This window comes from Brachycentrus maculatus, unplaced genomic scaffold (genome assembly GCF_059751285.1).
Source record: "Brachycentrus maculatus isolate JH-2025_06_01 unplaced genomic scaffold, ASM5975128v1 h1tg000475l, whole genome shotgun sequence".
NCBI classification, from domain to species: Eukaryota; Metazoa; Arthropoda; class Insecta; order Trichoptera; family Brachycentridae; genus Brachycentrus; species Brachycentrus maculatus.
Window position 1 is genome coordinate 3,002,513 of NW_028281222.1, and position 72,089 is coordinate 3,074,601.

Sequence of the window (72,089 nt, forward strand, 5' to 3'; positions counted from 1 at the left end):
ACCATTACACTACGGAGGCGGACTATAAACTAATAAACTAATATACTAATATACTAATAAACATAAGTGATTTTTTCACTGTAATATTTATTCAATATTATCCTGGACTGGTACCTGAAGCGGAGGGCTGATCACCTTTCCTTCATGTGTAAACGATCAAGTTAACACTGCGTTTATATGACACAGTGCCCTATGCACCATTGGGGTGCGGATAAGGGTTAAAAAAAATAAACGCAGTGTTATCATAGCGGACAAAAAATTGTCCGTATAGTAAATAGGCATATAAAACACATAAGGTCAGAATAATGTTTTAAGGAAACAAATGAGAAAATATAACTAATGACTATCATAAATATGTTTCCATAAAGTATTTTTTCAGTTCATTTATTTTGGATTCTGACTGGGTTCTGTTTTATACATCGCTCACTCCTTTCAACAACGTCATGTATAAAAAAAACTTGATTTTTCAAGAGATCGTTTGTAAAGTTTAAACATATAATAAAATGTTTTACAAATAAATATCAAGCAACTTATTGAACTTTTTACTGTGCAACAGACTTTTTAGGTAAAACCTGAATGTTTTTTCTTCATTTGAAAAATATTAAGTATATTTAAAAAAATAATTAAACTCTACCTTTTCTTAAAAATGCAAAAAACCACACTTTCTGCCCTGTAGCGGGTAAATATTAAGTTAAAAATATGCCGCTTTTGCTGGGATATAGTACATTTTGTGGGCATTCCGAAAACATGCACAACTGAAAATTGTAAATTTTTGATATATGACGTTTGTTGAAGGTGTGAGCGACATGTCAGGCAGCTGGCTAATTTGGGTATAAACATACATATAAGCAATAAATTGCTAATACCTTACTCCAAACTTAAACAGAGAGAATAGAATGCCACACTAATCTGTCTTAGCAAATAATCTTCGCCTTCTCCTCATTCATGCATCTCCTTATAAATCTCCTCGTTTTCCTCATCTCTAATAATTTAATTCGGCAGTGTTTTATCCATGGTTTATCACCATCGGTTTTATTGTATTACGGTAGTTTGTAAATAGTAAATGTATTTCAATATAACATTACAATAGGAAATGATTTATAATTAATAATTAATGATTAGCAGAGGAAGACCGAGAAAAACATGGCACGATCAGGTATGCCAAATACTTGAAAGTGATCAGGTTAGGAGTCGTAACAATCGGCGGGTATGTATGAGGAGATGCATGAACGTGGTAGAGGCGAAGAATGTTTGCAAGGACAGAGTGGTGTGGCGCTCTATTCTCTCTGCCTACCCCTGCGGGGTAGCGGCGTGATGGTAAGTTAGTTAGTTAGTTAGGAAATGATTAATAATTATATATTTTTCGATAAATCAAGTAATTAAATTACTGTGCCTCAGTCTGGTCAAATAGAAAAGAAAGAGAATAGCATATGAAACACCCCATATTTGAACTTGTGTCCAGATGTTGTGTCCAGATTTCATATCATACAAGATGAATAACTTGAGAAACTTTACGGTTTCAATCAAACGAACATCTTTGGTTTTATTTATGTAGATTATTTAAATGGTTTTATTTGTGTGGATTAAATTAATACTTTTTTGTTTTGTTTTCAGATTTTCATCCATCGGACAAATTCATCGTCAAACAAGGCTAAAAAATGGAAGCAAGATTTCAAATGACGATAGCTCTAATACTCTTCTCTTTGTGTGTTGTGAAGTCAGCCAAGGTTCCACTTAGACCGGTGTTTGAAAGAAACAATGAAGCCGGCGTATATTTTGGAAACCCTTTAGAAGGCTTGTCTGAGGATGTTCTCAAACAAAGAGCCAGAAGCTTTGTGCAGAACCAACAGACCAGGTACAACTCTGAAAAAGACAGAATGCAAAAAGCCCAAGCTAGACGATTCAAAGAAGTCGGTGTTGAAACTATGGATAGCTATATACAATCACATCACCAGCAACAGGAAAACTACCAAAAAGAACTGGAGAGAAAGTTTGTCAAAGAGGTAACAGCTCTAGCCAAAGAGAGGAACATCACAAGAAACGTCGAGTCGCCAAAAGAAAAAGAACTGAATCAGACAGATCATGTCGAAAAAGCTAAGAGTTCAAACGGCTCTCGAGATCCTGTTAAGAATAGCCAAGCTTCGCAGATAAGAAGCAAAAGGTTGGATTCAGAGCATCCTGGCAGTAATCAAAGAATCAGTCGTAAACCTAGTAGAGGGGTCGAGTACGCCGTATATCCTATGTATCACAGTCCTAACCAACACAAAATCAGGACTCAATACGTTCCGAAATACGAACAAGTGTACACCCAGAAATATAAACCAGCATACGGCAGATACCCTACAAGCGGGCAGCATGAAAGTGTGGCTGTAAAATACGAACCAACCCAGCACTTGTATACTCAAGACGTTAGCTCCCTTACGTCAGCTGCTTTGAAGTATCAAAATCATGACTTCAGCCAAATAAATGCTTATAAAAGTAACGAAGATGTAGAAGCGTCGTTAACAGCTTTGATCGGAAAAGACCCCAGCGATCAGATCCAAGGCCTGAACCAACTTCTCCAGCAGAGTAGCTCGAACCACAAATTAACAAGTGAGGACCTTAGAAACGTCAATATCAACCTGAAATCTTCTTCTCTGGATGTCCCGAGAGAATATTATACGACTTACGAACAAGTGTACGCTTCACCAGAGTATACCTACACGTACGAGCCCAAAGATCAATACCATCAAGTGAAGGACCACACTCCGATCACCGAGAACGTTCAGGACATCGCAGACACCAGGAAACCACCCAAGATCATCACGAAACATGTCCCGTTTGTCACTGAACGACCGATATCTCTTACATCTTCTACCAACTATTACAAAGTAGAGGTTGCCAGCGAGGTAAAGGAAATTCCAGCATCAGCCACCAACCTTTTCTCATCAGGATCAAGCCATCATTCTTACTCATCCGGATACGATAACGTAAGTACTGTTAAGGAACTAAACGATACTAACTCGAGCATTAGAAAACTTAAGAATAAATACAAACCTAATATAAAAATATCCGTTAATATTGATCAGGGAGTCGAAAACGACGAGGATGCGGATAGTTCCGAGATTAACTATGCTACGACGATCAAACCAGGTGAAGGTCAGTTGAGTTTCGGTGATAGATTAGTCAAACGTAATAGAACAACATTAGGTCAACATGGGAAACGTACAAGACGGCAGATCGAATACAAATTCCAGCTGAATCAAAGGCCATCTCTAGCAAAAAATATCCAAAATACACCCGCAGTAAACCAATATAGTACAACATCTAAACCTGTCGCAAATACACAAAATTTTACGAATAATTATTTTGCTAAAAGTAAGCTTAAAACTTCTTTGATAAATTCTTATTCAACCGACACACCAGTGATAAATTCATTAGATGATAAGATACCCGCGAACATAATGGATGACCTTTCTAAAAACGTGAATTGTACAGAGTGCTTCAAGAACGATGGAGAGTCCGAATTTTACTATTATGACAATGGCAATACTACCGATGCGGATGAAGACTTTCCATTGTACGATGACTTGGCATATAACGTAACTGGTTTGCCCAGTAACAGTTATAATTTGAGTGTCATTCAAATAAACGGAACTGCTAATAATGATAGTAATCCGCACTTCGAAGCTTTGAGAATCAAACTAGTCAGAAGTCCGAGGCTTTACAGGCTTTTAAACGGAGTTAGAACAAGGGTCGTGCGTCCGAATCCGGAGAGATATAGGAGATATCTTATCAAAATGCCAATTAAAGATTTGTTGTATAATATTTATCGAGGGGGGTATAAAATGCGCCCAAATTATGGAACGCGAGGAGTCAATAGTCACAACTATGATAATTCATATGACACGTCTGGAGAAGACAGCGAATACGTTTCAGACGAACCAGACACATCTGAAGACGAATATTACGATGAAGATAGCCCGGAGTACGAAGAACAAGACGGAAGATATTCTAATAAATATGAAAATATCATCGATAGACCTCCTTACAGCCAATACGCTTCAGGGTATAACAATTATCACGAAGACGACTCTTCGATTGATGAACATATGTACGAAACCAGAAACCAAAGATTCAAGAATCATCGCTATCCTCAAAGCTACGAGTCTCGAGGTAGAGAGAACAACCGTTACGCTTCGGGGTACAGCCAGAACAATTATATCTCAGACGACATCTTCCACGATTACACCAGAAATTCCGGCCGAGGATACAATAGATACCACCAGGGTCATAGTTTCGACTATGATTACACTCAACATCCAAGCAATCAGTATGTTGACGACCAAGATAATGACGAATACATTGACAGCTCAGAAAACTACTATGGAAACCAAGAAAACGATCAAAGCTACCAGTCATCAAAAAACGGTCAGTACTTAAACAAAGATTTCAGTGACTCTTATGGAAATTATTATACAAGCCAACACGGTAAAGGAAAAGACCCGAGCAATTATTACGTAGAAAATTTTAATCAATTTGTATCTAAACCAGGACATCACGGTTATTCGAGCCACGGAGATCACGACTACAATAAACCAAAGCCCGTAAGCGTGTTCAATATAATCAGAACCGAAGGTAGTCAAAAGAAAGGGCACAGATTCAAAGGACATGGCGAAGAGACAGGTGATATTATCCACATTGAGAGTGTGAACGTGTTTCCACATGGGCATGGGGGGTGGAAGCCTCATCACAAGAGCTATCATGGTGGTTTGTACGGGATTCCGCATAGGCCAATCAAGCATAGAAAGCGAAGACCCAGCAAATGGAGGGGCCACAGATACCACAGCAGAAAGCATGGTTTCAGCAGGAAGAATCATATCTTACAAGTGCAGAAAAAGATAAAAAAGATTGAGAGCATGTTTAGGGTATAAATCAGTAACAACAACAAAAATATATTAAAAAATATCACATTTAAATTGTAGAATAGTTTTAGTTAGAATCTTTTTATTTCTCAAAATAATACATAAATGATAAGTCATAAACCCTGTAAAAACCCAGACTTTCATATTCTTCATCATTTACGAGTATATTGACTCTATAATGTTTTAGACGTCGATGACATTTATAGTAATTTTTAGACACCCCTCTTAATGCTCTTAGTTAATTCTAAGTATTTTTATTTTAAGGGTTGTTTGTTATTTAATTAATGTTAATAATAATCAGGGTTTTCTTATAACAAAAAAAGGTACCGGAACTCACTTCATGTCAAGCTGTTTATTTTAAAAAAATCATTCAAATATCATTGAAACATTCATTACAATACCATATTTTATTTTATTTATTGTTTCGGCATTAACTTTGTGGTAAGACATGTTACAATGATTAAAGAAAACACTTCGTTTTTTACCACTTGAGTTTTATTATAGACTACATGTTTCAGAAGTTAAACATCCATCATTCAGGTATAATAACATTATAAGTATAACTTCTGAAACATGTAGTCTATAATAAAACTCAAGTGGTAAAAACGAAGTGTTTTCTTTAATCATTGTACCATATTTTATCATTTTGACAAATTATATAAATATAGATAGTAATTACGTAAGCACAAACATTGTTTTGTTTAATTGATTTTGTAAATTAAAAACATATATAATATATATCCGTGAAAAAAGGTTCCGGAACGCTGTTTCACCGAGAAACAAGTTGAAAAAAGCCCTGATAATAATTATAATTTGATTCCGACTTGACTAAGCGGTATGTGCTCTACATACTTAGTAAGACATTATGTTTAAAAGGAGGTATGGTAAGTTTTTTTTATAGAAACCCCTACAGACGCTCTCCTTCATTTTTGATATATCGCTTACTCTTTTCAAGAACGCCATAAATCAAAAAACTTAATTTTTCAGGAGATCGTTTTTAATGTTTAAAATTAGTATACAATGTATTAAAAATAAATATCAAGCCACTTACTGAACTTTTTACTGTGCAACAGATATTTTTAGGTAAAACCTGAAGGTTTTTTCTCCATTTGAAAAATATTTAGTATAATTAAAAAAATTATTAAACAATACCTTTTCTTCAAAATGCAAAAACAACACATTCTGCCCTGTAACGGGTAAATATTAAGATAAAAATATGCCGCTTTTGCTGGGATATAGTACATTGTCTGGGCATTTTGAGAACATGCACAACTGAAAATTGACGATTTTTGATTTATGACGTTCTTGAAAGGAGTGAGCGATATGAGAAACGTATACGATACGAATGTAAATATGTTTATTTATGTTTTTTTTACATAAAAAAACAATTTGTTATAACTTATTAGCTCTGTATATATGTTTATAACCAGTTCAATAAAAATAATATTGTTTTAAAAAATATATTTATTTTATTTTGTATATTAAAAGCAACGTGGTATGATAATATAACACTCTCCTTATCATTCATTGTTCGCTTTGTGTAATAGTTATAGTGGTATTACACAAAGTGAACGATGAATGATAAGGAGAGTGTAATATTTATTTTATTTAACTGGACATTCGGGTAAATTTTAACAACATATGTTTTGATTTGGCATTTATATTTATTTCTGCCAAGAAAATTATTATCCTTTTTTATTATTATTATAATGTTTTATTGGTCACTCGCAAACGAGTGATTATGGCTGTTACAAAAAAAAACATTGTGACAAAAAAAATATAAGAGAAGACAGAGAAAAAGAAGAGGAAAAAAACAGAAATTAAGGAAAATGTGTATAAAATGAATTGATGAATCAACTTAAATTAAATCATATACATATCGCTCACTCCTTTCAATAACGTCAAATATCAAAAATCGTAAATTTTTAGTTGTGCATGTTTTCAGAATGCCCAGACAATGTACTATATCCCAGCAAAAGAGGCATATTTTTAACTTAATATTTACCCGCTACAGGGCAGAAAGTGTTGTTTTTGCATTTTGAAGAAAAGGTATTGTTTAATTATTTTTTTTAAACATACTAATTATTTTTCAATTGGGAAAAAACATTATTGTTTTACCTAAAAAGATCTGTTGTACAGTAAATAGTTCAATGAGTGGCTTGATATTTATTTTTAATACATTTTATTACATTTTTAAACTTTAAAAGCAACACTCTAATGTATGGAAGTGAAACATGGAGTTGGCAAAAGAAGGATGAAAGTAGACTGAATGCAGTCGAAATGCGATCTCTCAGAAGAATGTGCGACAAAACGATGTATGATAGATGTGAGAATAGTGAAATAAGGAAGGAATGCAAAGCTGAGATAAGCATTATCGATAAAATTAAGAAAGGTGTGTTGAGATGGTTTGGACATGTGGAACGAATGAGTGACGAAAAGAAGCAGAGGAAGACCGAGAAAAACATGGCACGATCAAGTATACCAAATACTTGAAAGTGGTCAGGTTAGGAGTCGTAACAATCGGCCGGTATGTATGAGGAGATGCATGAACGTGGAAGAGGCGAAGAATGTTTGCAAGGACAGAGTGGTGTGGCGCTCTATTCTCTCCTCCTACCCCTGCGGGGAAGCGGCGTGATGGTTAGTTAGTTAGTTAGTTAGTTAAAAACAATCTCCTGAAAAATCAAGTTTTTTTATATATGACGTTGTTGAAAGGAGTGAGCGATATGTATTTCTCTTTTATTTTTTTTATATGTGAAGTAAGGAAAAATTTAACACCATTGTACTATATGTAATATATCCTAATAAAATGTATGTAATAGCTCCTATATAATACACATCCAGGAAAACTCCAGGTTTTTGCTAATATAATTTTTTTGTACTCATCAATATTAATCATTTTTTTTTGGTACGTTAATTTATTACATTGCAAGTTATTCAAATTATTTTATTTATTTATTTTAGATTGAATTTTAATTTGTAAAAAAGTAAATATTTAGTAAATGTTTCGTTACTGGAAATATAGAATGATCTAAGGGACATTTTACATGATGTCATTTTTTGTTGTTGATTTGAGTTAAGTTTGAAATAGACCGTAGATGCTGCTGATAACTCACAAAAAACAACATGTCAATTATTTATAAGGGAGGAAAGGATATTTTATTTAAAAATATATATAATACGGTCATTTTGTTTATTAATACCGACATCATCAGACTGGTCCACCAGTCTGATGATGTCGGTAACGACGAAACCCGGTCGCTGGTCAAATAAAAATTAAGTGGAAAAGCTAAAAATATTGGTTTTAATCTAATAATATATTAAAAATGCAATTCCATCACGAAGTGTCAGTGGATAATATAAATCTATTTTGTTTATTGTTTTGGCATTTACTTTGTGGTTAGACATGTTAAAATTATTTTATAAAACACTTGTTTTTTTATCACTCGAGTTTATTTACGACAACTAGTTCATTTTTAGACCTGAAGATGGAAGCTTAGTTTTCGAAACTGGTTGTCTTGAATAAACTCAAGAGGTAAAAAACAATTGTTTTCTTTAATAATTTTAAAATACGGTCTACGGAGCTTTGAATTGTTTGAGACTTCGGAATAAAGCTTTTAAAAATAAAAATATAAAAATTAATTCCACTTGTTATTTACGTCATTCGTATATCCGGTGATGCAAGATCTATGACTATTATAATTTTATTTATTTAATAAATGATTAAATTGTATAACTTTATAAATTTTTCTTTAAATAACTGAAATCCTCACCCAGTGGTGCATAGAACACTGCAGAAGTCAGATCCACAGTATCTCGATCGTAAATCGAAAAAAAATTCTTACAAATAGTACTAGTTAGCGCGTTTGGAGGACCCGGGTTCGATTCCCGGGGGAGTCAAAATAAATAGGACAGATTTTTCTTTTTAATATATATTTACTATTACCCTCACCTCTGTAGTGTAATGGTCAGCACGCTCGGCTACCGTTCTGGAGGTCCCGGGTTCGATTCCCAGGGGGGTCAAATAAATATAAGTGATTTTTTCACTGTAATATTTATTCAATATTACCCTGGACTGGTACCTGAAGCGGAGGGCTGATCACCTTTCCTTCATGTGTAAACGATCAAGATAACACTGCGTTTATATGATGCAGTGCCCTATGCACCATTGGGTGCGGATAAGGGTTTTATTATTATTATTATTACTACTACCCTCGACTAGTGTTTGAAGCGCAGGACTGATCATTTTGCCTTGATATATGTTATTAACGCTTTTTTTTAGAGAAATATTTATGTTTTTATTATTTACACAAATATTTCAATTTCATACTATTTCTGTGAGCCTAAGTGGCTCATTATAAGAAATGGGTATCAAATTGTGGTAGAGTGGGTTCGAACCGAGAAACTCTGATTTAAGAGTCCGCGACACTAACCACGGGACCACAACCCGACACTTTAGCCAACATTGCATCGAACGAGCCTTTTTTCCTCGAATTTTCACTTATGAATTACACGAAATTATAGTAACTTTTGACATAAAGAGTAAATCCGCTTACAAGAAGGTATAGGCTATATAACTTTTAAACTTGAAGCCTAAGTAGGGCCATGATAAGCGGTGTTGCATAAGCCGTAGCTAGATTTCAGATGATTTAGAGGTGATGCCCTATTGGGTTTTGATAACGGTCAAAAGAAATGATTTTTTAAAATAAATAAATAATATAAACACGTAATTAATTCATTCAAACACGTATTTATTCAATATTACCCTGGACTGGTACCTGAAGCGGAGGGCTGATCAACTTTCCTTCATGTGTAAACGATTAAGATAACACTGCGTTAATATGACACAGTGCCCTATGCACCATTGGGGTGCGGATAAGGGTTTTATTATTATTATTATATTATAATTAATTGTAGTTTTCAAGAAAAAAAGTAATATCAATATTACCATGGACTGGTACCTGAAGCGGAGGGCTGATCAACTTTCCTTCATGTGTAAACGATTAAGATAACACTGCGTTAATATGACACAGTGCCCTATGCACCATTGGGGTGCGGATAAGGGTTTTATTATTATTATTATATTATAATTAATTGTAGTTTTCAAGAAAAAAAGTAATATCAATATTACCATGGACTGGTACCTGAAGCGGAGGGCTGATCAACTTTCCTTCATGTGTAAACGATTAAGATAACACTGCGTTAATATGACACAGTGCCCTATGCACCATTGGGGTGCGGATAAGGGTTTTATTATTATTATTATATTATAATTAATTGTAGTTTTCAAGAAAAAAAGTAATATCAATATTACCATGGACTGGTACCTGAAGCGGAGGGCTGATCAACTTTCCTTCATGTGTAAACGATTAAGATAACACTGCGTTAATATGACACAGTGCCCTATGCACCATTGGGGTGCGGATAAGGGTTTTATTATTATTATTATATTATAATTAATTGTAGTTTTCAAGAAAAAAAGTAATATCAATATTACCATGGACTGGTACCTGAAGCGGAGGGCTGATCAACTTTCCTTCATGTGTAAACGATTAAGATAACACTGCGTTAATATGACACAGTGCCCTATGCACCATTGGGGTGCGGATAAGGGTTTTATTATTATTATTATATTATAATTAATTGTAGTTTTCAAGAAAAAAAGTAATATCAATATTACCATGGACTGGTACCTGAAGCGGAGGGCTGATCAACTTTCCTTCATGTGTAAACGATTAAGATAACACTGCGTTAATATGACACAGTGCCCTATGCACCATTGGGGTGCGGATAAGGGTTTTATTATTATTATTATATTATAATTAATTGTAGTTTTCAAGAAAAAAAGTAATATCAATATTACCATGGACTGGTACCTGAAGCGGAGGGCTGATCAACTTTCCTTCATGTGTAAACGATTAAGATAACACTGCGTTAATATGACACAGTGCCCTATGCACCATTGGGGTGCGGATAAGGGTTTTATTATTATTATTATATTATAATTAATTGTAGTTTTCAAGAAAAAAAGTAATATCAATATTACCATGGACTGGTACCTGAAGCGGAGGGCTGATCAACTTTCCTTCATGTGTAAACGATTAAGATAACACTGCGTTAATATGACACAGTGCCCTATGCACCATTGGGGTGCGGATAAGGGTTTTATTATTATTATTATATTATAATTAATTGTAGTTTTCAAGAAAAAAAGTAATATCAATATTACCATGGACTGGTACCTGAAGCGGAGGGCTGATCAACTTTCCTTCATGTGTAAACGATTAAGATAACACTGCGTTAATATGACACAGTGCCCTATGCACCATTGGGGTGCGGATAAGGGTTTTATTATTATTATTATATTATAATTAATTGTAGTTTTCAAGAAAAAAAGTAATATCAATATTACCATGGACTGGTACCTGAAGCGGAGGGCTGATCAACTTTCCTTCATGTGTAAACGATTAAGATAACACTGCGTTAATATGACACAGTGCCCTATGCACCATTGGGGTGCGGATAAGGGTTTTATTATTATTATTATATTATAATTAATTGTAGTTTTCAAGAAAAAAAGTAATATCAATATTACCATGGACTGGTACCTGAAGCGGAGGGCTGATCAACTTTCCTTCATGTGTAAACGATTAAGATAACACTGCGTTAATATGACACAGTGCCCTATGCACCATTGGGGTGCGGATAAGGGTTTTATTATTATTATAATATTATAATTAATTGTAGTTTTCAAGAAAAAAAGTAATAAATTAGTTTTAAAAATCAGAGTAACTAAAAATGTATTGAAATATACTTATATAGGCATAAAATAAAACACTTGTATAAGACTACTTTTGAGTTATGCACGACTAGTTTCGAGAACCACAGATGTTTTCAACTGGTGTAAATACAAAATTTGTATTTACACATACAACTTAATACACTCGTATTTGTATTTACACATACAACTTAATAACGTCGCTTAGGTGTACAAAAATAGTGTGAAATTGAAATATTTGTAAGTATAATAAAAAAAAAAAAACTTTTTCAAAAATGACAAATAGATTTTTTTTCTTTATTTAAAAAAAATATTTGATGAACTCGATATTCCACCTGCATAATGATACCCTATTATATGTAGCTCTCACCTGAAATGCCACTTCCACCCTTTTCGCTTTCCATTGTCGTCAATTATTTATATTATAATGTATTTTAAGAAGGGATAAATAAAACACCACTGAAATATGTGTTTATTTTCATCAGAAAAAAATACAAAACGTTTACATTTTTTTATTAAAGAATATTAAAAAAGTAGGAGAATGTGGTTTGTAATAGAAGAGGAAGACCAATGTTATAATATATGTACATGAATAAATATATATATATATATATATATATATATATATATATATATATATATATATATATATATATATATATGTATATAAATATATATATATATATATACATATATATATATATATATATATATATATATATATATATATACATATATATATATATATATATATATATATATATATATATATATATATATATATATATATATATATATATCTATATACATATATAAATACATATAGAGGTAGATGGAAAAAAACCATCACACCTCTCGGTCTCTTCCAAATTCACGCATCTCCTCAACCGCTTTCAAGTATTAGACATTCTTGATCGTGCCAAGTTTTTCTCGGTCTTCCTCTGCTTCTTTTTCCAACTACATTCGCCTCATAAATTTGTTATCATCATGAAATTTAAAAAACCATCATACATATATGCAAGTAATAAAATATACATATTCTTTTTTTTCTAGCTGAAATACGCTTCACAGTACGAGTTCGGGTACCGCGTCCGCGACGCACACACCGGTAACGACTTTGGCCATACTGAGGTGTCCGATGGCGACAACGCGAGTGGCAGCTACCACGTTCTGCTGCCAGACGGTCGTCTGCAGAATGTCAGATACCACGCTGGGCCTGAGGGCTTCAACGCGCAGGTCACGTACCACTAGAGAAGGTAAACACACGACTACTAACACGGCTTATGACCTGTCACCATATAAAAATCTAATTTATTAGGGGACTAGAAAACATGGGAATGTAACCAATACATACTTATATTATTTTTTGACATCTCATCAAAGATGAAGAAGAATATGGAAGTCTGGGCATTTACGGGGCTGATGACCGTCATAGACTGGTTCAAGTGATCACTTCTTTACACACGTGTAACATTCACCAATTCTACCCATTATTGACCACTCCAATTCAGTAGGCAGGGAGAGTGGAACGCCGCACTTCAATATGCAACCAATCTGTTTGTTTTACCATTGTTTCCTCACTCATTCGTTCTACATGTCCAAACCATCTCAACACACCTTTCTTAGTTTGCTGGATAATGCTTATCTCAGCCTTGCACCCTTTCCTTATATCACCATTGGAACATATACCATACATGGTTTTGCCGCACTGAGAGATCGAGTTCCAACTGCATACAGTATAATTAACAAAAAAATTGTCAACTACATGTTACATTAGGGTCGGTATCAGGACTTCTTTGTGTACTAAATTTAATATTTTATGGTTGAAAAAAATTGACAGGCGCCGTGGAGTTGTTGGGTGGACAGTTGACTACCAAACAGGAGTTGCTGGTTCGATTCCATCCGATGCTAGTCCAGTGCTATCTGAAATTCAGTTAAAAACATGTAATACCATTTCAAGAAATTTAAAAATTACATTTGATGCATTGTTTTTTAAAAATATAAACAAAGATGAAGGAGAATATGGAAGAATATTACCATGCAAATAAAAGCTTTTTTCAATCCAACAAAGATGTCTGTTGTGAACTCATTTGCACAGCGTCATGAGATTGATCAATATATCTAGGACTTCCAAAATTTTGAGTAAAGTGGTTGAAAATAATATGGATATCCGGGTATTTACCGGGTTTATGACCTGTCGTAGGCTGGTTAAGTGATCACTTTACACACGTGCAAAATTTACTAGTCTACCTATGATTAAAACTACATTTTAATTTGTACGTATATTATTCTCAAATGATCCTTGATCACTCTGATCTGTATGCTTTTTTCCAAATCATGACATTATTTTCTTAAGACCAACCTTAGATCACCTCAAAGTGGAGACTTTTTACAGATCATGGCTATATTTTCCTTAGACTGCCTTTTGATAACTCCGAAGTGCTATATATCTTTCTAGATCATGCGTATTGCCATCTACACAAACAAAAATATTGTTATTTTGTCAAATTATTTTGGGAAGGTTTACACAAACAAAAATATTGTTTACTTTTCCTGACAAGATTAACACAATCAAAACGATTGTTTTTTTTTATCTTTACAAGATTTTCACAAACCAAAAGATTGTTTATTTATCTTGACAATATTTACACTACCAGAAATATTGATTACTTATCCTGACAAGATTTACACAGACAAAATGATTGTTTACCTATCCTGATTAGATTAACAGAATCAAAACGATTGTTTATTTATCCTGACAAGATTGACAAAAAACAAAAATATTGTTTAGTTATCCAGACAAGATTTACACAAACAAAAATATTGTTTTTTTTATCTTGACAAGATTTACACAAACCAAAAGATTGTTTATTTATCTTGACAAGATTTACACGAACAAAAAGATTGTTTACTTATCTTGACAAGATTTACACAAACAAAAAGATTGTTTACTTATCTTGACAAGATTTACACAAACAAAATGATTATTTAGTTATCCTGACAAGATTTACTCAAACAAAAAGATTGTTTAGTTATCCTGACAAGATTTACACAAACAAAAAGATTGTTTACTTATCCTAACAAGATTAACAGAAACAAAACGTTTGTTACCTAACTAAGCTATTTTGTAAATAATCAATAAAGAAATAATCAATATTCTTCTCCATCTCAAATAGCCCACGAATTCAACTTTAACCATTTTTTTAATATTTGAAATCATTTTCACCAAAATAACAAAAGTCACTTAGATTACACACGGTCTAAATTCGATGTTTGCAACGTTCACTCACCACGAAGATCAAAATTCCACTAAGAGAGATTCAGAGAATGTGGTCATTTAAAAAAGTAATCATAGCGAGCGATGAACAACTAACCTAGCATGTGTTAGGCGCCTCTTCGACATCGCTTGCACACTGAAGTGCACAAACTCCAGTTTATTTATTTTTCAAAACATATTACATACATAAGTCATATATCGTAGTCATACAGGAGAAAGCGACCAAGTGCATTTTTTTTACAAAAACGTGATCATTAACTATTTGATATCCTACTAGCTTAATATTGCCCTGAAAAACATCCCAAAGGATTTTAAACTTGTAAGCATAATATATTGACTTGGTAAAAATGACTAACTGCATTGATGTTTATTTTGTTGGCAAGCAAAAGTGACTTAAATGGTCCTCCTGAACATTTTACGTTTTGTTAGTTAGTCACTTTCTCCTGTACTACTACGATATATAAAATATTCCCGATGAGTAATTTCTATTTCTCATTTTGGGATATGGGATTAAGGTTAACAAGACTGGAACATAAATAATAAAGTTACAAAAAAGATTTATTTTAAATAACCAAAACTACGTAATACATGGCAAAATATAAAAATAATAAACAGGTTTAATAAAAAGGCATAAGAAGCAAGGGTTCTATTTTATATATGTCAGGCAGCTGGTTAGTTTGGGTATGGGCAATATATTTTAAGGCCCTTACTCCAAATTTAGCAGTGTTTATGGGCTCCACATGTATTTTGTTATGTCCTCGTGTATTATGATAATGATTATTCAACCTAGATATGTGACTAATAGGTAACTAAAACTCTTTACTTATCATTCATCCTTATAATTTATAAGATGAATGATAAGGAGAGTGTTTTACTTACTTTTGTTACTTTTCGGTTACCCAATAAGGATGGTAAACGTTAGGTACATTTTCTTTCCAACTAATTTTTTAAAGGAATAAACCACAAAGCCTCTATTAGAGGCATGTCTGCAGGTAGGATAGTAAAGATAGGGAAGGTAAATGTGAAAAATACAGCACAAACACCCAGACCAAGTGAAAATAAATCTTTCTTGAATTTATTTTGTAATTTCCGGGAATCGAAACCACGACGCCAGTCTCGCAGTCGAGCGTCTGCACAACTACGCCACGGCGCCTGTCAAATTGCAGTTACAGGATAGGTCGGTTACCCATCTCCATAACGTCTTCGTCTTTGTTAGGATATCAATAATCTTGGGTATTTATCAGCCAAACTAAGTGGTTAAAAATCAATACGTCGTTTATTATTCGTTATTTTGGTGTCTAAGCACTTCAAGCTGTAAGCTACTGTCGAAAAACCCATTAAAATTCATTAATGAACGTCTTCATAAATTTGTTTTTATTTGCATTTTAAGTAAGTGGAATATTTAAAAAAAAAATCATCAGAAATTTCTTTTTTATATCTTAAGTTTAAAAAAAAATACTTTTAAAACAAACAAAAAAATAGTAAAAAGTTGTTTGAACATTAGTGGTTTTTTCTCGAACTTGAATACGTTTTACAGGAAGTTCAGTTCTTTTTTCTCGAATTGGAGTGCTTTTTGCAGGAACTTCAGTGTTTTTTCTCGAATTTGAGTACTTTTTCCAGGAACTTCAGTGATTTTTTCATGAACTTGAGAACTTTTTGCTGGAACTTCAATGTTTTTTCTTAAACTTGAGAATTTTTTGATAGAACTTCAGAGCTTTATCATCTCACCAATAGATGTCTTTAGTGAAGTTATAGTGTTTCAGAATAATGTTTCAAAATTAGTTTATATATATAGAACTTGAGTAGTGTGGTTGTCATTAATGGGTAGAATTGGTGAATGTTACACGTGTGTAAAGTGATCACTTAAACCAGCCTATGACGGTCGTCAGCCCCGTAAATGCCCAGACTTCCATATTCTTCCTCATCTTTGATGAGATGTCAAAAAATACTATTTATGTTTTTGTGGTTAACTATAATTGGCTTGTTTAATGTATATTTCTTAATTGTTTTGTTTTACATATCGCACACTCCTTTCAAGAACGTCATAAATCAAAAATCGTCAATTTTCAGTTCTGCATGTTTTCAGATTGCCCAGAAAATGTTCTATATCCCAGCAAAAGCGGCATATTTTTACCTTAATATTCTACACACTACAGGGCAGAAAGTGTTGTTTTTTGCATTTTGAAGAAAAGGTATTGTTTAGTTATTTTTTTTAAATATACTAAATATTTTCTAAATGGAGAAAAAACCTTAAGGTTTTACCTTAAGGATCTGTTGCACAGTAAAAAGTTCAATAAGTGGCTTGACATTTATTTAAAAAAAATTGTATTATATTTTTAATCTTAAAAACGTTCTCCTGAAAAATCAAGTTTTTTTATTTATGACGTTTTTGAAAGGAGTGAGCGATATGTTGCTGTTGTTAACACAAATAAAAAATAATATATAAATAAATACATAATCAGCTCCGAAATACAAGTCAGGTACTCAACCACGTAGATTCTTCATAACGCATATTACGTTCTAGTACCTCACTCAGCCGAATTCGCTGTGCAATTATTAGTTTAGTGAACGTAAAGTCGTCACGCTTTTTACTCACAAAATTAGTGAAATTCTTCTAAATTCGTTTAAATTGTTAATAAATGACTAAGATAATTAATTAAGAGCTTGGTAACTCGGTTCAGTAGGTGCGATTTCCTAAGTTTTGATCACAATAAATCTGGCTATATGATATATATTACAAATCAAAATATTTCAATTTATTTACAACATTTTGAATGTGTCTAAATACTTGTTCACAAAATCTTGATTATCTTCAATTCAATTTCAATTCAAACCCTTACCCGCACCCCAATGGTGCATAGGGCACTGTATTATATAAACACAGTGTTATCTTGATCGTTAACACACAAAGGAAAGGTGATCAGCCCTCCGCTTCACGTACCAGTCCGGGGTAATATTGAATTAGAGTGAAAAAATCACTTTTATTTATTTGACCCCCCCGGGAATCGAACCCGGGACCTCCAGTTCGGTAGCCAAGCGTGCTGACCATTACACTACGGAGGCGGACAATTCAATTACAGGAGTTATTTTCATATTATTTTTTGACATCTCATCAAAGAATTCCATATTCTTCTTCATCTTTGATGAGTTGTCAAAAAATAATATTTTAATTTAATTTATTTATTGTTTCGGCATTTACTTTGTGGTAAGATATATTTATTTATTGGAAAACCAACAGAATATTGAACAAAAATAACATAATATAATAAAATGAAATAAAAACATTCCAATTAGAGGTTTTCACTTAAGTAATCTAAAAATAAAAATAATCTGTCATGTACATAAAAGTATGACTATATAATAAACTAACATTACATGTTTTTATAAAATAATAAAAAAATTCTTTATCAACTAGTCGAATATCGCTTACTCCTTTCAAGAACGTCATAAATCAAAAATCTTCAATTTTCAGTTGTATTTTCGGAATGCCCATAAAATATATTATATCCCAGCTGAAGCGGCATATTTTTAATTTAATATTTACCCGCTACAGGGCAGAAAGTGTTGTTTTTGCATTTTGAATAAAATGTATTGTTTAATCATTTTTTAAATTTACTAGATATTTTTTAAATGTAGAAAAAATCTTCAGGTTTCACCTTAAAAGATCTGTTGCACAGTAAAAAGTACAATAAGTGCCTTAATATTTATTTTTAATACATTGTATTATATTTTCAAACTTTAAAAACGTTCTCCTGAAAAATCAAGTTTTTTGATTTATGACGTTCTTGAAAGGAGTGAGCGATATTTGTACATCAACAATATTTATTAGTCTTAAACGTATTAAAATAAGCTTTATTGATGTCTATTTCACTAAGCATTGCATTGCACATATCGCAGGCTCGATTTACAAATGAATTTCGGTAAGACTTGGTGTGCATTTTAGGGATTTTAATTATTTTTTTTGTTTCTGGTCTGTGCTCCCGGGACTCTAAAATTGATGAGTGATAAAAACTCTGGGCAATCTACATAATTATTTAAAATGTTTAATGTTGAAATTATTAATGTAAACACTTGTTTTTTTACCACTTGAGTGCATTTAAGACAACTATTTTTAGTTTGAGTGTACTAAATGTAAACCTATGAAAAAAATACGAAAATATGAATAGCTTATGAAACTAGTTGTCTTAAATAAACTCAAGTGGTAAAAAAACAAGTTATTTATTTCCTAATTTTAATTTCAACAATATTTTATTCAACTTGCATATTTACACTAGCGTACACATTTCGCTCACTCCTTTCAAGGACGTCACAAATAAAAAACTTGATTTTTCGGGAGAACGTTTTTAAAGTTTAAACATATTATACAATGTATTTAAAATAAATATCAAGCCACTTATTATTCTTTTTGCTGTGCAACAGATCTTTTTAGGTAAAACCTGAAGGTTTTTTCTACATTTGGAAAATATTTAGTATATTTAAAAAAATAATTAAACAATACCTTTTCTTCGAAATGCAAAAACATCACATTCTGCCCTGTAGCGGGTAAATATTAAGTTAAAAATATGCCTCTTTTGCTGGGTATTATTATAGTACGTTTTCTGGGCATTCCGAAAACATGCACAAATGAAAATTGACGATTTTTTATTTATGACGTTCTTGAAAGGAGTGAGGGATTTGTGAATTGGATTTAACCATTGTTGATGATGTTCAGTAATGTATAATATTTTTTTGTTTTCAGAAAATGACGTCTTTCCGCGCTAGCATCGTTTAAGAACCTGCCATCATAGTAAAATAATAATAGCAAATTAAAATAATTGTATTTATTGTCATCTAATTGTATTCATTTGAATTGCCAGTAAAAAATCAATTAGGATCTGTAAATAGTTGATAACTGTTCACCAAATTATATTAAATCTGTTATATATCTTTTAATAAAATAACATTAAATTCTGCTAAAAACAACTGATACCTTTTCATCAAATCAAATTAAAATCTGCGAGAACCAGGTGATATTTCTGAATCAAATTAAATTAAAATCCGCCAAGACCAGCTGAAACCTTTTAGTTAAATTAAATAAATATCTGCTAAAACCAGCTGATACCTTTTAATCAAAATAACTTAAAATCTGCTAAAACCAGCTGATATCTGTAGACCAAATTCAATTTCAATCTGTAAAAACTAGTTAAATAACATCACAAGCTGCAAAAACCTGATTAAATCAAATTAGATTCAATATTGTATATTTTATTTATAAAATCACATTCAAATGAGTAATTAATAAAAATACATGTTTTTAAAGTTACATTACATTTTTTGTACAAACTATCTGAATCAAATAAGATTTCAAAATATTTGGAAAGGCGGTTTGATTTGTTAAACGTCAAATTTGATTTGAAAAACGTCCATTTTGAAATAAAAAACCTGTCGTAAAAGATACATTTGATGTTTGTACAAAAATTGTAAGCATACAACTTTCTTATCGTTTTTTTTAAATTAAACTTAGTAATTTAAGCATGTTTTGTGCAATAATATTTAAGTTAAGTTAAGTTATTTATATCAATTGTTAAGTTTAAAAATAAATAAGTCAACGGTTACCTGAAATACATTTCGTATAATTTTTAAAAACAATTTTTTAAAATTTTTATTCTTATTAAAAGTAGTTAAAATTACTTAAAAATGTGCAATATAATTTAATTCCATATATATTTTTTATGTATATTCATGTTTATATATATATATATATATATATATATATATATATATATATATATATATATATATATATATATATATATATATATATTTATATAAATATATATAAATATATATATATATATATATATATATATATATATATATATATATATATATATATATATATATATATATATATATATATATATATATATATATATATATATATATATATATATATATATATATATATATATATATATATATATATATATATATATATATATATATATGTATATATATATATATATATATATACATATATATATATATATATATATATACATATATATATATATATATATATATATATATATATATATATATATATATATATATATATATATATATATATATATATATATATATATATATTCATATATTTATAAATCGTATCCATAATAAAGTTAACTTAATATTTAAATTAAAAACTTGTTTTATAATTTATATTTTATATTAAACGTTTTAAAAAAAAACATTTTTTTCTTAACCTCCTTCAAACCCTTATCTGCACTTAATGCACATAGGGCCCTGTATCATATAAACGTATTGTTATCTTAAGACCCAAACTAATCTGGAATCAATCATGTCGAATGTATTAATTCATTTTGGTAAAAAAATTGTATGTATCTATGAAATAAATGAATATTTTTTTATTTTTTATTATTTGTGCAATTCATTCACCCCACAGGAAAGGTGATCAGCCCTTCGCTTCAGGTACCAGTCGAGGGTAATATTCAATAAATATTAGAGTGAAAAAATCACTTATATTTATTAGACCCCTCCCTTGGGAATTTAGCCCGCGACCTTCAGTACGGTAGCCGAGCGTGCTGACCATTACACTATGGAGGCGGACCATCTTATAACACACCTAAAAAAACCACAACACAAAACTCGAAAGCGAATTACTTCATCTTTAGTTGACGGAAAAACGTATCTACATTGGCCTTAAGGCGGGATAATAAATAGACCACAATTAATTTTTTTTTTAAAACCAGGTAAAATTTCATGTAATCGATTTATTTGCTTTCAATGCCGTTTTTGTATTGAAAAAATAAGTTTTTCTTCGAAATAAATGTATGGTATTGAAAAGAAAATAGTTTTTTGAAGGTAAGGAGTTGAAAAATATTTATTTGCCAAATAACAATCCACATATATTTTTAAAAATGTGGACAGACAACATGAGCGGCTTCTCGTTGAGCCGGTCGCTTGCTGATTTTGTATATTTGAGAGTATTTCATAATAATGTTTTAGAAATTCATATTATTTTTTGACATCTCATCAAAGATGAAAAAAATATGGAAGTCTAGGCATTTACGGGGCTTTAGAAATTCGTTGAATAAGTCACAAGAAAATTAATACAAATGAAAAATAAACATAAACAGTTTATGCAGTGGAATCTTGATATAACGAATTTAGGGAGTTTTGGAAAAAAACTGATTATAGAGTAATTTGTTATATTGAAGTATGGTTGCCTAAAAACCCGTTATGTTGAAAAGGTATCAAATTGTGGTAGAGTGGGTTCGAACCGAGAAACTCTGACTAAAGAGTCCGCGACACTAACCACGGGACCAAAATCTGACTGTTAATGTCTTATTATACCTAAAACAAAGTGACTGTAAGTATTGTTTATGTATACATTAATATTATCGAGGAAAACCGAGGAAAAATTGGCATAATCGAGTATTTCAAATACTTAAAAGTGGTCAGGTCAGGAGATGAAATAATTTGCAGATTTGTGCGAGGAGATGAATGAATGGAAGAAGCAAAGTTGTTTGAATGGTGTGGCGTTCTATTTTCTCAGCTACTCCTGCGATAAAATGGCGTGATGGTTAGCTAATATATTTTTTTTACACAAATATTATTCTCGTGTATAGCACCATCTGTGAACAATATTGAAAAACTAAAAACATTGTGCGAAGTGAAATATAATTTGTGAAAATTAATGTTTAGTATAGAACAAAAACAGTAGATGTCTGTAAAAATACTATTTCTAATATAAAATACAAAGAGCGTATACATTTATAGCATTGGGGAAGGTACTATAAGTTCATAAAATGGTATGAATATATATTAGTTATCAAAAGATAGAAAAAACGTATTTTTTTTTAAATGGTGAGGTCGTTAGGTAGGTACTGTATTGGCCGACAGTGTCACCATATTGTCTATGGCTGGTTACTTAAATTCGTTAGTCTATGGCCACTTAGAGCTTATCTATACAATTAGTTTGTCTGTGGCTGATCGCCGGTATAAATATTTGCAAAAGTTGTTTACTCAAAAATAACGATTTTTTTTTAAAAATTGGCTTTAAATTTCGTCACAGGCAGTGATGCGCTCATTTCAATGTTTTGGTAATGCTATAGATAGACAGAAATAGAAGGACTTGTGTCAAAATATATTATTTTGCTGACCATACCTCATCCCCCCTTCCGCATTTCTGTGTTGAGTAATGCTTATCAAACAAACAATAAAATGATAAATCATACATATTAAATCAATAATACTATTGTTTAATCTGTGCTATGAGCTTTCTTGCTACGCTAAATGTTTATCATTCTTCAATAAGGAATTTAAAGTTATGTTATTCTAGCTGTCAAATTTGAAACCATAGAAGTTCATACTTCGTCAAGTGCATAAATAAAAAGAACTTGCTGATGGTTCACGTGAATACGTTGATAATACATTTCAATACAATAATTAATAAAATATAATTGTATTAATTTTTTTATACAGTACGTATTGTAATATTGAACGTTTGCACAATGTCTATCAATCACATGCTCCGAATTGAATCGGCTTATTACGTCCTCTTGTAGTTTGTAGTACAAAAACTGCCTCTAAAAAGAATAAATTTACTGGAAATGTGCACCGTGCTGTCACACATATTACAAAACACAGTTAATTTGCAAATAAATTCATGATACGTATTGATATTTCAACATTGCTTAGTTTTCTTTGTATACTCTATTTTCATCCTCGCATTTTAACGGTAGACACATTTGTTTTAAATACTGTTAGAAATATATAATATTACGGCATAAAATTAAAGGAATTCATATGAAAAAGACTTATTGTGTATTACTTTGTATATTTACAGGGAAAATAAATACAAAGATATATAATGGAGCCCCCTTCAGTCAGAGTTAAGACTGAATTGGGGACTAACTATGGGCAAGGCAATAGTCTACATACTGAGGAAGAGGCAATACTCGAGAAAAAGCCAGAGTTAGCTGTGGGAAACAGGAATATACCGCATTGTGATGGACAAAAATCACACTCAGCTGTAAAGAAAGAGAATATCTACCCAGAAGTACCTCTTATCATGTCTGAACCTGTAACAGATGAATCCTGTGGTATTGAGTTGCATGCTGGGAAAAATGAAACAGAGTTTAATTTAGGCAACAGTGGGCCACATTTTACTGTAAAGGAGGAGGTCATCTTCCCAGAAGATCCTGAGACTCTAACCTATGATGTTTATAATTACAATCTTCTTGCTAGGGAAGACCTAAGCAAGCCAGCAGAATCAGGAACCAGTACTATGTTCACTGAAATTGACATTTCATTTCCTAATGTTAAACAAGAATGTTTGCAATCCTCGAGTAACATTGTACTTAACTCTAGTAAGTATTTATTTTATTTCATATACTTTAAATGCATCCAAATTTTGGTCACAAATGCTGAACTTGCCCGTCCTTCTGCTGCTAACTTATAAATTTCAAGTTTAGATGTCGCATTTTTGGTGTTTTCAATTGAAGTTTGTATTTCTATTTGACGAAATTTGAGTTGTGTGGTTGTCAATCATGAATAGTATGGCAAATGTTACACAGTGCATCATGTGATCACTTAACCCTAGATAACTAAACATTCGTCCACGCGACGACGCCCCCCTCCGAGAAAGTCAAGTTCTCTTACTTTTGCCTTCCTGATGATTCCTGATTGGTGCGAATAGTCCATCGGGTGACGCGATTGCAATCACACGATAATTAAAAGGTGACCTACAGCTACATCGTCGTTCGGTTTGCCAAAGTTTAGTTTCATTATTATTTGATTATGTATTACACTTTACATAAATGAGATTTTTCTTTGTTTCGACTGTTTATATCTGTCTTTGATTCGTACCTTTTATTTTTTAGAATATTTGAGAAAACAAGAAGAGCAGATAAGTAAATGGCTCGAAAAACAATATGAAGAAACGGAGGAAGAATTTCAGGAGGGTTCAAATAACTCCTCAGAGACAGAAGATAATGTGGAGGAGGAAATACATCTCGAAACTTCTGATTCCGAATTCTTCAACGAATTTTCAGAGCCCGAGGACGACACCATACAACCAAATAAGAGACAAAGAACTCAATTCATTGACTCTGATGACTCTTTAGGGGATATTCATGAACCGAATATTCCTCAATCCTCAAACCAGGGAAACCAGCGTGTTCTCCAACTGACCTCCCGATTCCTTTATGGGAAAAACAAACATAAATGGTCGTCTGTACCAAGATCGCCTTCTACTCGTACTTTGAGACCGAACATTGTAAATTTTATACCAGGGCCAAGAGGAGAAGCTAGAGAATTACAGGAACCAATAGATTTATTTCAGCTTTTCATAACTGATGATATGCTACAACTAGTTGTAACATTTACCAACGCAGAGATGCTTAGTCAAAGGAATAAATATAAACAGACTAATACGGCCTCACTGACTAATTTGTCAGAAATAAAAGCTTTGCTCGGTTTGTTATTAAATTCCGCAGCTATGAAAAGCAACCATTTGCCAACTCGCATCCTGTTCGATACTAAACGATCGGGCTCAATTTTTAAAGCTTGTATGAGTGCAGAAAGATTTAATTATCTCATAAAATTCCTCCGATTCGACGAAAAGCAAACAAGAGATGAAAGAAAAAAAGAGGACAAGTTCACACACATACGTGAATTGTGGCAAAATATGATTGATAACTTTAAAAAATGGTATACGCCAGGATCATATATTACTGTAGATGAACAGCTGGTTGGGTTTCGTGGAAGATGCCCATTTAAAATGTACATTCCTAATAAACCAAACAAATACGGAATAAAAGTTGTCATGGCCACAGATGTAAACAGTAAATACGTTATTAATGCTATTCCATACCTGGGAAAAGGATCTGATACACAAAAACAACCATTGGCTACATTCTTCATAAAAAACATAACATCTACTTTGCACGGCACCAATCGTAACATAACTATGGACAACTGGTTCACGTCTGTATCTTTGGCCGATGAGCTATTACAGACACCTTATAATTTGACTTTAGTGGGAACTTTAAGGAGTAACAAACGAGAAATTCCCGAAAAACTAAAAAATTCTAGATCTCGCGCTATTGGAACCTCGATGTTTTGTTACGACGGCGATAAGACATTAGTTTCCTACAAAACTAAGTCAAACAAAGTCGTTTTTGCTTTGTCCACAATTCATGATCAACCAAACATTGAAGAAAGTACAGGGAAACCCGAAATAATTCATTTTTATAACAGTACCAAGGGTGCCGTGGACACGGTCGATCAAATGTGTGTTAACAGAAAAACTAAAAGATGGCCGTTATGTATTTTTTATAATATGTTAAACCTGGCTACTATCAATGCTTATGCTATTTACGTCTCGAACAACTTGAGAAATAAAAAGAAGCCAATACTACGACGCGATTTTGTCATGAAGATGGGGGATCAACTGATGGAGCCTTGGCTTCGGGAGCGACTAGAAACGGTGACTTTAAGGCGTGACATCAAGGTCTTGATAAAAGATATTCTTGGTGAGTCTTCAGACCCTGAAACTGCTGTTCATTCTGTGATTAATGTGCGTAAAATCTGTTATTTTTGTCCATCAAAGGCTCGTAGGATGACAAAACATCGATGCATGAAATGCAAAAATGCCATTTGTGGATCGCACAATATTGACATGTGTAGTAGCTGTGCATGTGCGTGAATAGTGATTTACTATTGAATGTCTCTTCCACTCATTCCTAATAAACCAAACTTAAGTGCCATGTAATCAGTTCCTATGTTTAATAAATACATTTGATAATTTTCACGTTTTTAATTGCTTAGTCCGCCCGACGAAAGTTTAGTTACTATGTATCTACAAATATAATTTAGTTATCTAGGGTTGAATCAGTCAATGACCAGTTAAGGAGTCCTGTTAATTTAAGTTTCTGCATATTATTTTTATTTGCAAGAAGCTCTACATTCCTTTACTATCTGATTCTTATATAAAAAAAACTATTCTTGTATGCAGGCTAACCCTGCATTTAAATATTAAACCATTAACCTATGTTTAAATATGAATCTTAATATTAAAATATTAACAAGGGTTACTTCTTAGATAATTGCATGTTTTTTTTATTACTATTTTAGGCTTTAAAAGGACCAGAAAGGAATTGAGTGTTGAAAAACCATTCTGCTGTTCCGATTGTAAGTATAAATGTTCACGGAGTCGTGATTTGAAAAGACACAATCTTATCTATACTCGTGAGAAACCCTTCTCATGCACGAAATGTGGATATAAATGCTCATTTGAATCGTCTTTTAAGACACATGAAAACTCATATTAATAAACCCTTTTCATGTTCAGAGTGTCAATGTGCAAGTTAGCGTCAAGTAAATTTAAAAACACACATGTTGAGTGATGCTTCTGCCAACCCCATCTCGTGTTCGTTATGTAAATATACTAGTCATGATAAAAATAATTTAATAATACACAATTTTATATGTCATCCTGACAAAAAACTGGCTTAATAATTTTTTAAACCGGATTACTAAATTGGTTCTTGATTTTTTGATTTGTAAATCGACTGTATATAAATAAAACCATCATCGTGTATAATGTGATCTTATACCAGCCTATAAGCAGGTCGTATAAGCCCTGTAAATACTCAGCCTTCCATATTTTTCTTCATCTATATTAAGATGTTTAAAAAAACACCTTTTGAGTTTATTAATGTAAACGCGACTACTTTTGAGAACTACAAATGTTCTCATCAACAGGTGTAATTACAACCAATTACAAAGATCTCTAGTTCTCGTATGTCAATACTAGTTACCAATAATGAACTCAGAAGTGGTGTCTTCCTCATATTTTTTAAGATGTCAATATAAAATCATCTAAGCCACAATTTAAAAATCCTGAAATATTATACGGTAGAATTTAAAGGCTATTTTTTCTAAGAAAAACTTTTGGCCGTATATTTAAAATGAGTATATATTAAAATGTATATAACAGACATATAGCTGAGATAACACAAGGAAAAATAGAAGGCAAGGGAGGAAAAGGAAGAAGGAAAATGATTTTGTTGAACAGCTAAAGGAGAAAGCAGATTGAAGTACTGAGAACTCTACAACCTGCCATGGGACATTGAACGATGGTGAATGTTACTGCATTGAAAAGAGCCATAAACGAATTTTAAATATACAACAACAACCTGACTATCAAACGGGAAATACAAAATTAAAAATAACTATTTTATAAAAATATGTAGGATATGTAAGTTTTCTGTAAGTACCTACTTGTAAAACACTACTTTCTCTGAAGGGTGTCTAGTTTTATACCACCTGACCACGTTTTTAGCAAATTTAAATAAATATTTCATACAAATACAAAAATAGATAATGATTTCGATTTTTATTTGCATAGAAGTGGCTTTTGAAAATGCAAACGCTATTTCTTAGTGGTGAGAAACCGCTTTTATGTTCAGAATGTCCATTCAAATGATCACGAAAAGGGTATTTAAAGTTTCGATGTAACGGATATTTATTTCTCGGACTTCGGATATAACTGACTGGCCTGTTAATATTGCACATGCGTAAATTCAAGTGTCGCCGCGTGTAAACAATTTATAGCGGCCATGATAATCACAAATTATGTCTCAAAACTTCATAAGTGCGAACAAAATTTGATTCTTTTTTCAAGCCAGGATTACCGAAAGCAAGAGCGTCGCTAGCAAACAAAAATGTCACCTCTTTTTTTACCTAACGTCCGAGTGACTCTGAAATCTAGCTTCGGCTTATGCAACACCGCTTATCATGGCCCTATTTAGGCTTCAAATTTATACATTTATAGCCTTTGCCTACTCGTGAGTGGATTTACTCTTTATGTTTATAGTGACTGTAATTTCTTGTAATGAGTGAAAATTCTAGGCAGAAACACGAGTGTCCGAAGACATTAAATAGAATTTTGTTTATAATGCAGTGTTGATTTTGTTCCAAGTTTTTTATTATTATTTTAAACTTATTTTTATAATGGACACCTTTCTTTTTTATTATTATTTTAAACTTATTTTTATAATGGACACCTTTCTCAGATTAGTCCGGTATAACGAGGTTTTATGTTACTGGCTAGAAACCCTCCTTATGCTCGGAGTGTAGCTAAACATGTTCTGATAATGGCAATTTAAAAGGAGACATGTTTACTCGTGGCCTGTTATCATGTATTCTCAGAGTGTAAAAGGAAATTTTATACGAATGGTATAAAATGTATACTACTATTATCACATGAGACATCTCCAGATGTCCCTCACCTGTTTATGCTTTGTCCCCATTTCAGCTTTTAAAGACAACAGCTGGAGGCGCGTTGCAGGAGCCTGGGTGAGGACCTATCCGACATCGGATCCGTGTTAGTTCATAAGGAATAACTCTCACGAAAGGTGGTATCTATCATACATGATAAAACTAGTGAAGGACATTGCTACCATAAACCAATCTAGAACACAACATGCCGAACCCTCTTCTAGTGGAACGGAAGGTCTGTTGACGACAGTCAGCAGTCCGCCTTCTCCTGAGTTGTACATGGTTTCCTCCCAGCAATGAGTAAATGCTAACAAGTTCCTGATTGGTCCACACTAGATTATCTCTCCTGTTCCAATACAGATTAAAATAAAATATGTTTTTAGCTAGAAGCAACTAAAATCCACTTAGTGATCTATAAACCTTGTACATAATATAAGCAAGGTACCTAAATATTATACGTAACTCTCACCAAAAAAAATACATTAAATAAGTATAGAACATAAATGAAACTTGAAAAATAAAACACAGGCGAAAAATAAGGTAACATCTTTATTAGGTATGTAGAAAATATTTTTTTTATATGTATCATATTTTTAAAATGCATGTAATAAAAAGGCAGTAGTTATGGCGTAGTGTGCAAAAACTCTTACCCAGGTACAGTAAAATTACGATTTTATTATTATTATTATTATTTATTACTACTAGTAAATAAATTATAAAGAAAGATCATAAGACAATCGGTTTGATTCTTATTACAAGAAGAAATGAATGTATAAATTATTAAATTTTCTGTATTTTAAATGGCGCGAATATAAACAAAACACGACGTCATCGGATTACGTTATTACTTGTTTAAAAAAAGCGAGTTCTCTCTTGCGATTTATATTTACAACGGTACACAAGCAAAAACACAAAAAAATATATCAACATTTTTTTATATAAATAATACGCGTGTAATGATGCTAATATTCAAAGGTTAGTCAATTTTATTTGAAAATTTTCTAATAAAATTTACGAAAGAAATAATTTATTATTCAGATTATAATTGACATAAAAAAGAAGCTAAAATTAATACACTTCTTCGAATTTTCAAAGGGAAATAATGTAATTTTTTTTGCACTTAGTCTCTTTTATCTGAGTATGACAATATAATAATATACAAGTATAAGTTTGATCGTTGTTTTTTCTTAAAAATAGTGAGAGAAATTCCACAATATACTATAAAAATGATAAATTGTGTGAAAACAATGGTTGAAAATAATTTCTCTTTTCGCAATAAATCAATTTAACAATTAAGGTATTTACTTAAAGCTTATAATTAAATAATAATGGCATGTACTTACGTGTAAATTAAACCTAATTAATACAACTAGATTGGTCGTTTGTTACGAATACGTAGTAAAAAATTCAACACTGTTTTTTGTTTTTTTTTTCATCTTTTTTACCCAATTTCAGTGTCAAAAAATCAAGCCGTATTTAGTCGCGAGAAAAGAGTTGATGACAGATCGATCTGAAGCATAATTCGATCGATTTTGACAACTTGAACGAGGTTTTAATTTTGGTCTCTTCAAACGTCTTTAGATCTTTAGATCTCCTGAAGCCACCAAATAATCTGTAATAATTTTATTGTTGTGGACTTATGAAGACCTTCACAATGTGTATATTTGTTCAAAAATTACAAATCTTATCTTATTTCTAACTAGATCATCACTGTTGCTGTTGACTGAGAAGACATGGTAGTGTTGTCAATTTTACTGAATCTCCCTTTTTATGGGACGTCCGTTAAGGTCGACTTCTAGGCTTGGTACTAGAGGAGGTTTGAACCCATACTCTATTCTGTAGCCTCTGTTGGACCTTTCTGATTTTCCGCTGTTTAAATTCTCGTTGTTCAAGTTGATGTTTCCAAAATTCCACGCGTGGTGGGATGATCTCACAGGTGGTGGACCAATGTATGTGGCGACACTCATAGGGTATTGCTGAATGCCTTTGTAAGTATTGTCTTGAGGTGAAGATATAAAGGGAATTTTCGGCTTGTTGTAAGAGTAGCCAGACAAGTCGTTGTCTTGCGAGAATGCTGCATATTTAGACTGCTCCAATCCTACCTGGTTGCTTTGTGAATACTGACCGATGTTTTGATGGTTGAAGCCATTTTGCCAGGCGCTGTTGGTTTGCTGGCTTTGCAAGATATTGGTTGTCGCGTACTGCGTCGGGTACAAGAGAGTGTAAGGAACTTGATTTTGGGCCTCGACTTTGTATGGAACCTTCACTTCCACAGGGTAAGGGATCCTTTTCTCGACGATTCTGTCGATGTGTACCGGGTAAGGCACACGTTTTTCTACTGGATAGGGTTTGTCTACGTATTTCGTTACGTGAATGGGTTTTTCGACAATCTTTTCCACAACTTTTTCAACTGGGTAAGGAACATTTACATGAACAGGTACGTGAACTTGTTTTTCTACAATTTTCTCTACAGGATACGGCACACCGACTTCTACTTTGTAAGGTACTTTAACTTCAACTGGGTAAGGTACCTTTTTTTCTACAATCTTTTCAACTTGAACAGGGTAAGGTACGCGCTTTTCAACAGGGTACGGTTTGTCAACATACCTCGTAACCTCAACTGGTCGATCTATGACCTTTTCAACTATTTTTTCAACCGGGTAAGGTACCTTTACTTCAATCGGTACTTTCCTTTCTACAATTTTTTCAACTGTAACAGGATAAGGTATCTTTTTCTCAACGATTCTGTCAACCGGATAAGGGTGATAAACATGCAGCGGAGCCGCAATTGTCTGGTGATGTCCCGGATTTTGAGTGACCGTTGCATCTGTACCTTGGGGATAAATTATATTGTAGTTTTGCCTCATTTGCTGGAGAGGAATATTATGCGGAGTTCCATAGATCAAATATTGTTGCGAAGGGGCTATGTTGAGGGATGAATAGGACTGTTGGTGTGCATTCTGCTGGGGAACATAATAATATTGCGGTTGGTGAGAATGCGCTCTTTCTTGATGTTGAACTTGATATGGGCCAGCGGAATATTGTTGATAGTTACCATTGTGAGTGGCGTAAAGGTTCGTTTGACTGTACGATAAAGGTGAAGGATTGTTATTGACTTGGCCATGAGAGTAATCGTCGTTGCAACCGATTACTTGTAATCCAGCAGCTTCTCTGTGCACTTTGTTGTAATCGACTTGATTATGTTCATTCGATTCAGAGCCTAAAACTGAGTGAACTGTGTTCTGAACAACGCCTCCTTGTCCTGGGTAAATCACTTGATGGTTAGGTGTATTGTATTGCTGATTTGGAATCTGCTGTAAAATTTGGTTGTTAACGGCTTGGCGCTGGTTTATATACTGCTGTTGATGGGATTCCTGTTTGACTGATTCTTCTTGGCTTTCTTCGAGTTGCTGGTTTATCTCCTCTGCGGCCAGTTGGTCTTGCTGCTCCGCCGGGTGTATCAAGACTTGCTGGGCTCCAAGCTGGTAGAGTTGTTGATTCGAATTAACCTGAATTTTCTTAGATTCCTCTAATGCGCTAGGATACTGAATCTGATTGTCAGTCGTCACTTGGATTTGATTACCAAAAGTCTGCGATAACTTCTTGATTTCTGAATCAATAGCTTTCTTTTCTTCATTTTCTTGTTCGATGATATCGTCCTCTACAAATTTCACGTCTGAATTTTCAGTGTGAGCGCAGTCGAGATACTTTTCGACATTATTCGAGGTGACGAGGCTCAATCCCGCTGTTAAAGGAGCTAAAAACTTTTGGCTCACGGGCCTTGGGGTGACGACAATTGTTCCGCTGATCGGTTTAGTGAAACTCTGTTGCGTTATGTAATCTAACACTTTATCCGAAACGATGGTGCTCTGAGTAGTTGAATAAATGTTTTGATTTTGATCCGCGCGCTGTAAGCTTTGAGAGACGACTGTATTAAGAGATGACTGCGTAGACGAAACTTCATTGTTAGATAAATCATAATCAAAATCTGGAACGATAATAGGAGTCTGAACGGAAACTTCCTGAGGATATCTGTAGTCTTGGCCTCTCTCGATGGAGATAATTCCAGCTCCGGTAGGTGGCTTGATCGAACCTCGTAAGTTAAAAATATTATTTGCCGGCTGATTAGTAACGACATTTCCTTGCTCTACATGTACTTCATCTTCTGCGGCTCCGTTGATATTCAATAAATCTTCATTTGAAACAAGATTTTGCGTAGACTGGACCAATTTCGTATAACCATCGTTATTTTGCTGGGGGGAAATGCTAACAGTAGAGCTCAGTAAAGGAGCTTGCGTTGTTGACGCTATGTACACATTTTTCTTTGGTGCAAATTTAGACTTGTTCCGTCTGGATTGTACAATGTTGCCAGGTCCTCTGTTCGGTGCCAACTTCTCTCCAAACTGTCCGTTGAGTTGTGTTGTAAGCAGGTACTCAGTCGGTTCCGGATTCCCTGCATCATCGACTTGCTGTACTGCGTTGTAATTAGAATCGTTTCCTTCATCATTAGGCACTATATCATATCTGACTCCATGTTGTATATTGACAAATTTGTTTGGTAGCAGCGTTGGTTGTATTGTCTGTCCAGAATTGATGACGGCTTCATATCGTGGGCCACCGTGTTCTGATAACTGGTTGTTTAAGACATTTGCAGCGTTTCCATTTAAGTTTCCTAATTCAACGTTGACGAATGATTTAGATTTGTCTCCTCCAATATTAGAAGAATACTTGACTCCTCCATTTGGTGAACTGTGAAGTGTTTGTTCTTGGCTGTAAGCTTCTGGTTGTATAGGGTTCAGAACATGCGTGGGTACAATTTCGGGGGACTTTTGTAAAACAACTGGAACAGTTGAACCAAAGGTCACGAGGTTTTGAGGGGTCGGTTGGTTGGTCAGGACGATGCTGGGAGTTGGAGAAATCGTTAATGGAGAAGCCGATGGTTGGATGGTCATGGGGTGATGAGTCAGGACTCCGTTAGTGTTGTCATGATGGATGAATCCATCGGTTGATGTTCCAGCGGGGAGAACAGTTCCAGCAAGCAACGGAACTATTGGAGACGAATCCTGAAATAATAAAATAGTAATTTAGCAGAAAAAATTGGCACCATCGGTAACAAGTTATTCAAGTAAAATGTCAATTTCATTTTGTTTTTATAATGAAAAAAATATCTGGCAACAGGAAGTTTTATTTTTGGCATTTTGGCAGTGATGGGAGAAATACTATTTTAAAATTTGTTGTACCAGAACCGCTGTAGGTATGAGAATAGATAATTAATTAATTCGGCAGTCACTTTGTGGTATTATGTATTGATTTTTAACCCTTTCCACTCTGACCATTTTTTCTCATAACTGATCAGCTACTCTGATAAAAAAAATTCGACGTTTCTCTGCCATTAAAAAAATTATTTTGTTCCCTAATTTTAGGACACTTTGTCTGGTAATTCATATGACCATGTTAATTAAGGTTAACTGTATTTATCTAAAATGTTTTTTTAGTAGAATATACTTGGGCGATAGAGAAATCAGTGATTAATGTTATACCTGTGCCGGGCCAGACATTGTGGCCCACGGAGCTGCCTGCTAGAATCATACGGGCCAGAATGTCTGGCCTACAGAGTGGTAAGAGTTAAATAATAAAACACTTATAATTAGTAATATCGTAAAGACTAAAGCCTCCCCCCTATTGTGTATGTTCCCACCGATAAAAAATTAATAATGATGAAAATAAAAATAGGAAACAGCTCCTAACGCCTCTGAAAGATAGTTTTAGAGTCCTCGCTTGTATTTTATTTTTAACTTAAATGAATAGACTGTGATCTGTGGTCGAGTAAGTGCCTTTTTATTTATAAGCAATCTTTTGATGAGTCTAAGAGAGCTAGGTATTCATTTATCATACCATGCATAAAATATTTAGCACCTCGAACAGTTAATTAAACTACGAGTCTTAAGGCAGTTTTTGAACGCTACAACGCAATGATAAATGAATATCTTTCAATCCTACCTTTGGAGCAGGAAGACCGTTGACAGCAGCTTCTCCAAGAGCTAGTCTCGTGCTGGAGTGGCTAGAAGCCGTTCTGCTGCTGTACTGGACCACAGGATGGAAGCCCCAGTCATCAGCCAAGTAGCGGACTTCTTGGGAAGATGCCTCCTGAAATAATAAATATATATATATTATAAAATACCCTGTCAAGCAAAGAGTAGGGTTTCACCCACTTTTCATTTCAACGTTTATGAAATATAACTAAAACTAACCAACTAACTAACCATCACGCCGCTTTTCACAGGCGTAGGCAGAGATAAAAGAACGCTACACTGACCTGTCTGCAAACAATCTTGGCCTTTTCCACACTCATGCATGTCCTAATACATACACACCGGTTATACCGATTCCTGACCAGACCAATCTCGAATATTTGAAATACTTAATTATGCCAGAATTTTGCAATGAGCTAACTAACTAACTAACCATCACGCCACTTACCGCAGGGGTAGGCAGAGAGAATAGAGCGCCACACCACTCTGTCCTTGCAAACATTCTTCGCCTCTTCCACGTTCATGCATCTCCTCATACATACCCGCCGATTGTTACGACTCCAAACCTGACCACTTTCAAGTATTTGGCATACCTGATCGTGCCATGTTTTTCTCGGTCTTCCTCTGCTTTTCCCGCTAACATTCGCCTCATAAATTTGTTTTACCGTTCTCTCGTCACTCATTCGTTCCACATGTCCAAACCATCTCAACACACCTTTCTTAATTTTATCGATAATGCTTATCTCAGCTTTGCATTCCTTCCTTATTTCACTATTCGTACATCTATCATACATCGTTTTGTCGCACATTCTTCTGAGAGATCGCATTTCGACTGCATTCAGTCTACTTTCATCCTTCTTTTGCCAACTCCATGTTTCACTTCCATACATTAGAGTTGGAACCAGGACTCCGTTGTGCACTGCCAGTTTAGCTTCCGCTGAAAGGTTTTTATTTGCTATAACTGATTGCAATGAGCAAATGCTGAAAAGTTCCTGATTGGCTCACGCTAGATTATCCCTCCTGTTCCCAACACAGATTACAAAAAAACATGTTTTTTAGCTGAAAGAAACAAAAAATTATCTACGAATCTATAAACCTTGTACATAAAAAGCAACGTTAATAATAAATGCAACTCAAATCATAAAAAAAGTGGTCATTTAAACAAGTCTATGACAAAAGCCCTGTAAATACCCAGACTTCCATATTCTTCCTCATTAATGCTGATATGTGGAGGTTCTCACCAAAAAGTTACAATTCCAATATAAAATATAATTCTTTAAATGCAAATCTTTTCTGTTTACTCTATTCTATCAAAATCTTAATTAAGTTGCAAACAAAACATGACCAATTCTGTGGTAAACCAATATTCTTCTTCTTCTCCGTCTTAATCCTCATTGCTGAGGGCTGTGACCCTTGCAGAAGCAATGACTCTTCTCCAGTTATCCCTTGACCAAAGCGCTCCAACCACCGAGGTGCCTGCTGCTGCCTTAATTTGATCGGTCCATCGTGTGGGGATCTTCCTCTCCCTCTCTTTCCCTCCAGGCTACCGATCACAACTAGTCGTTCCAGGCTATCCTCGTTGCCACGCGCAACGTGTCCAAAGAACTGGAGAATCCGTCGGGTACAGATATTGGCCAGAGTCAAGCCATCCAGATGTAGTTTAAACCAATATAAAATCATTAAATCGTGCCAAAACGTAACAATTTTACAAGCTAGAATTCCTGATTACTTAAAATCATTTATAATACTAATATGTAAAGAACATCAGCTGTAACTCAAGTAGCAGCTGTTTGGCGTAACACGGCTCTAAGCATTCTTATAACTGGCCTCTATCATATACAATCACAGATTTTGCTCTATCTCTTTCCTTTACCGAGATATTCATTATCCAAATAGCCGCAAAATTGTTTTAATTTGATACATGTTTTGGCAAAAAGCATAATTTTAAGTTGATTTTAAACTTGTTTATCTCAAAGCTACTGTTTTTAACTTGCGGCTTTTTGCTTTCACACATTTGAGTGGAAATATAACGTTTTGGTGAGGACCTTCACATATGTAGATATAAATAAATCCTAAGCGGATGAATATTGTGAACAAATATTTGGGCAAAACTATTGAGTATAATAAAGTAAAAGAGTAAGGTAGCTTGTGCGCTACACGGAACTTTACCGTCCGGCAGTCCGGTTTTGAAAAATAAAAGCGACAATGACAGTTTAGCATGATCGAATTTATGCGCAATGTGTTCACGCACCGATCAAGAGCTCTGATCCGAAGAAAGATAGACAAAAGCACAAGCCAATCGTCATTTTATCACGCTAACTGAAGTGCCGGATGGTAAAGTTTCATGTAGTGCACAAACGCCCTAAGGGCGCTTGTCTACTACCCGGAATTACAAGGAATTTTACCGTCCTGCACGTCAGTTAGCGTTTTAAAACGACAATTGGCACAAGCCAAGCAAAAGCACAAGCTTTTGTCCATTTTTTTTCGGATCGGTGCTCTTGATTGATGCGTGAACACGTTGCGCGTTAATTTGATCACGCTACACTGTCGTAGTCGCTCTCATTTTTCAAAACCGGACTGCCGGACGGTCAAATTGCGAGTAGTGGACAAACGTCCTAAGGATAATGAAGTGATTGTTACTTTAGGATCGTCTACGAAGTATCGCCCTTGTGTGTGTTCGCCTTTCCTGTTCTCCAGGTGTCCCTGCTGTCCTCCCGTCTTGTCCGAAATCGAGTAGCTATACTTGTAGTCAGGAGGATTCTGGAATCATAACAGTAACAATAATTTTATTCGTTGATTTTTAAAACTAGAGAAGGGGGTCGGTGTTCATGCCCAAAAATTGTGTATTTTTTATAATAATAATAATAAAACCCTTATCCGCTCCCCAATGGTGCATAGGGCACTGCTTCATATAACGCAGTGTTATCTTAATCGTTTACACACGAAGGAAAGGTGATCAGCCCTTCGCTTCAGGTACCAGTCCAGGGTATTTTTTATAACAATTTGTTTATTAAAATTGTAGGCATAAATGTATTCGAGAAGAACAAAGAGATGCAGTTCATTATGTTTTAAATGTCTACAATACTGTCCCCACCACATGCAACGCCTTTAAAATCGTATACAGTGAAACCTCTATCTACCGTTTGTAATGGGACCTAGTGAAATAAACTATGAATGCGGGAAAACAATGAATGCGGGATAAAGAAGTCAATACATAAGGACATGCGATCGAGTAAAAATATCGTCCCTCCAATCTGCATAAACCATTGGTGGGTTGAAATATTAAGAATACAAGTTTTAGATGTAATAATAATAATAAAACCCTTATCCGCACCCCAATGGTGCATAGGGCACTGCGTCATATAAACGCAGTGTTATCTTGATCGTTTACACATGAAGGAAAGGTGATCAGCTCTCCGCTTCAAGTACCAGTCCAGGGTAATATTGAATAAATATTACAGTGAAAAAATCACTCATATTTATTCTTACCCTCCCTGGGAATCGAACCCGGGTCCTTCAGAACGGTAGCCGAGCGTGCTGACCATTACACTACGGAGGCGGACATGTAAATGTATTTATTAACAAACATAAAATACAAAGTTGAACAGAACCCTAAGATCATCAGACCTCTTCTGCTGTATCCGTCACACAAGCTTTTGATAGTCTGTATACCACACATAGGAATATTGTCGTTGAATGTAACAAAATTGAGAATTTTTTTAAAAAATGTAAAAAAAACAGACATATTATATCAAATATGTAGCATAATTCAAACGATGAATACGGTAAAATGGTGGACAGAAACGATCGATGCGATCTTTTTTTGTATGAAGTGAATTCGGGGTAGAAGAAATAAACGACACATCCGGGAAAACGATTATTCGAGGAACGATAGATAGAGGTTTCACTGGTATAAGGGGTGGAGGCCCAATATTGGTGTGCTCAGATTAGATTAATATTCAAACTTGTATACGTTGCGGTCGCTCTTTTCTATTGGTGTTGCTTTGTTCTTCTCGCCTTAATAAGTGTTATAATTTTCGATAAATTGGTGTCGCTTTGTTCTTATAACTTTGTAATTTTTATATTGTTTTTTGACATCTCATCAAAGATGAAGAAGAATATGGAAGTCTGGGTATTTACGGGGCTTACGACCGTCATAGGCTGGTTTAAGTGATCACTTTACACATGTGTAACATTCACCAATTCTACCCATTATTCCCAATAGATGTCTCTAGTGAAGTTTTAGTGATTCATGAACAAGGTTTCTAAATTGGTTCATATATATAGAACTTCCAAGAATTTGAGTAGTGTGGTTGTCAATAATAGGTAGAATTGGTGAACGTTACACGTGTGTAAAGTGATCACTTAAACCAGCCTATGACGGTCGTAAGCCCCGTAAATACCCAGACTTCCATATTCTTCTTCATCTTTGATGAGATGTCAAAAAATAATATGAAAATACCTCCTGTAATTGGAGATAATCTAGATTTTGTGAACAAGTATTTGGACACACTCAAAATGTTGTTTGTAATTTTTAATAAATAAATAATTTATTTATTGTAACTGCAGACAATTGGTAGAATTCCATATTGAATTGTTGGGTAATATATCCAAAATAATACAAGGAGCAGTGATGGATTATGTCCTAAGAAGACGAAACGCGTCACGTATTAAGATATACATAAATAAATGTAGAATTCAATCCAGCAAAAACCTTGTTTTATTTTGATATATTACCCAACAATTACATAAATAATTGTATTCATTTGCGCGTTTCCGTCTTCCTCATCACAAGTGTTCCAGTACCGTTGGCAGTAACAGTCGGGTTAAGGGGTTGGGACTTTAATGGGAACATTGCGAACGTTGATCTTATAAATCGTGTGGATCATCCTCAAAATCAAAGCATCCGTTACATTTAGAATTTTAAAAAAATATGACCATGTTTCACCTTCTCGCACGGAACTGAAATGGCTTCATTTCAACCAGTGCATAAATTCAATTCAATTCAATTCAATTTATTCAATTCAATTTATTTATTTTCAATTAACATATACATTACAAACTAAAAAAAATATGATTAAAGTGTATTCATTGAATATGTACAAAAATCTAAAATATGCAAAAACTATTCGGCTGTCCAAACTTAAAACACAGTAAGGGACATCTTTTTTTGTAGTACATTTTTCTGCGTTTTTGGACTAAGTAGAATCTACTTAGTCCAGAAATGCAAAAAAACATACTACAAAAAAATGTCCCTTACTGTGTTTTGAGTTTGGACAGCCGTATTGCTAAAGGTGTAGAAGAATCCCGCTTCGGAAAACTCCTCCAGACACATGGAACAGATCAATATCCAATGAGATATTGTTCAACATAGCGGTAGCTCTTCCTACAGGCATAACCATTGGCAGGTTGGTCCTGTGTATAGGAATGTGAAACAATCTATGCCGACGCTGTCTTAGGTAACTATCGGGAACATACAGACCAATGCTCCGGATAATTTCAGGATTATGGATCATACCGCGCAACAATGGATAAAAATGCTTCATCAAATACACATTCCTTCTAGTCTCTAAACTATTGTAGGCAAGCATACTCTGAAGAAACTCGGTCGGGTAGAGCCAGGGATAAATCTCTCGCACTACTTAATAATATTCTTTACAGCCACAATCCACCTTAATATCTGGCTGAAAATTGTATATACCTCTCAGATCATAGTCTGTCACTTCGTTCTTCCCAAGACAGAACACTTTCCATCCCTCGCTATAACACATCATTCTTCAATAATTCCTTTTCTGTCCAAACAGCCAGACTATGGAATGAATTACCTCTCCCCGTAAACAAATGCACCTTCTCTAATAACTTTCAAGAAACGTCTGAGACATTACTATTTATCATTAGATTCCTAACTATCCATTAAACCTCCTCCCTTAGTTTTCTCCTCTACCTCCTTCCCTAAACTACCTTTTTCCTTTGCCTTCCTCATTATCATCAATTTGTAATTTATGTTTTTTTTAAACGTTCAAACACTATCTCTCTACCCTCTGATTGCAAACAGCCATATATGGTATCATACGTTTTGACCAACATCACTAGTCTGTCTTTGGATGGTTGGAAGATATTGCTTTTTAACAATAAGCCCGCCAATGTACTTATTTCTTTTCTCTACAAGAAACTTAAATAAATAAAACATAGACAATAATGATGAGCAATTGAATTTGAATGGTGAATTTTTTGCTGGTTATTTTTTGTTCACCTGTCGACGAAAACATAGGTACGTAATTTTCGAAACTAGTGTAGTGAAATATAATTCAATTAATGGCATAATACAAGTGTTTAATTTTTAATAAGTAAAAATAAAAATAATCATTTTACAATTTTTTCAGGATTTCATTTGTAACTGATGTCTTCTTCAAATTAATATTTTTTGTCGGCAATTCGAACATCGATAATTGGATGACAATTGAAAGGGAAATCTCAAGGACGCGTCACGTTTATGAGGCACATTTCGTTACAAGAGAGAAGACATAAATAACATAGAGAGAAGGAGAAAGAGTTATATATCTTGTAACCCTTATTCGCACCTAATGGTGCATAGGGCACCGCATCGTATAGAAACAGTGTTATCTTGATCGTTAAATATACGAAGGAAAGGTGATCAGCCTCCCGCTTCAGGTACTAGTTCAGGGTCATATTAAATAAATGTTAGACTGATTAATATTTATTTCGACCCTCTTGGGAATCGAACCCGGCACCTCTTGAATGGTAGCTTAGCGCGCTAACCACTACACATATTGAAAGCTGTCCCACCAGAAGCATCTAGGCTCCCTGACAGATCTGCTCTTTCTAAGCAATTTTTTTTTTAACTAACTTGTGAAATTTATTGAAAATGTAAAACAATATAAAATTGTATCCCGATTTTACTGTGAATTAACATTTAAAAGCTTTCAATATACCTGTCACTGCCAATCTAAATAAATACAAGATTGTAAGTCCATCATCTAATTTTATAGAAGTACCCCAGTGTAGGACTATGGGGTGGATAGAGTTATATATCAGTCGCTATAATATGATCAAAACCCGTGATTTATTTATTTGTTTATTTGTTTTTTATTATTATTTATTTTATTTATTTGTTTTTTACACATTACAAAATTTTGTATAGGCGCGGAACAATGGGCCTTTCCCACGGACTTGGCTTGATTTGAATGCGAAAGAAAGTGATTTGTAACGAGCATTGGTTTTTGTCCATCCTGAAGCGTTGTATGGGAAGGGAACTAAGCGGATAATAAGACCAGTCTTTAATTACAATCCGAATTGTTTGGAGAAATGCAGAATCTCGCGCGAAGGCATTGTATTATAATATGTACATACAAATAATACAAAAGTGTAAGGAAGCCAGTGGCGGTACTTCCCTAGAAGCCCAAAAGCCCTAACAACTCCAAATAAAAATGACTAAATCTAGACCAAATTGTCAAAAATACATAATTAATGTATGACTGTTTTGAAATTATCGCGCGCTTATATGATTATTAAACACTATGCATGCCATTATATGGTGATATCTGAGGAAGATATTTTATTATGGTGAACATTTTCTTTATTTAAAGGTGATGGCTATACCTTACAAAAGTTACATGTATGCATATTTTTACAATGATTACAATACATTGTTTATATTTATAATACTTTCTGAGTGCTTACTATACTGGGAATGATATGAGGTGAAGAAATTATAGGTGCATCATATATTCACGAATGTGAAAAATAATGGGTTTGCCTTACTGGTAAACCCTAGGCACGCCACTGAAGGAAGCATTGGTTAAAACTAGCGGATCGCCATTCGAGTACCTAGCTTTTAATGATTTGAGTGTAAATAACGAAACAGTGGCGTACGCGTATGGAACAATAAATAATTTACGATCTTATTCGGGACATTTTGAGTGTGTCCAAATTCTTATTCACAAATCTGGATAGTGGTTAATATTAAATTTTTTGACATCTCAACGTACATGAAGAAAAATATGGAAATCTGGGTATTTAAAATTAATTGAATTAATCCCTTACCGCACCCCAATGGTGCATAGGGCACTGCTTCATATAAAAGCAGTGTTATCTCGATCGATTACACATGAAGGAAAGGTGATCAGCCCTCCACTTCAGGTACCAGTCCAGTGTAATATTGAATAAATATTAGAGTGAAAATATCACTTATATTTATTAAACCCCCCTGGGAATCGAACCCGGGACCTCCAGAACGGTAGCCGAGCATGCTGACCATTACACTACGGAGGCGGACTAATAATCTGGGTATTTACAAGGTTCAAAGGAAGAAGCGAAGAATGTTTTCAAAGACAGAGTGGTGTGGCGCTCTATTCTTTCTACCTATCTTTTCGGGGAAGCGGCAAGATGGTTAGTTACTTCATCATCATCAAACCCTTATCCACACCCCAATGGTGCACAGGGCACTGCATATAAACGCAGTGTTATCTTGATCGTTAACACACGAAGGAAAGGTGATCAGCCATCCGCTTCACGTACCAGTCCAGGGTGATATTGAATAAATATTAGAGTGAAAAAATCACTTAGTTACTTAGTTACATATTATTTTTTGACATCTCATCAAAGATGAAGAAGAATATGGAAGTCTGGGCATTTACGGGGCTGACGACCATCATCGGCTGGTTTAAGTGATCACTTTACACACGTGTAACATTCACCAATTCTACCCATTATTGACAACCACACTACTCAAATTCTTGGAAGTTCTTTATATATGAACCAATTTAGAAACCTTGTTCATGAATCACTAGAACTTCACTAGAGACATCTATTGGTGAGATGTAAAGAAGCTATTTATTACTAAGTTACAATTTATTTGAGTTTTTTTATCCGTTAATGAACTGCCCATCACTCAATGCTATAATGATTTTCATTCTACGCCACTGTGTTCGGAGTAACATTGACCTTGCCTCTCTATTTTTTTACACCTTCCATCACATGCTTATACTTTCGGTGAGTAATGAGCTTCCCAAACTATTAAGCCTTAATTATACACGTGACATGAGCGAGACGTCATCATTTTTTGCCCAAAATACTTTCCCTTTAGTTCTGTGTATATCGACGTAATATGTGTATCATTAATTACGGATTTCCTTAGGGTTATTATTTATAATATCACTCCTTTCAAGAACGTCATAAATAAAAAAACTTGATTTTTCAGGAGAACGTTTTTAAAGTTTAAAAATATTATACAATGTATTAAAAATAAATATCAAGCCATTACTGAAATTTTTACTGTGCAACACATCTATTTAGGTAAAATCTGAAGGTTTTTTCTCCATTTGCAAAATATTTAGTTTATTTAAAAAAAATAATAAAACAATACCTTGTCTTCAAATGCAAAAACATCACTTTCTGCCCTGTAGCGGGTAAATATTAAGTTAAAAATATGCCTTTTTTTCTGGGATATGTACATTTTCTGGGCATTCCGAAAACACGCATAACTGGAAATTGACGATTTTTGATTTATGACGTTCTTGAAAGGAGTGAGCGATATATCGAATAAATTTCACTTTTCACAAATTACTCATTTGAAAGTGTCGAGGATTGTTGAAGAATAATCTTTTTTTTGTTGCCATTTTAACATAGATGAAAAAGTAAATGGAAGTCTGGGCATTTAGGGGGCTTACGACCGCCATAGGCTGGTTTAAGCGATCACTTTACACACGTGGGCAGGTGGAATCATTGGCCCATATTTTTTAAAAGACGATGCCGGCCAAAATGCTACAGTCAATGGAGAGCGCTACAGAAATATGATTACTGACTTCTTTGTACCTCAGTTGCATGGCATTGACGTGACAGAGCTGTGATTTCAACAAGATGGCGCAACATGCCGCACGGCGGGTGCCACCATCAATTTATTGCGAGAAATTTGTACAAAAAACACCCTATATTACACAAAGTGAGTGATGAATGATGTGATTATAATCCAGGATTAGGACCTCAAATACTAATTTAAGAGTTTCTGCTCAATAAAAAGCTTCTTTTCATCTCACCAATAGATGTCTCTAGTGAAGTTCTAGTGATTCAAGAACAACGTTTCGAAATTGGTTCATGTATATAGATCTTCCAAGAATTTGAGAAGTGTGGTTGTCAAAAATGAGTAGAATTGGTGAATATTACACCTGTGTAAAGTGATCACTTAAACCAGCCTATGACGGTCGTCAGCCCCGTAAATTCCCAAACTTCCATATTCTTCTTCATCTTTGATGAGATGTTAAAAAACAATATGTTAAGGAGAGTGTTATATTACCATATCACAAATTTTATTTATTTAATTATTAATTTCAAAACATATTGCATACATGAGTCATATATACATATAATATTCCTGATGAGTAATTTTTATTTCTCATTTTGGGACATGGGATTAAGGTTAACAAGACTGGAACACAAATAATAAAGAAACAAATTAAAAAAAAATCATTATTATTTATTAAAACCCTTATCCGCACCCCAACGGTGCATAGGGCACTGTGTCATATTAACGCAGTGTGATCTTGATCGTTTGCACATGAAGGAAAGGTGATCAGCCCTCCGCTTCAGGTACCAGTCCATGTTAATATTGAATAAATATTACAGTGAAAAAATCACTTATATTAAAAATGACTTATTTGGTTGTTTTTTAAATAACCAAAACTAATACTAATACATGGCAAAATACAAAAAAGCAATAAACAGGTATAATAAATAGGCAAAAGAAGCATATTTAAAAGAAATAAATGAGAAAATATAAAAAATGGGTTTTATTTTATATATGTCAGGCAGCTGGTTAATTTGGGTACTGGCAATATATTTTAAGGACCTTACTCCAATTTAATAATGCTTTTAAAATACTTAATATTTAAAAAGCTAATGTTTTTTTTTTAAATTTTATTGTTGGGATATTTTAAGGTATTTCCCTTTAAACATGGGTGGGGGGAGAATGGTTATTTTAAACATTCAATGCAGGAAAACAATATCAAATAAGTTCATGATTTGGTCTCTCTAAGGAGGGGTACTTACAGGGTCGTAAACTTTTGGTTTTTCGATATATCCTGGAGGCTTTGTGGCGAGCGATATATCTGCAATCAGAACCAAAGCGAGGCATCTCAAAAGCAGCATCTGTGAAAAGAAATAAAAGGAAAATTGTAAAAAAACGGAATTGACGTCATTAAAAATCAGACATGACAAAATATTTATTATTGACATCTCAACATAGATGAAGAAGAATATGCAAGTCTGGGCATTTACAGGGCATAAGCTGGTGTAAGTGATCACTTTACACGCGTGTATCATTCACCAATTCTACCCATGATTGACAACCACACTACTCAAATTCTTAAAACTTCTAGATGTTGCGATGAAATTCGAAATACAGTGTGCGAAAGTTCACTAGAGACATCTATGGTGGGATTTGGGGAGCTTTTATTAAGCAGAGACACTTTTATTTGTATGTGAGGTCCGAATCCTGGATTATATTTACATACTTTGAAAACGCTTGAAAACATCGTTTTCAATTTTTATTTAAGCTTATAACTTTACCAGTTAAGTTATTTACAAGTCGGACTGAGGTCTGGGTATTTACAGGGCTTACGACCTGTTATAGGCAGGTGAAGTGATCGCTTTATACACGTGTAACATTTATCATTCTACCCATGATTGACACATAATGATTAAATAAAAATAATTGTTATAAATATAAATGTAATAAAAATTAAAAATGACATTTTCAGGCGTCATCTGTATGTAAAATAATTAAAAAATGCCCAATATTGATATACAGACCTTGTAGACCCATAATATGAATTTTGTCGAATTAGCGTGAGGTCCAGTTACACAAATAAAATATAATTGGTCATATTAAAAACCGGTTATAACGAAATTATTTTTTGAAAATTACTCTTTTAATTTTAACAGTCTATTATTTCTTACACAACGAATTTCTCTTAAATTAATTTTAATTTGTCTTCCTTCGGTAGTGAAAGCATTTGGTAATATACTTAATTTGTCGTATTTATAATATAACCGGGCGTATTTACGTTATGCCTCCGTAGTGTAATGGTCAGCATGCTCGGCTACCGTTCTGGAGGTTCCGGGTTCGGTTCCCAGGGGGGTTTAATAAATATAAGTGATTTTTTCAGTCTAATATTTATTCAATATTACACTGGACTGGTACCTGAAGTGGAGGGCTGATCACCTTTCCTTCATGTGTAAAACGATCGAGATAACACTGCGTTTATATGAAGCAGTGCCCTATGCACCATTTGGGTGCGGTAAGGGGTTTTTTATTATTATTATTTACGTTATGATATTATTGTATTGATTGCATGTAAAGAGATTCAAACTCATTGTTGAAGAAAATTTCTCTATAATGTGCATATTATTTGTTTCGGTAAGTGGTTTTATTTTTAAGTATATTTTTTCACTTTTTGGCGATTCGATACTCAATTATTGGACGAGAATCTAGAGTGAAGTTTTAAGCATGCGTCACGTTTATTTGGCACAATTCGTTACATGATAGAGAAGAAAGATACTGTATATCGTAGAGAGAATAACCTCACACCAGATTATTTTTTGGGAAACATAGTTTTTTTGTTTTTGATTTTTAGAATACATATTGAAAAAAAAAATTATTTATTTTTTTAAACTCCTTACCATGTATTGATTTTAAAGAAATACTTATTTTTTTCAAAACAAAAACGGTGTTTAATGAAAAAAAAATCAGTAACGTCAAATGTTACCTGGTTTTAAAGAAAAAAAAAAAAAAAAAAACAAACAAAAAAATCAAATAAACATTCATTAAAAAATCGTTCGCGAAATGTTGTACGGATTCTAGCGTTGCCGAACGCTGAATAAATCTGTTATTGAAAGTATGACCTTAAGACTAAATCCAAAGACATAAAACCAAACTCAACATCCCAACCCAACTGATTGCATTGAACAACTCAACATAATACCAAAAATAAAAGATGGATTTAAACATGCCATGTTGCATATATCTTATGGCATTTTAAAAACCTTAATGGGTACACAAGTAGTGTTTTTATTGGCTAATAAAATGGATTTAAGACTTAATCCAAAGATATAAAACCCAACTTAATTGCAATAACAACCCAACAATAAAAGTTGGATTCAAAGATGTATTTTTGACGATTTTTTAAAATCCTTTATGGATTAAGAACTGGCGTTATTATTGGCAAATTGTATGATATTGATTTAAGACTAAATTCAACGATAAAAAAACCCAACTAAATTACACAAACAACCCAACAAAATACCAACAACAAAAGTTGGATTCAAACATGCCATGTTGCATATATCTTATGGCATTTTAAAAGGCTTTACGGGTTTACAGGTGGTGTTATTATTGGCTAATTTTATAAAATTGAGTGCAGTTTCATGATTCTGATTAAGGCGTATCTACTTGAGTGTAATGCAGATACTTTATTCGAGAGAATTACTTTCCCTAATGGGAACCGGATCTGTGAACTTGTTTCAGACCTATCATGAACCGATAACCATTCAGTTCAACGCTTATTTATTATATTAAATATTTCAATTTGTATCTATAGGGAAAATTAGTCCAAATATCGCCATTTGATTTGAAATTCTTCATTTATTTTACATTTATATCATATAGTGAAACCTGGATTAAACTAATCGGGGGGAAAGGGTGTAAATAAATAATTGATATGTGATTTTTTATAATAATAATTCAATATAACCTTAGACTATCCTTTACATTGAGGCTTTACTTTATATATATATATATATATATATATATATATATATATATATATATATATATATATATATATATATATATATATATATATATATATATACTGTATATATAAATATATTGTGACTTTTAAAACATTTAAATCAATTTTATCCGTGAAAAATGTTTACGGAACCTTTTTTCACCGCGTTACATGGAAAAAAGCCTTACATTTAAATAAATATGTGTGTGTGGTATATACACATATCGCTCACTCCTTTCAAGAACGTCATAAATAAAAAAAACTTGATTTTTCAGGAGAACGTTTTTAATGTTTAAAAATATAAAACAATGTATTAAAAATAAATACCAAGCCACTAATTGAACTTTTTACTCTGCACCAGATATTTTTAGGTAAAACGTGAAGGTTTTTTTTCTCCATTTGGAATATATTTAGTATATTTAAAAAAAATAATTAAACAATACCTTTTCTTCAAAATGCGAAAACAACACTTTCTGCCCTATAGCGAGCACAACTAAAAATTGACGATTTTTGATTTATGACGTTGTTGAAAGGAGTGAGTGATATGTACTCGTATGTGCGTGTGTGTATAACATTGTTATTTGAAGGGACTTTTCAAAAAGGTTGAGAATACGCGACACCTGAGGTAAGTCGATACCCGTCAGGGTTAATTATAGTCCTTCTGGTTAGCCGAGAGCAGTGACGCGAGTGACTCGCGTGAAGGGAGCTATTCTGAATCATATCATACTTATTCTCCCGCCCAACCGCACCCAATTATGCCCAGGTGCATAGGGCACTGCGTCCTATCGACGCGGTGATATCTCAAACATCGATTGCGTGAATGAAATGTGATAGTGCTGCGTTTCTTGTACCAGTCCGGGGTTATATAAATAAATATTGAGTGAAAAAAATATTTGTATTTTTTTGACCCCCCCTGGGAATCGAGCTCGGGACCTCCAGTACGGTAGCCGACCATTACACCGCGGAGGCGGGCAAATTTTCCTTGAGAATATTTTTTTAACTTAAAATATGTTGCTTGTAGCATTACAATTATATGCGAACATTTAAAAAAAAAACTCACTCTGGGATAGGTTTATTTAAGTTTTACTTGGTAAATACCACTTGGTAAATATTTCTTAAAATTTATTATGTCACGTGTTTCGATGCATTCCGCGTCATTTTCAAACACCATGTTACGGTGATAGGAACGTCAATGTATTGTACCTACATAAATTATGTACAAGAAGTTTGAATAATTAAATACATATCGCTCACTCCTTTAAAAAACGTGACATATCAAAAATCGTAAATTTTTAGCTGTGCATGTTTTCTGAATGCCCAGAAAATGTACTATATCCCAGCAAAAGCGGCATATTTTTGACTTAATATTTACCCGCTACAGGGCAGAAAGTGTCATTTTTACATTTTGAGGAAAAGGTATTGTATAATTATTTTTTAAAATATACTTAATATTTTTCAAATGCAGAAAAAACCTTCAGGTTTTACTTAAAAAGATCTGTTGCACAGTAAAAAGTTCAATAAGTGGCTTGATATTTATTTTTAAAACATTATATTATATTTTAAAACTATAAAAACGATCTCCTGAAAAATCAAGTTTTTTGATTGATGACGTTCTTGAAAGGAGTGAGCGATATGTTACTCCCTTAAAGTATTGCATAATACAAAGATAACGCCATATTAATTAGTATTTTTTTATTATTATTATTGATATTAAAATTTATTTTCTGACAGAATGGTTTGAGAATTGCACCATTAATTAACCTTAATACTTAAATATTACTCATGTGAGTTGAACTATTGACCTAGTAGAAACCCAATATGTTTAAATATAACTCTATGTTAATTAACTATCACGCCACTCACCGCAGGGGTAGGCAGAGAGAATAGAACGCCACACCAATGTTCAGACCATGCACTGTGAATGAATAAGCTAATAGAATTAATAAAAACGCATCTAATACAACGCCATACCACCCTGTCTTTGCAAACATTCTTCGCCTCTTCCACATTGATGCATCTCCTCATACATACCCGCCGATTATTTTGACTCCTGACCTGACCACTTTCAAGTATTTGGCAAACCTGATCATGTTTTTCTCGGTCTTCCGCTGCTCCTTTTTCCAATTAAATTCGCCTCATAAATTTGTAAACATCATTTTAAACTTGTAAATATAATTTTAAAGTAAGTATAAATTTGTCAATATTTACCTTAATATTTTTTGCTCGTTAGTTTTACTTTTCACCTGTAGATGAAAATATGCTTTAAAATTTGAGACGAGTTGTGTGTAATTAAATACAACTCATTAAGTGGTTATTCAAGTCTTTAATTAAAAAAAAAGACACTTCATACCTAATTTTATCGATAATGCTTATTTCAGCCTTGCATACTTTTCTTGATCATATTATCATAATTAGAACGCGCGACGTCACAATTTGACAAGATAATCAATCATATTTCAGGAAACCCTGGACTTCCTAGTTCATCTATGTGTAAACTTTCTCCTTTTTTAGTTTAAAAAAGTTTAAAGTTACAATTTCTGATGTGCGATTGATGAATTAATTAAGGAAATAAGCGAAACTATAGTTCGCGTCATAAAAAAATGGTATAAATTAGTTTAATCGGTAATCTAATCTTCGTTAAGCTGAATCCAATTAAAGGCTTTATTTCACTCACGAAAAACTTTTGAGTTATTACTGTATACAATTGAAGTCGGTAGTATGCTCGATAGGTCATTGTGCGAAATAAAATTTCTCTCATATTCAAATCAAGTAAATGAAAATCACAAAGAGGTTAAAAAGTCGTGTGTTTGACATATCGCTCACTCCTTTCAAGAACGTCATAAATCAAAACTCGTCAATTTTCAGTTGTGCATGATTTCGGAATGCCCAGAAAATGTACTATATCCCAGCAAAAGAGGCAAATTTTGAACTTAATATTTACCCGCTACAGGGCAGAAAGTGTTGTTTTTGCATTTTGAAGAAATATATTGTTTAATTTTTTTAAAAAATAAACTAGTTATTTTTCAAATGGAGGAAAAACCTTCAGGTTTAACCTAAAAATATCTGTCGTACAGTAAAAAGATCAATAAGTGGCATGGTATTTAATACATTGTATTTTATTTTTAAACTTTAAAAACGTTCTCTTGAAAAATCAAGTTTTTTGATTTATGACGTTCTTGAAAGGAGTGAGCGATATGTATGTATATGTATTGGGTGTGTCAAAACACTTTTTAATATATAATTATAGATATATATATATATATATATATATATATATATATATATATATATATATATATATATATATATATATATATATATATATATATATATATATATATATATATATATATACATATATACTTTATGATATAACATGATTTAATCATTATATTTTATAAATATTTATACCTGTAGATGGAGCTGCATTTGTAGCTACCGAAACTAGTCGTAATAGTATAATGTCATGCAAAAGTGGTAAAAATTAGTGCTTTATTATAGTAAATAAATGAACATAAATCAGTGAACATAAAACATAAATATTCATGTAAAAGAAGGTGAATTTGACGCATAAGCGAGAGTTGATTTAAAGTCATAAATTAATAGTTATTTTGTTATTATAGCATGCATTAAACATTGTTACAAATCAAACATATTATATGTGTAACATGTATTGTAATAACATATTACAATAAAATGTTACAATTTGTAATTTCCCGTGTGAGAGCTTTGATAATCAACTGAATTATTAATGCTATAATAAAACATAATCTAATTTAATGACATATCTGTGAACAGCTTAATGGAATATTGAATAATCGCATTTCTGACTGCAATATTGCCAATTTGGCAATTTTTTTTGTTACTTTACAACATTTTGAGTGTGTCCAAAAACTTAAATATGTATTACAAATCTAAGAATAGTGGACGTCCACTTTGTGTAATACCACTTTTATGAACGATGAATGATAAGGAGCCCATAATACACTCTCCTTATCATTCAGCGTTCACTTTTTGTAATACCACTTTTATGAACAATGAATGATAAGGAAGGTAATTTTTTACCATACCACAAAGGTATCAATGCTTTTAATATACAACATAAGCCTATAACAGTTTGTTAGCACTGTAAATGCATAGAGTTCTATATTTTTCTTCATCTATCTTGATATATTAATAAAAAAAATTTTTAGAAGTTGGTAACAAAATACTCACCATTTTCGCTGTATTTTTCTTCTTCTTCTTGTATTACTTTGAACTGGATCACTTCACATTAAAAGTCTTTACGTATGTAAAATAACTTAACAGTTTACTTAGTTTAACTTTTTAGTTTATTCTAAAATTCAGAATCAGATCAGAAAATGGTATAGAATATAAAAAGCATATTGTATCAAGCAAAGAATTCCAAAGGGTGTATGACCATCCCTCTGCTAGGGGGTAGTTGATAGTCTAGGTGAGAGATGGGAGTATTGAGAAGTGGAAAATGATATTAATTAATATTTTGGATAATTTATATAGCGTCATTTTTGTAAAATACTACCTCAAGGGCGCTTCACTGTGAATAAATTGGGGAAAAGGAGATAGTGGAAATGATTCAGCAAACAAATAAGTTTTTAGTTTTTTTTCTGAAAATTATCTCACTATCACTCTTTCTAACTACTGCTGGAAGAGCATTCCACGCCATCGGTCCCGCAACAGCGAACGTACGCAAGACAAATTTATTATTTTTCATGGTTAAATTTAATTATAAATAATTATGACGTAGATATGAAATAAATGGTAGATGAGAAATAAAAAAAATAGCACATCATCATTTTGCATCATTTTCAAACATCGCGTGTTTGAAAATGATGCGGAATGCATCGAAACACGTGTCACAGTAGATTTTAAGAAATAGTGGTGTTTACTAAGTAAAACATTAATTAAAAATGGATAGATTTTACCGCAAAGTGACTGCCGAATCAATTAATGAAATTAAAAAAAAATGTTTAAATAATGCTTGACTCCGTAGTGTAATTAATGGTCAGTACTCTTGGCTACCGTACTGGAGGTCTCGGGTTCGACTGCCAGTGAGTGATATTTTCACTCTAATATTTATTAAATATTACCTAAGACTGGTACCTGAAGCGGAGGGCTAATCACCTGTTGTTCATATGTTAACGATCAAGATAATACTGCATTTATATGATGCAGGGCCCTGTGCACCATTGGGGGGGCAGATAAGGGTTTGAAAAAGAAGAATATAATGTATTGCATATTTATTTATAGAAGAAGAATTGAAGAAGAACAATGTATAAAAAAAGTTTTTATTATTTTGAGAGATACGAGATTATTTTTTGATGGATTTTTCTTTTCTATTTATTACGAAATAAAATAATTTTTAGAAATAAAATAATAAATAAAAAAATGTGCGATTGTTTGAAAGAAAATATCTCGAAATAAAAACAAGTGCCGTTCACGAGTTGCCATTCATATCTACCATTGAAAATCAAGTTCCTCATAACAATTCACTTTCATTATTTATTTCAGCGCCTCTCAAAATGTGGTTCCCACGCGGTAAAAGGGGCTGACTTGTTACGAAATTTAACAATTAATCTTCTTTAGTTAGGACTGTGTCCTGTTATTTTCCGGTCCGCTTCTGGGGATGGAAGACCAGCAGTCTCTACATCGTTTAGGTGGTCTTCCTGGGGGTCTGTCACCTCTTAAGCAGCTGTCGGCGGCTATTCTCACAACTTGTTCTTCCCACATGATCTTTACAGAAACGTCTTCTGACTTTTCCCATCGCACAACATCTTTGACATCGCAGATTCTTCTTATTTCAGAGTTTCTTACTCTGACGGGAATTGATAATCCTACAGTGGGTCGCAGAGTCTTGTTATTCCGTAGTTCCTTAGTCTGTCGCGAAGTGTTCGGCCTGCAATAGGTGGCAGAGTCTTTTTATTTCACAGTTCCTTACTCTGTCGCATAGTGTTAATCCTGCAATGGGTCGTAGAGTCTTCTTATTTTAGAGTTCCTTACTCTGTCGCGAAGTGTTAGGCCTGCAAAGTATCATAGTCTTTTTATTTCACAGTTCCTTACCCTGTCGCTAATTGTTAATACTGCAATGGGTCGTAGAGTTTTCTTATTTTGGAGTTCCTTGCTCTGTCGCGAAGTGTTAGGCCTGCAATGGGTCGTGGAGTCTTGTTATTTCATAGTTCCTTAGTCTGTCGCGAAGTGTTAGGCCTCAATGGGTCGTAGAGTCTTCATTTCGGTGGTTCTATGAACGGTTTTCGTTCTTATGGTGTCAGCTCTTGTTTCTATGCCGTATATCATGATCGGTCTTATGCAGGTCTTATAAATTCTTACCTTACTGTCACCTTACTTTCCGCGTGTGTTTATTTCTCCATACAGCATTTTCAATATTGAATTCGATATGTTTTATCATAAGTAAGGCGCACGATTTAAAAAAGTTTGAGAACCATCGTCTCGAGATCATTAACTCCATTCTGATTAATGGACCAGTATATTGTAAAGTTATGGATTGAGAAAATACGCACTTGTTCAGTTAACTTTTTATGGCATATTTTCAAGAAATATAATCATAACGAAGGTCATTGCCACGACTGGGTGTTCCGAAACTATAGTCGCACCAGTTTACATGAATGAAATTTAAGTTTTTTTTTTTACAAATTTATATGAATTTATATCAAATTACTTCTCCATAATTAAATTATTAATTTTGTCAATTTGTATATTTTCGAATGAATTGGATTGAAATATCGTCAATTTTTTTATAAGTTTGACTTGGTAAATACTTAAAATTATTTCTTAAAATCTATTGTGACACGTGTTTCCGCATCTAATCCGCGGAATGCTTCGAAACCCGCGTGATTATATATTTTAAAGTAATTGTGGTATTTACCAAGTAAAACTTTAGTTAAAATTTGATAGATATTACCACAAAGTGACTGCCGAATAAATACGTTACGAATTTGAACAATATACAAGAATTTGAGTAGTGTGGCTATGAATCATGGGTACAATTAGTGAATGTTACACCAGCTAAAACCAGCCCATGTCGGTCGTAATCCCCGTAAATGCCCAGACTTCCATATTCTTCTTCATCTATGTTGAGATGTCATAAAATAGTTATTTCATTTATTGATTTGGCGTTTAATTTGTAGAACTCCTTTTAAATTTATGTATTAATTTTAAATCAAACACAGATTTTTTGAGTCTACTCAGTTGTATTTTACTAACAAAAACACATAAAAAATTAATATTGCTACAATTGTTTCGCCTTGTTAGGACATTCGTTTGATAATGCCCTAACAAGGCGAAACAATTGTCACAATATGAATTTTTTGTATGTGTTTTTGTTAATAAAATACAACTTAGTAGACTCGAAAAATCTGTGTTTGATTTAAAATTAACACATAAATTAAAATGGAGTGTTAAAAATTACGCCAAATTAAAAAATAAAATAATTATTTTTTGACATCTCAACATAGATGAAGAAGAATATGGAAGTCTGGGCATTTACGGGGCTTACGAGCGTCATAGGCTGGAAAAAATCTGTATTCGATTTAAAATTAATACATAAATAGTTATTTTGTTAATTTGTATCGTCTCTTGAAGGAAATCGTATATAATGGACGTACACGCATTTCAGTGATTTACACAGGAAATGGGCAAAAGCTCTGATTATGATGGACGATATTAATGGGTTCGCATTGGTACCTAATTTGGCCGTAACACGAATGGCCATTTTTCACGACAGTTACAATCGCTTCCAATGACCGCACCTCCGTAATTATAAAACTCTTTTTTCCTTTCACTATTTATTTATACTTATGTATAACAACACTCGAATCAAATTTATAATTAAAGCATTTGCAAAAACAAAACAAAAACATAGAATTAAGAACAGCTGGAGATTATAATCCAGGATTCAGACCTCACATACTAATATAAGAGATTCTTCTCAGTAAAAAGCTTTTTTTCATCTCACCAATAGATGTCTCTAGTGAAGTTTTAGTGATTCAATAACAATGTTTCAAAATATATATATATATATATATATATATATATATATATATATATATATATATATATATATATATATATATATATATATATATATATATATATATATATATATATATATATATATATATATATATATATATATATATATATATATATATATATATATATATATATATATATATATATATATATATATATATATATATATATATATATATATATATATATATATATATATAAAACCCTTATCCGCACCTTAATGGTGCATAGGGCACTGCTTTATATAAACGCATTGTTATCTTGATCGTCTACACATGAAGGAAAGGTGATCAGCCACCCGCTTCAGAACCAGTCCAGGGTAATATTGAATAAATATTACAGTGAAAAAAATCACTTATATTTATTTGACCCCCCTGGGAATCGAACCCGGGACCTCCAGAACGGTAGCCGAGCGTGCTGACCATTACACTACGGAGGCGAACAAAATATATATATATGTAAATACAGCTGTTAGTGAAATGTTACCTGGGTTATAAAAAAAATAAGTTGCGGGCTGACGAAGGTCTGTTTGTTGGACCTGGCTTGGAAACTTATTTAATTTTTAGCAGTTTTTGTATTACGTGTGAAAAAAATCAAATTAAGTATTTATTTAAAAAAATACAGCTAAAGATGTTGATTGAGCCATTTATAAACAAAATATAATTAGCCATTATAAACAAAGAGGGTAATGCAATTAAATACAACACATTTCTAAGTGTTTAATCGTAAGTTTTAAAACGTATTTATTTAAAAAATATATCGCTTACTCCTTTCAAGAACGTGATAAATCAAAAAACGTTTTTTCAGGAGAACGTTTCTAAGGTTTAAAAATATAAAACAATGTATTAAAAATAAATTACTAGCCACTTATTGAACTTTTTACAGCTTTGCAACAGATCTTTTTAGGTAAAACCTGAAGGTTTTTTTCTCCATTTGAAAAATATTAAGTTTATTTAAAAAAATAATTAAACAATACCATTTCTTCAAAATGCAATAACAACACTTTCTGCCCTATAGCGGGTAAATATTAAGTTAAAAATTTGCCTCTTTTGCTGGGATAAACTACATTTTTTGGGCATTCCGAAAACATGCAAAACTGAAAATTGACGTTTTTTTATTTATGACGTTCTTGAAAAGTGTAAGCGATATGTTTATAAGCAAAAACATTGAAAAAGTCATTTTTATGTGAAAATAAACAATTTACGGAATTGTTCTTGAAAATCATTTTGTACAAAAAGATTCTTATTTAAATATGACAGCTGAAAAAAATATTCTTTCATAAATAAATTTAGTATTTTTTAATAAAAAAAAATAGGTACCTTTTTAAAATTTCCTTTAGCAATGTTACAAGCACTATAATTTAGAATTTTTTCGATAAATACACTGAAGTCCTGAGATAAATTTTAGATTGTAAAATATATCTTATTACCAACGTTTCCCAAAACCTTCTAAGGACAATATTAGGATACAAATTTGTATCGTAAAAAATATTGCTATAAAATCTAACCTCACATTTTTATTAAAAACAAAATTTTGACACTATCGGTCTGTAGATATAATATTATTTATATAAAAAAACTGCGTTAGTGAAAATATAATCGTTGGTGAAAAAAAAACACATATTAATGAAAATATACATACGTTCATTGTTATCTATTTTATAAGGTAAAATAAATTTCAAACTTTGTGTTTAGCAACTCAAATTTTTGTTTTTTTTTGCAAACGGTTTTGACAAGCACCTTGTCATCTTCAGGGATGGATATGTACCTATCCATCATAGTAGTTGAAGTACATATCAATCGATGAAGATGGAAAGGTGCTTTGTAGAAACCGGTTGATATTTCAATCAACAGATCTTTTATATCAACAGATAACAATCAACGTTTGTTTATTTTCAATTAATGTGTGGTTTATTTTTTTTAGTTAAATAAAATAACATTAAGTTTATAAAATGTGACACTTAGTATTATAACAGCCGAGAATTTTTTTAAAATGATTTATTTAAAAAAATGTTATAGCTGACTTTAGAATAGTGCCCCATGTTAATTTATTTTCAACCTGTTTTAACCAGTGGTTTAAAAGTTTTTATTATTTACTTAAAATTTGCCCTTGTTAATTTATTTTAAATGTTTTCCAATTATATTCAGTGTTTATGTTCATGTTTATTTATTATGTAGTTGAAATTTCCCTTTTTAGTTTATTATGAATATTAGCCTTTTATTACGTTTATTTTGTATTATTTACTTAAAATTAGCAATATAAATTAATTTTGAACGTTTGCAGTTTTTAATCAGTGATTTTTAAGTTTATTTTTATTTTATTTGTTATTTCGTTGCTTTTGCTCATATGAATTTATTTAGAACGTTTGCTTATTTTAATTAGTGATTTTAAAGTTTGTTTTTTTACTATTTAGTTAAAATTGTCCAAATTAAAACAGTGCTAAACGCATATCGCTCACTCCTTTCAAGAACGTCATAAATAAAAAATCGTCAATTTTAAGTTGTGCGTGTTTTCGGAATGCCCGGAAAATGTACTATATCCCAGCAAAAGTGGCATATTTTTAACTTAATATTTACCTGCTACAGGGCACAAAGTGTTGTTTTTGCATTTTGAAGAAAAGGTATTGTTTAATTATTTTTTGAAATATACTAAATATTTTTCAAATGGAGAAAAAACCTTCAGGTTTTACCCAAAAAGATCTGTTGCACAGTAAAAAGTTCAATAAGTGGCTTGATATTTATTTTTGATACATTGTATTATATTTTTAAACTTTAAAAACGTTCTCCTGGAAAATCAAATTTTTTGATTTATGACGTTTTTGAAAAGAGTGAGCGTATAAACTATGAAATTTTCTGTTAATTGTTATTATTATTATCTTTTTTTTTTAATTTGTAAGTAAAAATAATACTTGACACTGGCAGAAACATCATTTCACTGAGTGACTGCCAAATAAATAATTAAAAAAAACAGTGGTTTTAAATTATATTTTTTATTAATAAATTAAAAATCCCCATGGCAATTAATTTCGAACGTTTGGTTGTTTTAATGAGTAATTTTTACGTTAATTTTTTTATTATTTATTATTTTAGTTTAATTGATAACTTGGTTATATACGAGTGTGTGCAGACAGACAGTCCGCAGTACCGACCGTTCGTATCGAGTTCTCGCGCTCAACTGGCCTAGGGGAGATCGCTATGCAGAGCAAATAATAATCCACTTTTACTCTCAAAATATATTGTTATAAATGTAGTTATATCACTGAAAAGTGGTTGGATTTCTTATGCGATTGTCTGAGCGCAGATTATGGGATTCCAGAATAATTGCTTACTGTAAAATCTCAGTTTATTTAGCCATTTTCATAATACGCGGTAAAGTCATTAAACACGGCAGAAAGAAAAAAGGTAAAAAAAGAAATTAGATGAATAATAGAAATATGCGTATAACGTAAGACGAGAAATTAGAATAATAACAGGTATTTAAAAACAAGAGAATTAAGGAAAATGGTAGAAGGAAGAAAAGTTATATAAAAAATAAAAAATTCAGGTATGAGAAATGTGATGGAAATTAGAAATATAACAAAAAATTACAAAATAGCAAAAATAATTAAAAAAATAAGTATGAAAAATAGCCAATGAAAAAATAAATGGTAATAAGAAAAATAATAGAAATGAAAAACATGAAAATTTAGAATAACAACAGAAAACCGAAAAAAATAATAAAAGTATGGAAAGGAAAAATGTCGATATGATAAAAATAAATAAATAAAATGAGAATTTTTTTTTTTTTAAAATGAGAGAAAAAACGGAATTAATAAAAAAAAATAGAAAAATAATAAAGATAACAGAACAAACAAAAATAATGTTGTAGAAGAAAAAACTGTAATAGAATTGGGAAAAGTACAAAAAATCGAAAAATAAAGTAAAATAATGAAAATGATATTTAAAAAAAAAACCTGAAATACAGTAAAATTTTCTTTTTTTAAAATAAAGAGAAATATTTGTCTTTTTATTATTTACACATATAATTTAATTTCATATTATTTCTGTGAGCCTAAGCGGCTCATTATTAGAAATAGGTATCAAATTGTGGTAGAGTGGATTCGAACCGAGAAACTCTGAGAACGGGACCACAACCCGACTGAATGAATAATAATAAAATAAAAATATATTAATCAGAAGAACAAATAATATATTTAAAGAAATTAAAGAATAGTAAATCGATAAATAATGAAATTGATAAATAAACTATATAGTTGTTGGTACCCCAAATAAGTATTTGGGGTACCAACAACCAACATCCACAACTTATATTAAAAAATATATATATTTTTTTACTTTTTAATTATGAATATATTTTTCTTCGGACACTTTGAAAAGAGATTATTTGAAAAGGTAAAAAAAACTACGATTTTTCTCAACTCATTATAAAATACACGACCAGTGTGTGGCTCGCAATTTTCTGACGAACCAATCAATTACGAACGTAACAAATAATAAAATAAATAACATATTCAATTAAAAACAAGATTCAATTTTCCTCGAACACGCTTCTCTTCCATCCGTCGTGAAGTGGACATACTTTCAAACGAAAACGCAATCTGTTATATTGTTTTATTATCGTTAAACTGTTATATTAATAATATGGTAGGCGGTGCCGAAAGTTATGGGTCCAAAAAGTGACGCGTAATTAATACTATTTATTTATATTTTTCTCAATTTTATTCATATTTAAAGCATTTACTCTGTGGTTAGTCATTTTTACTTTTATATATTTTTTTTACAAAAATGTTGGTAATATTAGTATATAACCACTTACCGAGATTTTTATGTGTACCGGTTTCAGGACAATCACTACCACAGCATGCAAACAATACTACCCTTCACTACCATAGTACTATTTACACACTTAAAACTACACAAAATCTTTATAACTGTTCTTAATCTTTTATGAGATGCCAAAATATTTTTGTATATTTTTTTTCACGGTAATATATATATATATATATATATATATATATATATATATATATATATATATATATATATATATATATATATATATATATATATATATATATATATATATATATATATATATATATATATATATATATATATATATGTGTGTATTTGTCTGCCTCCGTAGTGTAATGGTCAGCACGCTCGGCTACCGTTCTGTAGGTCCCGGGTTCGATTCCCAGGGGGTTCAAATAAATATTAGTGATTTTCCACTGTAATATTTATTCAATATTACCCTGGACTGGTACCTGAAGCGGAGGGCTGATGACCTTTCCTTCATGTGTAAAAACGATCAAGATAACACTGCGTTATATGACGCAGTGCCCTATGCACCATTCGGGTGCGGATAAGGGTTTTATTATTATTATTATTAATGAAAACTTTTGGAGGCACCTTAGCACGAATCAGTCCGTATATGTGTTCTTGCGGTTAATTTATTTAGAAAAATTCTTAATTTTATTTATAACAACTTTGCTGCTATACGAAGCATGAGGGGTCACTGACATATTTACTTCCATGTTTTAGATTCTGCAGCATTTTTGCAAGAGATCGTATCTGTACATACTCGTTTTTAGACATATTCAGAGTTCTCGTTAAAAAAATAATGATCTAGTAACATAGTAACATAAACCGTCATCATATGTTATAATTTATAAAATAATAATTAAAAAAAAATCTATTCTATATTTTATTTTACTTTTATTTCTTCAGTAAGCTTATACTAAAATACATTTAATACAAACTATTTTATACGTTAATTTACATCATATATATGTATATATGTATATTTACATCTTCTTACAGTTAACAAAAAAACATTTATTTTTAAATCTTAATTAAAATGTTACTTTGTTTTAAAATCGCTACAAATATTTTATTAAAATTTAATTATTATAAAATATTAACAGTGATTTTAAAACAAAGTTACATTTTCATATTATTTTTGACATCTCATCAAAGATGAAGAAGAATATGGAAGTCTGGGCATTTACGGGGCTGACGACCGTCATAGGCTGGTTTAAGTGATTTTTTACACACGTGTAACATTCACCAATTCTACCCATTATTGACAACCACACTACTCAAATTCTTGGAAGTTCTATCAATATATATATGAACCAATTTAGAAACCTTGTTCTTGAATCACTAGAACTTCACTAGAGACATCTATTGGTGAGATGTAGTATTTGGACACACTCAAAATGTTGTAATTTACATTTTAATTATAAAATGGAAAATCATAGGGTTAGTGCTTCAAATATAAATTATATTTTTAAATTCTTTGAGACTCTTTCCATTCTTCATACATTCAGGCATCTCATCATACATTTTCAAACCCTTACACGATATACAATTTTGCGACTATGTTTTTTTTTTCAAAAATCGTATTTTACCCTTATTTCTAGTACTATTAGTACTATGTTCATGGACATTTTGAAATGTCATTATATAGATATATTGTATATACGATACAAAGAAATGCATATGTTTATACAAAGCTCCAAGGTAGTGTATCCTGTATATTCCTTGAAAAAACACTGGAGGTATTTAAATAAAAAAAAATGCAAATCACCCAAAATTGTGTGATAAGCAACTGGTATTTTTTATTATTATTCTGTAAATTAAAACTTTTTTAATATTATTTATTGCTATCTCATCAAAGATGAATAAGAATATAGAAGTCTGGGCATTTTTACAGGGCTGACGATCGTCATAGGCTGGTTTAATTGATCACTTTATACACGTGTAACTTTCATCAATTCTACCCATTATTGACAACCATACTACTCAAATTCTTGGAAGTTCTATATATATGAACCAATTTCAAAACATTGTTCTTGAATCAATAGAACTTCACTAGAGACATCTATTGATGAGATATTAATAAAAGAGTTTCTGCTCAGTAAAATTCTTCTTTTCATCTCACCGATAGATGTCTCTTGTGAAGTTCTAGTGATTCAAGAATAATGTTTCAAAATTGGTTCATATATATATATATATATATAGAACTTCCAAGAATTTGAGTTGTGTGGTTGTCAATAATGGGTAGAATTGGTAAATGTTACACGTGTGTAAAGTGATTACTTAAACCAGCCTGTGACGGTTGTCAGCCCCGTAAATGCCCAGACTTCCATATTCTTCTTCATATTTGATGAAATGTCAAAAAATAATAACATTAAATACATAAAACAAGTTAAAAATTAACATATGTATAATTCAACACGCTCCTATACACTGCATTCGACAGCCAGTCAAATGAATCTAGATTAAATGGTAATTATCATTATGTTTTCGATTATATGTACATACATATCTCCTTAGAATTAAAAACAAAATTTCTCCATCAGAGCACTTGGCCCGCGCACGATTTCATAACATTTGTCTCGTTAAAAACTGTATCAGATGAAAGAATTTCGCCTTCCGCGGGACTCAAACCTGTTCCATCGAAAATGAAAGTACGCTACCAACTTGCTACAGTTAAATTATCAAAACATCCGCCAAATGAATTATTATTATCGACCGCACATTCTACACACACAGTCTTTGTGTCAAACACCTGGATAATTGGGTAAAAATTATTTTCTTGACATCTCATTAAAGATGAAGAAGAATATGGAAGTCTGGGAATTTACGGGGCTGACGACCGTCATAGGCTGGTTTAAGTGATCACTTTACACACGTGTAACATTTACCGATTCTACCCATTATTGACAACCACACTACTCAAATTCTTGGAAGTTATGTATTTTTTAAACCCTTATCCGCACCCCAATGGTGCATAGGGCACTGCGTCATATAAACGCAGTGTCATCTTGATGGTTTACACATGAAGGAAAGGTACCAGTCCAGGGTAATATTGAATAAATATGACAGTGAAAAATTCACTTATATTTATTTTACCCCCCTTGGGAATCGAACCCGGGACCTCCAGAACGGTAGCCGAGCGTGCTGACCATTACACTACGGAGGCGGACAGTTATGTATATATGAACCAATTTAGAAACCTTGTTCTTGAATCACTAGAACTTCACTAGAGACATCTATTGGTGAGATGTAAATAACTCCTGTAGTTGTAGATAATCCAGATTTTGTGAACAAGTATTTGGACTCACTCAAAATGTTGTAGATAAAAATTAATGAATTTTTAAAAAAATTATATATAACTAACTAATTCACCAATCATCGCGGCGCTCTCCGCAGGGGTAGCCAGAGAGAAAATAACGCCACACCAATCTGACTTTAGAAAAATCCAAATTTGGAAGATTAAAAATCGCCTCTTCCATATTGATTGATCTTTTCATACATACCCGTCGATTATGACGACTCCTGGCCTGACCACGCCCATTTTATTAAAATACTTGATCATGCCGAGATTTCCTCTGTCTTTATCTCCTTCTATTACTAGCCAAATTCACCTCATATTTTTAAACTTTTCTTCACTCATTCGAATCACAAGCCCAAACCTATGAGAAGTTCCTGTTTGGCCCACACTAGAATATCCATCCTGTTGCCAACACAGATTCAAATAAAAACATATTGAATTAGCTAGAAGAAACAAAAATCCACTAAATGATCTATAAACCTTGTACATAATAAGCAAGGTAAATAATTAATACAATTCCCATCTAAAAAAAACCCCAAGGCTTGAAATTATTCCCTTTTTCACTATTCGAACATCTGTCATAAATCGTTTTGCCGCACAAGTCTGAGAGATCGCATTTCGACTGCATTCAGTCTGCCGAGATAAAAAATAAAAAATATATTTAGCAGAGGTAAAAAATCCTAAACGTAATTAATTATTCAATTTAAAAATAAATCTTATGTTATTTTTTGACATCTCATCAAAGATGAAGAAAAATATGGAAGTCTGGGCATTTACGGGGCTGAAGGCCGTCATAGGCTGGTTTAAGTGATCACTTTATACACGTGTAACATTCATCAATTCTACCCATTATTGACAACCACACAACTCAAATTCTTGAAAGTTCATATATGAACTAATTTCGAAACATTGTTCTTGAATCACTAGAACTTCATATGAAAATAACTCCTGTACTTGTAGATAATCCAGATTTTGTGAACAAGTATTTGGATACACTCAAAATGTTGTAAATAAATTATCTGATCAAATTATAAGCTAAAATAATAAAATGAAAAGGATATTTTCTGGCGTTTTTCATCTATTGGTAAGATGAAAGAAGCTTTTTACTGAGCTGAAACTCTTTTATTAGTATGTGAGGTCCGAATCCTGGATTATAATCTCACACATGAGAAACGCCAGAAAATGCCATTTTCATTTTTATTATTTAAGTATTTGGACACACTCAATTTTTTTAATTTTATTTAAACTTCATGTACAGAAAATAAAAAGTACATTGGCGGGCTTATTGCTAAAAAGCAATATCTTCCAACCGACCAAAGACGGACTAGTGATATTGATCAAAACGTATGATACCATATATAGCCGTTTGCAATCAGTGGGTAGATAGTACTTGAACATTTAAAAAACATAAATTACAAATCGACATTTAAAAAAAAAACATAAATTACATATTAATATACCAATTACCAATTAACAAAAGACGATAATAAGGAGGGCAAAGGAAGAAGGGAGTTTAGGGAAGGAGGTAGAGGGAGGAGGTTTGATCGACAGTTAGGATTCTAATGACAGATAGTAATGTCTCAGACGAAAATGTAGCGAATAAATCTAATACATTGATTTGCTTTTAATCTTTTTGTAATTTTAGACGTTCATTTTTTTAAGTAAAAGAGAACGGACGGGAAGGCAGACAGAAATTAAAAAAGAATTGATAAAATACTGTATTAAGTAATATCATTTTGATTGCAACATTATCAGCACCTTGTTCGAACTCAGTGTGCAAGTAAATGACGACGAGCCAGCGGCGAGCGAAGATTTAAAACCACCTTTTATTCACAACATTTTGAGTGTGTCCAAATACAACGCTGTTTATTGTAACTGCAGACAGTTGGTAGAATTCCATATTGAATTGTTAGATAATATATCCAAAATAAAACACGGTTTTTTGGATTGAATTCTACATTTATTTACGTATATGTTAATACGTGATAGTGTTTGATAATCTCCTAAGAATACGAAATGCGTCACGTATTAACATATACAGTGAAACCTCTATCTATCGTTTTTAAAGGTGCAGCTTAATTCGAACGATAAATGAGGTAAATGGTGATAGAGAAACGATCGATGCGGTTTAGTTAAGTATGAAATTAAGTCGGGATAGAAGAAATAAACGATTATTCGAGGAACGATATATAGAGGTCTTACTGTACATGAATAAATGTAGAATTCAATCCAAAAAACAGTGTTTTATTTTGGATATATTATCCAATAACTCTGTTCACAGTTATTTTACGTCTATTTTTTTAAATTATTAAATTAATTAAAGTATAAATAATAAAATAAAAAATATAAACATAAAATATAGGTAAAATAACTGTGTACAGAGTGCCTGCAGTGTACCTATTCCTAGTCTAGGTTTTCTCCAGTTAGGAGTTATTTTTACTTTTTTCTCATTTGGCAATAAAAAATCTCACTGTTTTGAGAGGCCATACGCCCTGTAAATACCCCGACTTCCATATTCTTCTTCATCTTTATTGATATGCCAAAATATTTTAGTATCCTTTTTCACGGTAATGCACGGTATGTATCTTTTGTGTAAATAAGTTCAGTGTATTTTGGTTTTGTATTTTTTATTAATTAAATATTTAAAAAAATTTTTAATAAGTAATGATTTTAAGCAAAGTTATTTTGTAAGTTATTAAGTTATGAAAAAAGTATAAATACATACATATATCTATTAAAGACAATTTAATTTATTATTTTTTATTATTTACTAAAATAGTTTTAAATTTCATACTATTTCTGTGAGCCTGAGCGGCCCATTATTAAAAATAGGTATCAAATTCTGGTAGAGTGGGATCGAACCGAGAAACTCTGACTCAAGAGTCCGCTACACTTACCACGGGGACACAACCCGACACAATATTTACGACTATTTTATATTTTTGAGTAGTTTTCGGGGTTTACTGCTCGCCACTGTTAGAATGCTGAGATCTTATCGATCTATGGGCAAAGTCAATCATTTATTTCATTATTTTTGTTATCTTCGTTAAGTGAGATTACGCAGCACCTACTGTCTGCCAAAGTGGTATAGATGAAAGTAGATTCAACACAATCCGAGTGCGATCTCTTAGAACAGTGGTCGGCAAACTTATAAGCCATTCAATATACACATTAAAACGATATTTTTTTCTTCGGAGATAAATTTGTTTGCAATTATAGTACAAGTTAGAGGTAAAATTAGAATTCGAAACATACTAACCATCGACAACCTAAAAAGAGTTTACTATGCTATTGTACCCTCACTACCTACTACAGTATGGCATTATTGCATGGGGAGGCTCATACAACAACATACTGAACTCAGTGAAAATAGTACAGAAAACCATAATTAAAGTTATCTTGAAAAAAAACATATTTCAAACAAAATTTTTATTTAAAAAATTTCAAGTCCCAAATATAGAATCCATTTGTAAAAAACCCGCAGTTTTTCAAATACTAAAGGGTGACAACTATTTAAATTTAAAAAAAAAATTATCATCGAGATTCTCAAACGATTTTTCTACTCCAAAATCCAACACCAAGCGATTTCAGCAAAACTTCAAATATTTGGCAATCAAACATTTCAATAAACTCCTTAAAGAAATAAAAAAATAGATGATATAAAAATACTTTAGAAAAAAATTTAAAGCTCTATACATTTAAATCTTAAAAAAAATGCAAAAAACTATTATATCTTTTATTATATAACATTAAACCACGAGTGTAAGTCCCTCTCCAAGCACAAGAGCACAGTCTCTTTTATGGAGAGGCACAGCGAATCGAAATATAAAAGATCTCCATATGTGTAAATGATTCAAATGTATTATGTTATAAATAAAAATGCAAATATATTAAATGAATAAAAAAAAAACCTTGATTATAATTTTTAGACCTTTTTCGAATTCAGAAAACACCCAATAAAACTTAATTTCACGCTAAATAAGAATTTTATTCCTTGATATAAAACACCTTTTCTAGTTTCATTAAATTCCATTGACAATATTTTAAGTCACAAACTCAGGTTCAAATCTACTTTGGAGTTACGTTGTTCAAGACACATAAGATGGTTTTAAGGGTCTCTCCAAAAATATGTTATTATGTTTATTATTATGTATTATGTTTTAGGATTTATAAATGAATATATATATATATATATATATATATATATATATATATATATATATATATATATATATATATATATATATATATATATATATATATATATATATATATATATATATATATATATATATATATATATATATATATATATATATATATATATATATATATATATATATATATATATATATATATATATATATATATATATATATATATATATATATATATATATATATATATATATATATATATATATATATATATATATATATATATATATATATATATATATATATATACTACTACGACTAGTACTACTACCATCACGCCGTTTCCCCGCAGGGGTAGGCAGAGAGGATGGAACGCCACACTCTTCTGTCCTGACGTACACTCCTCGCCTCCTTCACATCCATACATCTAGTCATACATGCCCTCCGATTACGCAGACTTTTGACACCGCCAGATTTTAGGTTCTTTTTCGGTCGTCCACGTTCTGTTTTCCCTCTCACATTTGCCACATATATTTTCTTAGTTGTTCTCTCGCTATCCATTCGCTCCACATGTCCATACCACCGCAATGTGTGTTTTATTTATTCAGTACAGAAAGTTTAACAAAAAAATTAAATAAATAAATATTGGCAGTGCCTTATGCAGCAATGGGTGCAGCTGACGATTTGTAAGAGAGTATAATACACAGAATGGAGGTCAGGCAACTCCCTGAATGTTGCATTTATCAAAACTAACTCGTATAGAATATGATGGTATTTAATAATGGGAGATACAAGAGTAGGAACAAAGTGAAGGGGAATGGAAGAGAATGTTTCGAGTAAATATGAAACTAATGAAGCTAAAAGATATATTTAATTTCAAACAGTATTTGCAATAGAAATAACATGAAAAAAGTGAGAGAATGGATTTAGAATGCGCTGGTTGATGCTGTGAACTAAGATCAAATCTGCCCTTTATTTAATGAACAACTTAAAGTTCTTTACAACATTTTGAGTGTTTCCAAATACTTGTTCACAAATAGCTCACTCCTTTCAAGAAATTCATAAATCAAAAATCGTCAATTTTCAGTTGAGCATGTTTTCGGAATGTCCAGAAAATGTACTATATCCCAGCTAAAGAGGCATATTTTTAACTTAATATTTACCAGCTACAGGTCAGAAAGTGTTGTTTTTCCATTTTGAAGAAAAGGTATTGTTTAATTTTTTTTTAATACACTAAATATTTTTCAAATGGAGAAAAAACCTTCAGGTTTAACCTAAAAAGATCCGTTGCACAGTAAAAAATTCAATAAGTGGCTTGATATTTATTTTTAATAAGTTGTATTATATTTTTAAAATTTAAAAACGTTCTCCTGAAAAATCAAGTTTTTTTTTATTTACGACGTTCTTGAAAGGAGTGAGCGAAATTACGGTCGTCAGCCTGGGCTGACTATGGAAGAATATGGAAGTCCGGACTTCCATATTCTTCTCCATCTTTGATGAGATGTCAAAAAACAACTTAAAGTACAGCAAAACCTCGATATAACGGTGCACACAGCATCCATGAATAGATCCATGCTAGGTTAAAGTCTGATGGATAGAATAAACAATGAAGATACCAGGAAATGAACCAAAGTAGAGGATATCATGGATCGCGTGGCAAAACTCAAATGGCCATGTCATAACTAACTAACTAACTAACCATCACGCCGCTTCCCCGCAGGGGTAGGCAGAGAGAATAGAACGCCACACCACTCTGTCTTTGCAAACATTCTTCGCCTCTTCCACGTTCATGCATCTCCTCATACATACCCGCCGATTGTTACGACTCCTAACCTAAAGTGGTCCACTTTCCACAAGTATTTGGCACACCTGATCGTGCCATGTTTTTCTCGGTCTTCCTCTGCTCCTTTTTCCAATTACATTCGCCTCATAAATTTGTTTTACCGTTCTTTCTTCACTCATTCGTTCTACATGTCCAAACCATCTCAACACACCTTTCTTAATTTTATCGATAATGCTTATCTCAGCTTTGCATTCCTTCCTTATTTTACTATTCGCACATCTATCATACATCGTTTTGTCGCTCATTCTTCTGAGACATCGCATTTCGACTGCATTCAGTCTACTTTCATCCTTCTCTTGCCAACTCCATGTTTCACTTCCATACATTAGAGTTGGAACCAGGACTCCGTTTTGCACTGCCAGTTTAGCTTCTAATAACTGATTTCAGTGCACCATTCACTTTGTTCCAGCATTCACCATGTCATTTTGTTTCAAATTCTAGAGCTAGACGTGATTATAATCTGATCTAGTCGTGTATTTGATTACGCATTTTTATCGATTGTTGCGCGGTATGATCGATAGTCCTGAAATTATCCGGAGCATTGGTCTGTATGTTCCCGATAGTTACCTAAGACAGCGTCGGCATAGATTGTTTCCCATTCCTATACACAGGACCAACCTGCCGATGGTTATGCCTGTAGGAAGAGCTACCGCTATGTTGAACAATATCTCATTTACACCTTTAGCAATAGTTCTTGCAAATATTTTATTTTAATACAATTATACGGTTTAAATTTTTTATAGTTTGTAATGTATATATAAATTGAAATAAATAAATTGAATTGAAATTTAATTTAATTGAATAACAATAATGAAAAAC

The 72,089-nt window shown here is 32.4% G+C and overlaps 3 protein-coding genes across 4 annotated transcripts; 2 read left to right on the plus strand and 1 right to left on the minus strand.

Moving 5' to 3' along the window:
- Positions 1-1,623: 1,623 nt before the first annotated feature.
- Positions 1,624-20,651, plus strand: LOC148302194 (uncharacterized). Its single transcript, XM_088272029.1, has 3 exons — positions 1,624-2,969; positions 12,733-12,935; positions 19,695-20,651. Exons 1-2 carry the CDS (start codon positions 1,659-1,661, stop codon positions 12,928-12,930), a joined length of 1,509 nt encoding a protein of 502 aa, XP_088128155.1. The 5' UTR covers positions 1,624-1,658; the 3' UTR covers positions 12,931-12,935; positions 19,695-20,651.
- Positions 20,652-22,924: 2,273 nt separating this feature from the next.
- LOC148302195 (uncharacterized) lies at positions 22,925-26,770 on the plus strand. Of its 2 annotated transcripts, none has more exons than XM_088272022.1 (3): positions 22,925-23,699; positions 23,808-24,330; positions 24,844-26,770. In XM_088272022.1, the coding sequence occupies exons 2-3, from the start codon at positions 23,832-23,834 to the stop codon at positions 26,667-26,669; spliced, it is 2,325 nt and encodes a 774-aa protein (XP_088128148.1). In that variant the 5' UTR covers positions 22,925-23,699; positions 23,808-23,831; the 3' UTR covers positions 26,670-26,770. The 2 variants fall into 2 exon arrangements, with proteins under 2 accessions (XP_088128148.1, XP_088128146.1); XM_088272020.1 differs by having other exon boundaries at positions 22,925-23,061.
- Positions 26,771-29,912: 3,142 nt separating this feature from the next.
- On the minus strand, positions 29,913-46,440 carry LOC148302196 (uncharacterized). Its single transcript, XM_088272031.1, has 4 exons — positions 46,342-46,440; positions 37,918-38,037; positions 35,246-35,392; positions 29,913-34,308 (listed from the first exon to the last, which is right to left on the minus strand). The coding sequence occupies exons 1-4, from the start codon at positions 46,438-46,440 to the stop codon at positions 30,997-30,999; spliced, it is 3,678 nt and encodes a 1,225-aa protein (XP_088128157.1). The 3' UTR covers positions 29,913-30,996.
- Between the last annotated feature and the right edge of the window lie 25,649 nt (positions 46,441-72,089).

Excerpts from the sequence above, each read along its gene's own strand:
- LOC148302194 (XM_088272029.1), top strand. The coding sequence starts at position 1,659 with ATGGAAGCAAGATTTCAAATGACGATAGCTCTAATACTCTTCTCTTTG. Across the intron at positions 2,970-12,732 it reads ACTCATCCGGATACGATAAC|CTGAAATACGCTTCACAGTA; the intron begins GTAAGTACTGTT and ends TTTTTTTTCTAG.
- LOC148302195 (XM_088272022.1), top strand. The coding sequence starts at position 23,832 with ATGGAGCCCCCTTCAGTCAGAGTTAAGACTGAATTGGGGACTAACTAT. Across the intron at positions 24,331-24,843 it reads TAACATTGTACTTAACTCTA|AATATTTGAGAAAACAAGAA; the intron begins GTAAGTATTTAT and ends TTTATTTTTTAG.
- LOC148302196 (XM_088272031.1), bottom strand. The coding sequence starts at position 46,440 with ATGCTGCTTTTGAGATGCCTCGCTTTGGTTCTGATTGCAGATATATCG. Across the intron at positions 38,038-46,341 it reads AACCAAAAGTTTACGACCCT|AATCCTCCTGACTACAAGTA; the intron begins GTAAGTACCCCT and ends TTATGATTCCAG. Across the intron at positions 35,393-37,917 it reads ACTTCGTAGACGATCCTAAA|GAGGCATCTTCCCAAGAAGT; the intron begins GTAACAATCACT and ends TTATTATTTCAG.